Genomic DNA, 72089 nt, shown 5'->3' on the forward strand with positions numbered 1-72089 from the left:
TAATGGAAATTAAGGACAGTTACCATGGTATAACCTGCTATTTTTTGTTATCTCTCTGTGCCCTCAAATCTGAGTAGACAGACCAGAACAAAATATAACCAAACTAAACAGAGCAACAAGACTACTGTAGCTTTTAAATCCTGATACACTTTTAACAATGTCCACTGCCTTCCTTTTTTAGGCAATTCCTCACCTTTCTCCTTCTCAGGATACTATTATTCACTGTTCAGAGTGATATTAGTCTAGTCTCTTATGTTCAATTTCAGCATACATAAAGACAAAGACAGCTAAAGAGAACGAGAGACATTATGGTAGTCATTATCGACTTCCCCAAAATCAGTCTTGAAGACCGAAAAAGCCTGCATCATCCTGTAATTATTTGATTAGTTTTATAATATTTGGTGTATATTCAACATGTGTGAAGATGGGAACAACTATTTGGAAGAAAACTAGAGACAGTAACATAGACAGTGAACATCTACAGTGGACTTGCTTTGAAATCTGTGTTTCCTTATGAACTGTTCTGTTCTGTTTTGTCATGTTTAATCTTACCCTCTTTATTTAAAAAAGTGTGTAGGACAGATAGGCATATTAATAACTTTTTGTTGGATCACTGAGGTGAACTGTCGACAGTGTCATTAATTGAATATCACTTTGTATGCTTTAAATTTGTAACTTGAACAACTACTTCTAAGATGACAATACGAAACTAATCAACTAGTGATTTCTTATTGTTTATTTTTCTGAAATTCTGTATTATTTCTACACTTTTATCTTTAAATAAACATTACAATTCACCAAAAAATATGAAATTTAAGTTTAAAAGACAAAATATTAAGTACACAGGCACTATCCATATTTGAAAGTGAAAAGCCTATTTCAGTTTGGTATGTTTAATTACAAGATGCCATGTTGAAGCACAAAAACACTTAAAAAAATCTAGAGAGTTACAAGGAATTAACTGAAAATCATACAACATATGCAATTGAGTAGAGCTCCACTTCAGATTTGTCATTTGTGGAATATTTGTGAAGAAATATTGACATCTAACTTCTGTATTGATTATTTCTTCAGGTCTCCTTGGGATTTTTAAAGTAAACTTAGATCTAAACTGTCTGAACAGTGATTCTTTTTCTATGTATTTAACAAGAAACATGGATTGCCATATTTCTCTCATGGTTAACCCGCATAGGATCTTTGCCCAGTGAGCTCTTTCAGATATATAACAATGATCATGTGTGCTGAGAGTATTCCCATAACACATAGGATTTATCTATTTTGTGAGTTTTTTCACGTATTTCACTTACAATCTGGCTGATGAAAGTGTCTCCACTTGCTTACATAGCCAGTGGTTCTTCCCAGTGTGAATTCTTTCATGTGTTTTGCAATGACTGTATGGGGTAAAAGCTTTGCCACATTGTTATATACATAGGGTTTCTTTACCAGTGTGAAGTCATGGATGTATTTTATAATATCCATGTGTGGTGAAAGCTTTCCCATATTCTTCACATACACAGGGTTTCTCAACACTGCAAATTTTTCATGTATTGGACAATGAGCATTTCTGCTGAAACCTTTCCCTCATTCCTTACATATGTAAGTTTTCTGCCCAGTGTGAAGATTTTCATGCATCATGCAATATGTACGTGTTCTGAAACCATTCTCATAATGCCTATATACACTGGTTTTATCTTGAGTGTGAACATTCATGTTGCTTACAATGTCCATGTAGGGTAAAAACTTTCCCACATTGCTTACATACATAGGGTTTCTCTCCAATGTGAATTCTTTCATGTTTCCAACAATCTCCCTGTGTTTTAAAAGCTTTCCCACATTGCTTACATACAGAGTGTCTCTCCAGTGTGAATACTTTCATGTTCCTTACAATTTGCATGTGTGATAAAAGCTTTTCCACATTGCTTACATACATAGGGTTTCTATCCAGTGTGAATTCTTTCATGTATCTTCCAGTCTCCCCATGTGATAAAAGCTTTCCCACATTGCTTACAAATATATGGTTTCTTTCCAGTGTGAATTCTTTCATGTTTCTTACAATCTCCCTGTGTTTTAAAAGTTTTACCACATTGCTTACATACATAGGGTTTCTCTCCAGTGTGAATTCTTTCATGAACCTTACAATTTGCATGTCTGTTAAAAGCTTTCACACATTGCTTACATACATATGGTTTCTTCCCAGTGTGAACGTTTCATGTTGCTTACAATGTCCAGATCTGGTGAATCCTTTTCCACACTGCTGATATACATAGGGTTTCTCTCCATTGTGAATTCTTTCATGTTTCTTACCATCTCCCTGTGTTTTGAAAGCTTTCTGACATTGCTTACATACATAAGGTTTCTCTCCAGTGTGAATTCTTTCATGTTCCTTACAATTTCCAGGTTGGATGAAACCTTTTCCACATTGCTTACACACATAGGGTTTCTCTCCAGTGTGAACATTTTCATGTGTTTGAAAATGAATTTTACTGCTAAAAGCTGTCCCACATTTCTTACATATATGCAATTTCTGCACAGTGTGAAGTTTTTCACGGATTACACAATAAGTACATGTGCTGAAAGCTTTTTCACAGTGCTTACATTCATAACATTTTTCTCTGGAGTGAAGACTTTCATGTACTTGACAACATGCACGTGTTGTAAATGCTTTCCTACACTGATTACATATGTAGGGTCTCTCTCCTCTGTGAATTCTTTCATGTTTCTTACAAATTCCATGTATAGTAAAACTTTTCCTACATTGATTGCATACATAGGGCTCCCCTCCACTGCAATATTTTTCATGGATCTGAACATTGTGGTGTGTTTCTGTTTCTTTCACATTCACATTACCTTCTGCAGTACAAAGGAATACTTCTTTACACTGATTCCAAGATGTATGTCCATAGTATTTCCCTAGCTTGTCATTTCTGTAAAGAAAAATACAGGATTCATATATAGGATTTATAACCATATTACTAAGTTTTTGTTGGAGAGTTGAACAAAACTGCTTGCAGTCTCGCTGTTTGAATCCCCACTTTGTATGTTTCACTTTTGTATTTCATAACTATTTCTATGAGCAGCATATGTAATCATCATCTTGCGATTTCTTACGGTTTATTTTCACTTTGAAAGTAGTATTATTTCTACTTATTTTGTTTTGTTTCATCTTTCCTTATATTAAATTTAAATTTAAAGAAGAAAAATTCACAGTGAAATGGGTCTCCGTGTAATGACTGCATTAATGTCAAGTTCTGTTTTTAATGCCTGCTAAGAAATTCTGACCATGAAGCTACAGAATGGCCTTGTAAGATATGTTGAAAACAACCATTCCCAAAAGACTGGTACACATTTGGAAATCTTAAAAGTTGGTACTTTAAAATTCAGAACCTTTAGCTTCACTTTGGGCATGGGCACATATGGGTATCATATACAGATTATTCTGATGTTTCCCCATCACATTCTCCCTTCTGTCCTTAACCTGTAGTTCCCTTTTCCATATGGTCAGTCTTACTTTTCCCTATCAACTCTCTTTCATTTCATTCCACAATTTATATTTTGGTTTCTCATCTAAAAGAAACCCTGTGACCTTTTAGGTTTTATAGCTGAGCTATTTCACTGAATTGATGGGTGAAAGACTCATCTATTTCTTATGTCAAATGAAATTGTATTTTTATGTTTTGACATTATATAACACATATTTTTCTTTTCTGGGCTGGAAATGAACAACAGGTATTAGCATAAATTCTATAGCTATTTAACAATCTATTTTAAGAGATTTTCACTGATCATGAAGCTGTGAAGTTTGAACTTGAATTTGCCATTCGGCAAAATCTGATTCCTAGTATGCTGGGTTTAGAAAAATGCACAATCACAGTGAGTCTATTAACATTTTCCTTCTCCACACGTCCAGTGATAGATAGCTAAGCTTCAAGGCCTGATCTGTTATAACTTGATCTGCTTTGTATATGAGTAAGCATGTATCAGTATTTTATGCAGATTTGAGATTTTAAAAATATTCAGGACAAGTATCAGGGGATCAATTTCTAGAGACAACTGCATACTGACATTCAAAATGAGTGCACTAACATTCCACCAGCCTACTAAGAATATTAATCAGAATCGCTGATTGTCTAGAGCATGGCTTGGAAACATGAGCACTCAGTTTTATTTCAAATTCTATTGCAATCTTAGCAATTGTTAGATAATGAATGTGCATAGAAGAAAACACATTCCACATAACTGAAGTACCTGAAATAATAGTAACTGAAATAAAGAAGCAACATTGGGAAGCATCAAAGAAATTCAAACTAGAAATAATCTTGTAGGTAAAAAAAAAAAAAGAAATGAAGGAGATTCTGAACATATCTAAAGAAGACACAGTTAAAAAATTGGAGGAACTAAACAAAAAGATAGAATCCCTGGATGAACTCCATAAAAAACAAACAGAATACATAATGCAGATGCAAAGTGATATACAGGAAATCAAAAACCCCATTGAAAGTTGTAAAAACTGCCTCAATGAATGTGAAGATAGAATCTCAGAACCCGAAGACAAAATTGCAGCCAATGAATAGGTAAGGAAAGATCTTTTAAAAATAACAAGAAATCAGGAAATAACTATTCAACACCTGCAAGATGATGCAAAGCAGAACAACATAAGGTTGATAGGGATAAATGAAAAAGGAGACAACATAAAGGATGTCAAGACAATATTTAGAGAAGTGGTAGCTGAAAATTTCCCAAACACGATATTGGAAACTGATATCAAGATCAATGAAGCATATAGGAATCCACACAGCCATAACCAAAATAAATCTACACCCTGACATATAATAATGACCATCCCAGAAACTGAGCAAAAGAATAGAATATTAAAAACTGTCAGAGAAAAGAGACAGATCACCTATAAAGGAAAATGTATCAGAATCACAGCAGACTTCTCAGCACAAACAATAAAGTCAAGAAGAGCATCCAATGAAATATTTCAGATCCTAAAGGAAAATGATTTCCAACCTTGACTGATGTACCCTGAAAAACTGTCCTTCAAAATCAATGGAGAAATAAGATACTTCTATGACAAAGAAAAGCTGAAAAACTTCATGATCACCAAGCCAACCCTGCAAAGAATACTGAAAGACAGCCTAGATACATTTAGGAAAAAAACTCTAAAGAAAACAGACAGTTAAAAAGAGCAGAAAGATAAAGATGCAACAGCAGAAAGATAATATGTCAACAATAAACCAATATATAACAGTTCTAACCATTAATGTAAATGGTCTCAATGGACCAATAAAAGAAACCAACTGGCAGAATGGATTAAGAAACAAAATCCAACCATATGCAGTCTGCAAGAAACCCATCTAAACCCAAAAGGATACTCACAGACTGAAAGTCAGGATGGAAAACAATATTTCATGCAACAGGAACCAAAAAAACAAAACAAAACAAACAAACAACAACAACAAAAAAAAAACACAGGTAGCTATTTTGTTTGCAGACAATGTGAACTTCAAGCCAATAATGATCAGAAGGGATAAAGAAGGTCACTAAATACTGGTTAGGGGAAAGCTCCAAGAGGAAGAGAAAACTATCTTAAATTTATATGCACCAAGCTCCAGAGCACCCAATTATATAAAACAAGTACTAACAAAAACGAAAAATCAAATTAGCAGTAACACAATTCTAACAGGAGATATTAACACACCACTGACACCAATGGACAGATCAACCAGACAGAAAATGAGCAAAGAAATAAAAGAACTGAATCGCACCTGTGAATAAATGGACTTAATAGACATATACAGAGTATTCCACCGAACAACAGAATACACATTCTTCTTAGTATTACATGGGTCATTCTCTAAAATAGACCATATATTAATACACAGAGCATATTCAAATGAATGCAAAATGGTTGAAATTATCCCTTGCATGCTACCAGACCATACCACGATGAAATTAGAAATCAATGATGAAAAATACTGCAAAAATCCCACAAACACATGGAAACTGAATAACACTCTTGAGTAATCAGTGAGTCACAGAGGAAATTAAAGAAGAAATTAAATAATACCTACAAACAAATGGAAACACAAATACAACGTACCAGAATCTGTGTGATGCAATGACAGCTGTTCTCTAAGGAAAATTTATGGCATGAGTTTCCACATTAGGAAAACAGAACGAATACAAATAAATAACCTGATGTTATATGTTAAACATCTAGAAAAAGAAGAGCAAGTCAAGCCCAAAGCCAAAAGAAAAGAAGAAATTATAAAAATCAGAGCAGAAATCAATGCAATAGAGACTAAAAAAACAATCCAAAAAATCAATGAATCAAAGACCTGGTTCTTTGACAGAATAAATAAAATTGAAAAGCCCCTCGCCAACCTTATTTAAAAAATGGAAGAAAATGTTCAAATACATGCAATAAGGAATAAAAGAGGTGAAATTACTACAGACCCTATTGAAATACAGAAGATCAAAAACACCTATTTCGAAAACCTCTACTCTCAAAGGTTTTATAACACAGAGGAAATAGACAGATTCCAAAAGCATATGAAGTACCAAAGCTAGGTCATGAAGATGTAAATCTACTGAATAACCCAAATTCTATTAATGAAATTGAAAACATAATAAAATCGTTACCTACAAAAAGGAGCCCAGGGCCAGACAGATTCACTGAAGAATTCTGCAAGAAATATAAAGAAGAGTTAATGCCAACACTCCGTAAACACGTCAATGAAATAGAAAGGGAAGCAATCCTTCAGAAATTGTTCCGAGAAGCAAATATTACTCTAGTACAAAAACCAGAGGAGGACCCAACTGAAAAAAAGAACTACAGAACAATCTCCCTAATGAACAAGGATGCAAAAATCCTCAATAAAATATTGGAAAATAGGATGCAGCAAATCAACAAGAAGATGATATATCATGACCAAGGGGGATTCATCCCGGCATGCAGAGATTGTTTAATATATGTAAATCAATAAATGTAATACACCATATCAATAGAGCCAAAAGTTATAAGCACATGATCTTTACTATAGATGCAGAAAAAGCTTTTGATAAGGTCCAACATTCATTTATGATAAGAACTTTGCAGAAAATTGGAATAGATGGTCCTTATTCAATATAATTAAGCCTGGCAATGACAAAACAACAGCCAGTACCATACTAAATGGTAAAAAATTGAAGGGCTTTACTTTAAAATCAGGCCCAAGGCAAGGATGCCCCTTATCACAGCTCCTATTTAATATAGTACTGGAAACACTGGGCAGAGCAATTAGACAAGAGAGAGAAATACAAGGTGTAAAGATATGAAAAGAAGTTAAATTATCATTATTTGCAGATGACATGATACTTTATATAGAAGATCCCCGAAGCGCCATTGAAAGACTCCTAGATATTATAAATTCAGTAATGTAGCTGGATACAGAATCAATACTCAAAAATCAATAGCATTCCTACACACTAACAATAAAGTCACAGAGACAGAAATAAGACAGGCCACAACCTTCATACTAGCAACCAAAAAAAAGGAATTACTCTCACGAAAGAAGTGAAAGAACTATACAGGGAAAATTATAACACACTGAAAAATGAAATTGAAGATGATCTCAGAAAATGGAAAGACATCCCTTGCTCATGAATAGGAAGAATAAATATTGTGAAAATGGCCATTCTCCCAAAACTTTTATTCAGATGCAATGCAATCCCGATAAAAATACCATCAACATACCTCATAGAACTTGAAAAATCACCCCTAAAATTCATCTGGAATGAGAAGAAACCTAGAATAGCAAGGACAATTAGAAGCAGCAAAAGCAAGGCAGGAGGTACCACAATCCCTGACTTGAAGTTATACTACAAAGCAACTGTAGTACAATCAACATGGTACTGGAATTGAAACAGAGCTGAAGATCAGTGGAATAGATGAGAAGATACAACCACCACTACAAACACACTCAACTCCCTTATCTTTGATAAAGGGGCCAAACATGTTCACTGGAAGAATGACATTCTGTTTAATAAATGGTGGTGAAAAACTGGCTCTCCATATGCCTAAAACTAAAACTAGACCCATGCCTATCACCATGTACTAAAATAAAATCTAAATGGATCAAAGATGTAAATATTAAAACAGAAACACTAAATCTATGGGAAGACAAATTGGGTAAAAACCTTGAAGACTAGGAGTAGGTAGAGAATTGATGAACAGGACTCAAACTGCATGGGAAATGCTTCCCAGAATCAATCATTGGGATCACCTCTTATTAAAAAGTTTCTGCACATCAAAAGGAATCTCCAGTATAGTGAAAAGAAAACCCACAAACTGGAAAAAAATCTTAGAGAACTGCCCCTCAGACAGAGGACTTCTGTCTAAAACACATAAAGAATTTTCAAAAATGAGACCACCAAAATTCAAAGACCCAATCCAAAAATGAGCATCTGAGATGAATAAACATTTTTGAGATGAAGAAATACAAATGACAAATAAATACATGAAAAAATGTTCACCATCAATGGTCATTAGAGAAATACAAATTAAAACCACACTGAGATTTCATCTCACTCCAGAAAGAATGGCCAAAATCAAGAAAACCAACAACAACAAATGTTGGAGACACTGTTGGGAAAAAGGAACTCTCTTGCACTGTTCATGGGAGTGTAGACTGGTGCAACCATTGTGGAGGTCAGTCTGGAGATTTCCAGAAACCTGGGACTGGAAGCACCTTTTGACCCAACTATTCTACTTCTAGGCATATTCACAGAACTGAAAGCATCATTCCATAGTGATATATGTGCACCCATTTTTATAGCAGCATAGTTTGTAATATCCAGACCTTGGAAACAACCTAAGTGTTCATCAACTGAGGAATGGATAAAAAAGTTATGGTGTTTTTATACAATGGAGTACTAGTCAGCTATAAAGAATGATCACATTATCATATAAATAAATGGACACAGCTTGAGACCATATTCAGAAGTGAAATAAATCAAACTCAAATGTATAAATACTGAATATATTCCCTAGTATAAAAAATGATAATACATAGAAGTATGTGGTAATCATGATACCCAATCATGTTGGTTTGAATCCATATAATGTTTTTACTCATTAAGTGCAATGGTTTTATCCTGGTTTACTCAATTTTAGTATCAAGGATAGTATGAATAGCTATTCTGAAGAAAATAACACATCATAAAAGCTAGTGCTGATTTAATATCATCTTCTTTGGAACTCCCATCAAGCTGTTGTACATATTTCCACTGGTTTTAACATGTTGTGTCTTAATATATTTTACTGTATGTGATAGTATAAATAAAAATTTTTACAGGCAAAGAGATAATATAGAGATCGTTGTTCATTTTCTGTTAACTGGCTCTAAATACCCTGTAATTCTTTCATACCCTTGAATGGCTTCACACTGTCTTGATATGATTAATTCTATAGTATACGAAGTTATACTCAAACAATTCAAGGAAAGAGGCACTATGGTGACTACTATTATGTTAGGTTATCTGGTGGTGAAACAAAATGATGCTTTACTTGTTCAGTTCTGACCTGTGTTGTTCTATTACAATTTCTTTTTTATCTCAATATCCACCCTTTTTAAAAAAAATTATTCTATTTTTTTATTTTTTTTCTATTAAAGGAAAACTAAATTAAAAAATAGCGGGATATATTATAGTAACTATTTGTTTTCCTATTAAACTGATTTTAACCCCAGTATTGCTCTCCCCATCTTGTTCTTCCTGATTTTACTATATTCTATTTTGTTTGATAGTATCAAGTTTGAGGGTATAGGCAACCACTTTGTAGGCAATAAGATTTACTATGATGCCCATTATGGTTTGACTATTATCTTCTTTTGAAATTCTGTAAGGTCTCCAGTGTAGATTTTATTGGTCTTGTTCTGTACTGTTTTGATCAGTTCTATTATACCTGAAGATATAGGGAACTCTTTTTAAAAATAGCAAGAGGCACAGTGGTAACCATTTTTGATCACCTGATATTCTATTTTTGCATCAAGTACTATGCCCATCCTTATGTTCTAACCAACTTTGTTTTGATAACTCATTTGAGGTTTTATTCTCTTCAAAAATAAGTAATAAGAACTATGGGAGTAAAAAAAACTCAAAAGTGTAATTGTTATTGTGAAGAAGCGAGGAAACGAAGGTGGTCTAAAGGATATAAGTGCCTGTTTGAGTGTGTAGGAAGGAAAACCATATAACTGAGCTTTTGTTGGATCATTGAACAGAACTTTCTCCAATCTCACTGTATGAATGTCCTCTTTATATGCTTTAATTTTATAATTTGGACCACTGTTTCTAAGATGACAAGATGAAACCTATTAACTAGTGATTTCTTATTGAATTTTTTCTTGAAATTCTGTATTACTTGTACCCTTTTACTGCTTTGTTTTTTATTTCCTATCTTTGTTCTCTTTAATTAAAAAATAATCAAACCTGGAATGGATATCTTTTATTTATTTATTTATTTATTTTTTCGGCACTGGAGATTGAACTCATGACCTCACACTTGCCAGGCAGGTGCTTAAGCCACTGAGGTAAATCCCCAGCCCACCAATGGATATCTTTTACATCTTGTCATCTTCTGTGAAGTTGCCTCTTCTCTTGAACTTGATACTAGCAAGCATACCCAAAGTGAATAAAATCAGTCAAGGCCAAATAACATTCAAATGAACCAGCTTCAAAGAAGATCAGTCATAGAAGACAATGTAAGTAATATAGGGTTTCAGTTTTAGTTAATAGGATATTAAGGATAGTTACCCTGGTATAACCTGCTATTTTTGGGTTATCTCTGTGTGCCCCCAAATCTAATATGAGTAGACAGACAAGAACAAAATATAACCAAACTAAACAGAGCAACAAGACTACTGTAGATTTTAAATCCTGATACACTTTTAACAATGTCCTCTGCCTTCTTTTTTTAGGCAATTCCTCACCTTTCAGAGTGATATTAGTCTAGTCTCTTATGTTACATTTCAGCATACATAAAGATAATGACAGCTACTATGAAGAGAATAAGAGACATTATGGTAGTCATTATCGACTGCCCCAAAATCAGTCTTGAAGACCGAAAAACGCTGCATCACCCTGTAACTATTTGATTAGTTCTTTAATGTTTGGTATATATTCAATGTGTGTGAAGATGGGAACAACTATTTGGAAGAAAACTAGAGACAGTAAGATAGACAGTGAACATCTGCAGTGGACTTGCTTTGAAATCTGTTTCCTTAACTTGTTTCCTTATGAACACTTCTGTTCTGTTTTGTCATGTTTAATCTTACCCTCTTTAAGAACAAAAAGTGTGTAGGACAGATAAGCATATTAATAACTTTTTGTTGGATCCTTGAGGTGAACTGTTGACAGTGTCATTATTTGAATAACACTTTATATGCTTTAATTTTGTTACTTGAACAACTACTTCTAAGATGACAATATGATACTAATCAACTAGTGATTTCTTATTGTTTATTTTTCTGAAATTCTGTATTATTTCTACACGTTTTCTTTTTTCTCTTTAAATAAACATTACAATTCACCAAAAATATAAAATTTAAGTTTTACAGAAAAAATTATTAAGTACATAGACACTATCCATACTTGAAAGTGAAAAGCCCATTTCAGTTTAGCATGTTTAATTACAAGATGCCATGTTGAAGAACAAAAACATCTAGATTAAAAAATCTAGAGAGGTACAAGTCATTAACTGAAAACCATACAACATGTGCACCTGAGGAGAGCACCACCTCAGATTTGTCATTTCTGAAATATTTGTGAAGAAATATTGACATTTAATTTCTGTATTGACTATTTCTTCAGGTCTCCCTGCAATTTTTAAAGTAAATTTAGATCTAAACTGTCTGAACAGTGACACTTTTTCTATGTATTTAACAAGAAATATGGATTGCCATATTTCTCACATTGTTAATCCACATAGGATCTCTGCCCAGTGTGCTCTTTCAGATATGTAACAATGATCAAGTATGCTGAGAGTATTCCCATAATACATAGGATTTATCTCTTGTGTGAGTTTTTTCATGTACTTCACTTATAATCTGGCTGCTGACAACGTCTCCACTTGCTTACATAGCCAGTGGTTTTTCCCAGTGTGAATTCTTTCATGTGTTTTGCAATGACTTTATGTGGTAAAAGCTTTGCCACACTGTTATATAAATAGGGTTTCTCACCAGTGTAAAGTCATGGATGTATTTTACAATATCCATGTGTGGTGAAAGATTTCCCACATTCTTCACATACACAGGGTTTCTCAACAGTCTAAATTTTATAATGTATTGCACAATGAGCATTTCTGCTGAAACCTTCCCCACATTCCTTACATATATTAGTTTCCTGCCCAGTGTGAAGATTTTCATACATTATGCAATATATACGTGTGCTCAAACCATTCTCATGATGCTTATATACTCTGGTTTTATCTTGAGTGTGAACTTTCATGTTGCTTACAATGTCAATGTTGGGTAAAAATTTTCCCACATTACTTACATACATATGGCTTCTCTCCAGTGTGAATTCTTTCACGTTGCTTACAATGTCCAGAGTTGGTAAAACCATTCCCATATTGCTTACATACATAGGGCTTCTCTCCAGTGTGAATTCTTTCATGTTTCTTACAATCTCACTGTGTTTTAAAAGGTTCCCACATTATTTACATATGTAAGAGTTTGTTTCCACTGTGAATTCTTTCATGTTTCTTACAATCTCCCCATGTGCTAAAAGCTTTTCCACATTGCTTACATAGATAGGGTTTCTCTCCAGTGTGAATTCTTTCATGTTTCTTACAATATCCATGTGTGGTAAAAGCTTTCCCACATTGCTTACATATATATGGTTTCTCTCTTGTGTGAATTCTTTCATGTATCTTACAATCTCCCCGTGTGCGAAAAGCTTTTCCACATTGCTTACATAGATAGGGTTTCTCTCCAGTGTGAATTCTTTCATGTCTCTTACAAACTCCCCGTCTGTTAAAAGCTTTCCCACATTGCTTACATACATATGGTTTCTTTCCAGTGTGAATACTTTCATGTATCTTACAACCTCCCCGTGTGCTAAAAGCTTTTCCACATTGCTTACATAGATAGGGTTTCTCTCCAGTGTGAATTCTTTCATGTTTCTTACAATGTCCACGTTGGGTAAAAGCTTTCCCACATTGCTTACAAACATATGGTTTCTCTCCAGTGTGAATTCTTTCATGTCTCTTACAAACTCCCTGTCTGTTAAAAGCTTTCCCACATTGCTTACATACATATGGTTTCTCTCCAGTGTGAATACTTTCATGTATCTTACAATCTCCCCATGTGCTAAAAGCTTTTCCACATTGCTTACATAGATAGGGTTTCTCTCCAGTGTGAATTCTTCCATGTTTCTTACAATGTCCATGTTGGGTAAAAGCTTTCCCACATTGATTACATATGTAGGGTCTTTCTCCTCTGTGAATTCTTTCATGTTTCTTACAAATTCCAAGTGTGGTTAAACCTTTCCCGCATTGCTTGCGTACATAGGGTTTCCCTCCACTGCAATATTTTTCATGGATCTGAACATTGTCATGTGTTTCTGTTTCTTTCGCATTCACATTACCTTCTGCAGTACCAAGGAATTCTTCTTTACACTGATTCCATACATCTCCAGATGTATGTCCATAGGATTTCCCTAGCTTGTCATTTCTGTAAAGAAATAAATCACATATAAGATTTATAACCATATTACTAAGTTTTTGTTGGAGAGTTGAACAAAACTGTTTGCAGTCTCGCTGGTTGAATCCCCACTTCATATGTTTCACTTTTGTATTTCATAACTATTTCCATGAGCAGCATATGTAATCATCATCTTGTGATTTCTTACTGTTTGTTTTCACTTTGAAAGTAGCATTATTTCTACTTATTTTGTTTTGTTTAATCTTTCCTTATATAAATTTAAAAAAAGAAAAATTCACAGTGAAATGGGTCTCTGTTTAATGACTGCATTAATGTCAAGTTCTGTTTTTAATGGCTGCTAAGAAATTCTGACCATGAAGCAACAGAATGGCCTTGTAAGATATGTTGAAAACAACCATTCCCAAAAGACTGGTACACATTTGGAAATCTTAAAAGTTGGTACTTTAAAATTCAGAACCTTTTAGCTTCACTTTGGGCATGGGCACATATGGGTATCATATACAGATTATTCTGATGGTTCCCCATCACATTCTCCCTTCTGTCCTTAACCTGTAGTTCCCTTTTCCATATGGTCAGTCTTACTTTTCCCTATCAACTCTCTTTCATTTCATTCCACAATTTATATTTTGGTTTCTCATCTAAAAGAAACCCTGTGACCTTTTAGGTTTTATAGCTGAGCTATTTCACTGAATTGATGGGTGAAAGACTCATCTATTTCTTATGTCAAATGAAATTGTATTTTTATGTTTTGACATTATATAACACATATTTTTCTTTTCTGGGTTGGAAATGAACAACAGGTATTAGCATAAAATCTATAGCTATTTAACAATCTATTTTAAGAGATTTTCACTGATCATGAAGCTGTGAAGTTTGAACTTGAATTTGCCATTCGGCAAAATCTGATTCCTAGTGTGCTGGGTTTACAGAAATGCACAATCACAGAACATCCATTAACATTTTGCTTCTCCACAAATCCAGTGATAGATAGATAAGCTTCAAGGCCTGATCTGTTATAACTTGATCTGCTTTGTATATGAGTAAGCATGTATCAGTATTTTATGCAGATTTGAGATTTTAAAAATATCCAGGACAAGTGTGAGGGGATCAATTTCTAGAGACAACTGCATATTGATATTCAAAATGAGTGCAATAACATTCCACCAGCCTACTAAGAATATTAATCAGAATAGCTGATTCTCTAGAGAATGGCTTGGAAACATGAGCACTCAGTTTTATTTCAAATTCTATTGCAAACTTAGCAATTGTTAGATAATGAATGTGTTATATTCACATGTAGACATGGGTAGAAAAACTGAAGGCAACTCAAAGTGTATTCTTTTCGTATTCATCTATATGCAATGTCATACATTTTCATGATTTAATTCCCTCATATATACACTAGCTTATACATCTTCGGAGAATATTACTGACATTAAATTGAATGGTGTCTCTTTCTTTGGTGGTCATTTTTCTGATGACTCACTAATTACTCAAGAACATTCCTCTCCTTGTGAGTGTGAATTACCTTAAGTATCTCCAGTAAATTTTGAATTCTTTTTCAGCTTCCTGGATATCCCCGAGTCCTCCTGAATTGTAGACATAGAAATACCAGGACTCTTTAGAGTAATACATACAAATTAATAGGTTTTGTTTAGATTTATGATATAATGTGTCCAGGTCTGAGATATTTTTAAAAATGTTTTCATATTCTTTTTCATGAAACAGAACTAATGAGCAAGAAACAATATTCTGACAGCATGAGGGGCAAAAAGATTTCATCCTTACCTATCAGAGTCATGTTCCTAAAGGTTTCACCCATCACATCTCTGTAGAGCTTCTTTTGGGATGGACTCAGCAAAGTGCACTCCTCATTGCTGAAGTTCACAGCCACATCCTCAAATGTCACCACCTCCTAAAGGATCATACATATATTTCTCAATGGAAGGTTGAGACCCCAGGTTTGGGATATCTTAAATTTTCTCCTAGAAATCTGAATCAAAAGCAAAGTGTGGTGGTGCATATCATAGTCCCAGCACTCAAAAGGCTGAGACAGGATGGCATCAGTGAAGTCAGGGCAATTCTAGGCTCCATAGGTTGTTCAAATCCAGCTGATATACATACAGAAAGCTTGTCTCAATAAAACAAAACTAAACTAAACAAATACAACCAAACAAAACAGCTGAATGAAGACTGATTTCTTCGAATTTTAATCCATGTCTTGGTCATTAATTTTGGGTATATACACATTTTTGAAGACAGCAAATTTGATGCTAGATTGCAACTCACTGTTAATGTAACAGCCAAATAGGAGCACTGATTCTTGTGCTGAATCATGGCAAGATTCCCCCTGCACTCTCTCTAAAGCAGAGCTCACAGTGAGAAGCCTGCAGGACCAGCAACCACAAAGCACAGAGGCAGATAAATATCCCATCAATTGACTGGAAGTTCAAGCAAGCACCTCCCCTCCCCGGTCAGCAGTGGTGGTTTGGCAAATTGCAGCCCTTCCAGGGGGAAAACCAGCAGCAGCTCCTGAGATCCATGCCATCCTGGAATTTAGGACACTGGGAAGTCAGTCAAGCACCACTTCTCCCTGGTAAGTGGTGGCAGTCTGTCAGACTGCAGCCCTTCCAGGGGGAGAACCAGCAGCAGCTCCTGAGATCCATGCCATGTTGAAACTTAGGATGCTGTGAAACCAAATAACCAGCCTGTCTCCCTAGTAAGCAATAGTGAACCTACTGATGCACCACCTAGAATCAAACATCCCACTTCCCTACCCCTCTTCTCCTGTCACCCCCCGTTAGCAAATGGGAACCAGAAATCTGAGCGTCTCCGGGGAAGTTGACCATAGCAAATAAGGGGGACTTCCTTCTACTATTTATTTTAAGGAAAATGTTTTTATCATTGTTTCACTCTATTCTGATTGATGGTACTGCTCTATTCAATATTCTGTTTGGATAAGTTCTATAATGTTCTGTATTTCATCTCACTTTGATATATGTGATTAAAGAACAACTATTACAAAGATAACAAAATATACTGTGATACCTATTACTGTTATCCCAGTAACCCGTTGTGAAGTTGGGTACCAATTTCACTGTGTGATCTTCATTGGCCTTATGCTGCCTTGTTCTGTTGTATTTTACCAATTTCAATATTCAAAAAAAAATCTCATCAATCACTTTGATAGACTACAGATGATGTCTCTTCAAATCTTATTTAAGCCAATGAGTACTTTGTTCTTAATATACTTAAGCAGAATTTTGAAACATTAATTTGGTTTCATAGAACAAAACATAAATAACATCAAATATGGTACATAAATAATAAGTGAAGTGTTAGTGGAAAACAGCTGTATTTTTAAAATATGTATATAAAATGAAACCAGGCCCAAGCTGTAAATTATACCTCACTGTCACCAAGTGATCACTTTCAATTCAAATATAAGAAATATATCTTGGGAGGCTGGTGAAGGAGTTCTTCCTTGAATTTGGGGCTATCCTAAGTTACAGAGCTGTCTAAAATAGACAATCCCTGACTGAGACACCGAACAAACAAAGTGAAACTTAAAAACAGACTTCATAAGACATCTTTGGTTTGTTTTAAAACATTATAGGCACACAATACAGAAAAATTCCAACAATACACAACACTTTCTGAGGAACAGTGTGGATATCTTCCATCTACACAGAAAACACTTTCATAGTTGGGTATTTAGCTCAGTGGCATGAACGCCTGCCTGGAAAGCATAGGTCATGAGTTTGATCCTTGGTACAAAAAAAATTTCAAATTTCACTTTCATGACGCTGGGGCATACTTAGAGATAATCAAAATTAGATCTCAAGTATGGAACACAAAAATAATGGGTTGACAGGGATGTGGAATACTGATTGTTGCCAGAGCTGGTGTTGATCACCTCAATGAAGCAATCAGAATCCAACTTTACTTCATACTTACTCTAAGAACTACCTGACTTTCAGTGAAGACCCTCACTGTTGTATGTCCTGCTATTTGCTTCCTGCATCCTCTCCTGTCAGTCACTTCCACATCCTTTCCATACTCCTCTGATCCATCCTAAGCAGAAAACCCATCATGCCTAACTATTGATATCACTGCCAAATTTCTATTTAGGGCTTCTCATTTACATCACTTAGATAAGTCCATTGCAGAGCATCTCTATATTTAAACTGTCTATGAACAACCAAGCTACTAAATCAGCTCTTAACTTAGAGATGACACCCCTATTCCTTTCCATTCAGAAGGATATCACGTGTATATGTCCATGCACATGCCTAAATTTTGGCATTTTTCGATGAGAATTTAACAGGTAGATCTTTCTGGAATTTGTCCTTCACAAATATTTACCCTGTCCTAGATAACACTTTCATATTTGCTTCATTTTTCTCAGACTTCAAAACTCTATGGCTTTTCTTACAAACCTAGACTGTGAGTGGGGTTGCCACCTAAATTATTAAGTATGCTCAGAAATTATTTTGCACTGATCTGTATAATACACAGGAGTTCACCAGGTGTTTGGGAAGCCTTTCTCCACTGAGGCACACTACTACAAATCCCTAAATTGTCAGGACCTTTGTCACTACCTGTCCTGAGGTTGGAAATATGAGAACATACTATAATTTAAGGAGATCACTATAAATACAAAAAAGCCAAGTTTAAGTTGAGCCATTGTGGCTATGAGGAGACACAATACAGACATCAATAAACTCCAGACATTCCAGATATGCTACTCTGAGGAAAGAGAGCAGAGATCAAGTTCATTACTGCTCTACAAGCTAAAAATCATCATGGTCAGGGTCTTCCCAAGCTCCTTCCAACGCCTAAGATGGTGGAGTTACCAGGCTAGCAATGAATTTGAAAGATGATACTTGAGTCTGCTGCCCTCATAGTGAAGCCAGGGTTTTGGGGACCCCCAAATCACCCTTGCCAACAGCAAGAGGCAAAAGGGACAGTGAATGACCCATGGGCAATGCTGCAGGACCTCAGAAGCTGAAGCTAACTAAATACCTGGGGCTCCAGACACCGGAACTACTCCTCAACACTTGTAACTGTTTTCACCCAATCCATCCTATTTCTGGGCTTCCATCCACAACCTCACTATTCCATGGTTCCAGGATCTCTCAGGTTCTTTGCTCATCAGGCCACAGGACATCAAAAGTACTAAATGAGATCCAGCAAGCATTTTGCTACCACTATTGTACTCAGAACAGATAAATCATGCTGTGACAACAGAAGAGACAGAAGTCACAGCCAGCAATGGCCCACCTGATTGGACAGTTCATATAGCCTGCCCCTTCATCACTGATTGACTCTTGCTCTACTGCTCTCCTTCTGAGTCAAGAATAAACAGGGAAAAGAACCCCTCCCTTAAAGCGAGGGTCCCAAATGATAGACTGTATTGCAGAGACTTCTGGAGCTGTCATTCTTCTACAGTGGTGAACTCAGCTCAACAGAGCAGTGTTTGTACTGAAGAGCTTTACCTCAGGCTTTTAATTTTCAAATCCATTTTATTTCAAGGAAAAAAGAGCACATCAACTAAAATTGAATTTCAATACATGTCAATCAGGGAGCAAAACTGGTATATACATTGCACATTGTCATCCCCAGATCATCACCCAGACCACAAGACATCTCTAATCAGTTTTCCAAACAGTCTGTTACAGGCACCTGAGTTACTTAAATACTCTTGGCATGAACCAGGGCTAGGTCCTCCAAGGAGCCTATGCAGGAGACCAAATACCTTGCAACTATGGGGAAGACTGACACCTCATGATATGGGCCAAGGCTAAAGACAATGATAAGCAAATTCATCCATATCCTAAGGATAGATATTCTAAATAGTTCCCTAGCACTCTGAGGAAGTCAGGAGTCACCATTCAAAGAAATGTATCCTTATCCTAAAGAGTGACATTCTAAATAGTTCCTATCATACTGAGGAACTCAGAAGTCACCCTCCCAAACCCCTAAAGGAAGAGTCACAGCTGCCTAAGAATGCCTGCTTTCTAGGTGACTCCCTTCCCCCTTTGTTCCCAATTTAATCAGCTTTACCTGAACTTAATAATCCTATTGGGTACCACAGCTCTTTCCCATCTTATACCCATTTGCATTGTGAGTTTCTAGTTTTCCCCACCTTAAACTCATTTCACCACATGATTTTACTCTATAAAGTTCCCTAGAAAGGACAATGTTTGGCAACCTGATCAGGACTCCTTCACTCTCTCAGGTAGCTTTCTTTCTCTCAATAAGTACATTCTTCTCTTAATCTCTGTTGTTCCTAAAATTCATTTTTTGACTTTACAGGAAAAAAACCCCTCATATTAAACATAGTAGACCGGGAGATTCATTCTACTATAGCAATATCAATATAAACATTTCTCTTTCTTGAAGTCAGAGAAATCAGTTGAAGATTGTATCACACAATGTTGATCTCACCTTGCCAGGTATACTTGCATTGAAGGCCTTTATCCCTGCCTTTAAGTGCTGCTTCTTTTTCTGAAAGTGAACTGATCTGTAATTTTGGTTATGGAATCTAAAATGCATAAAGGAAATGACTCAAAATTTCTTATGAATGGTTTACCACCAGCCATGGAGGAAGGCAGAGAGCAAAAATTCTTTGTTTTGATTTCTTCATTCAAACCAAAGGATGTACTTGAAAGAGTTTTGCCCTAGAAACAATTACAGGACCTCATGGTTGTAGTTCAAGGTGGAAGAATGTGAAATCAGGGATGCGTACTCATATGGTCACTTCCTCTTTTCTCCTTGATTACAAATTCCTCTTTCCTTCCCAGGGTCCTAAAGAAAATTCCCATCAGCTCCTGGCATGACATAAATGTCCCTTCCAAGCACCACATGCAGTCAAAAGTCACATATACGCCATATCCCCCTACTCAGTTGGAAAAAAAAGCTGAAGTTTAAGGTGAGCCATTGTGGCTATGAGGCCCTGCATAGCCTCATAGTCTTGGTGGCTGTGGGCTCCACTCCATATTCTTTAAGTAAAGGTCCACGTTTACATTTCTTATATTCTGCTTCTCCATTGTGCTAATTTATCTCCTCAGTAACCTCAGTAATCTAACCCATTTTAAACCTATCTCACTACATGATTTTATTCTATAAAGTCCCTAGAAAAGACAGAGTCCTTTGCCACTGGCTCAGCACCCCTTCTGTTTCTCTCAGACAGAAACTTTCTGATAGGATTTTTGGTGTAGTAAAGAAGAGAGTAAATTCAAAATGGCCTTTATTCTAAGATGATAGAACCCCAGGACCACTGGGCATCTGGCTTTTTCTTCTGGAAATGTGTGGGAGGCATACATATAGTTTTTGACTTGGGTAGTGCTTAAAGGTGGCATTGGTGATATGCAAGTAGCTGATTGAGATTCTTTTCTGACCACAGTAGGTTGAATAGGAGAGAGGAAAGTGACTTCAAGGTAAAAGTCCACTGGTTCCACTTCCCACTTTCAAAATATCCTATTTAGAGAAAAATACTTTCACTTTCTTTCTCTCAATAAATATACTCTGCTCTTCAATTCTGTTGTTCCTAAAATTCATTCTTGCATTTTAGAGAACACAAACTCATACCAGACATATAAGGTCAGGAGTTTCATTCCACTATATCATGGTGTGGCTGCCTGTATTTCTAAATAACTCAGCTGCCTGTAACTTTAAGAATTGTTTACCAATTTGACTTGGAGTAATTGAAGCAAATAAAATGTTCTTAATGGATATAGGGAAGTATACCATTAAATTGAAAAAATGATTATCACAGTTTTTTGACCCAGCATCAGCCAACATTTTTAACTTTCAAGTATGTGGGAAAACAAAAAATAAAAACAACTCAGAAAATAGCAATCTTATAGGGGACATTACATCATTCACTGTAATTGCCATGTTATCTTCACGTATTTCTTAGACCACAAAAGAAACATTGAGCCTATTAATTAACATGTATCAGTTTCAATAAATGTGATCATAGGCCTGCATCTTGAAAACTGTGAATTTTTTTTGTATGAGGGTTTGCACTCATAACTTTTGGCTCTCCAGGCAGCTGCTTGTTTCACTGAGCTCAATCTCCAGCCCCAACAACTTTAGATACTAAATATAACTATTAACAAGGTTTAATTTGCCATTGACCTATTTAGTTATAGACTCTGTAAACCTACATTTTCACGAATGAAATTATTTTCTTTCCTTGCAATTTATATTACATTTTTTAGGTACCATGGATCAAAGTTACAACCTAGCACTTCCCAGGAAGGCATTTCTGCCTGCTGAGCTAAAGCCCTGGCCTGTATTAATGAATATTTTTAAATGTATAAACATCACCTTATCCATTCAAATAGTATTGTGATTTCAGCAAAGGATGTCAATACAGACAGAAATTGATATACAATCAGAGAAGAAATGGAACCTCAAGGAGTCAATGCAAAAAACTAAATACAACAATCACTGCTAGAGGCATAGTTTTAGAAAGGCAGACCTGAAGGTGAAGATGCAGTGACCATGTCTACATGCTCCTGAAGAGAAAAACAACAGCTTGAAATGTACTACAGTTACCACCACCTCCTCCAGGAAGTCCTGCTAGGCATCAATTACCATAATCAATGACCAGAACAACTGGACTATTGTTCCCACAAAATGCCTTGGCTCTTTCCACATACCTTTTCTGGCTGACTTGTTCCCCTGATTAATAATATTAGTTAAGCAGCTATAAGCTTATAGGTTGATTGTAGTTTGAGACCCTCACTGTACTCACATTGTGACTTTCCTGTATAAATGACCCCTGACAATAGGTCTTTGGCCAAATCACCGAAGACCACTCATGAAAATTCAGGGCTATTCTTCTCTCTTTTTTTCTAAGAAAAATTTTTAACTTCATTTTGTGACTTCATTTCTCAATCTTGCGCATTTGACAGCAAACAGGGCAGGGTTATATTTCTCTTATTTCAATTTAAATATGAAATGTCTGCTAATGGCCATGTTCCAAAGCCTGAATTTCAAGCTGCTTGTTTGCCATGAGTTTCACATTTCCATGAGCTTTTAGAAGTTCTCAGTCTAGTGAACTGAAAATATATTGGAGGAAGGAGGTCACTGCTGTCCTGTAGCACAATAGGTGCCATTCCTAAGTCTGTGTTTGTCACTGTCTCCTGGATACCTGTACATGGCCTTCTTTACTCTGCAGCATCATTCAATAATTCTCATTTTACATGAGTCAACTTTCACTCAGCTCTATTATTGTTTTTTTAAAATACTTTTTCTGTCTCCTTGGTTGTTTAATTTTTTCATTTAATTTTTCATTTAAAGACATAGTCTCTCTTTGGAGTTCTGGCCAGCCTGGCACTCACTATGTAGGTTAGGCATCTGAATAGATGGCCATTCTCCTGTTTGAGCTTCTTCATTGCTGGGGAAAAGAGGTGGCCATTATAGCACATGGCATTTGTCTTTTTTCTCTTCTCCTTTTCACTATTATTCTTTCATTTCAGTGCCACTGTCATTTAATTCTGGTGTTTGCTTCTGTCAGTAAGGTTTCTGCAGCTTGAGTTGAGTTTGTGAACAATAATATAGGAAACCAAGCAACCCAATTGAGAAATGTGGAATTTCATTAGCAAGTCTCAGGAACACTTGTATACAGAACCCCTACCCAATTTCAGTATCTAAAAAAGACGCTCTGAACTGGAAAGTTAGAGATGTTTTAAAAGATAAAATCACAAAAAGATCCTGTTGGAAATCACTTAGCTAGAATCTTATAATAATTTTTGGATGACAACTGTGTTCTGCTTCTTTTGTTGAGCAGGTTTATTTTTTTCTTTGGGCACAGCTCATTTTGCTTTTCTCCTGGGACTTATACCCTGTGTGATTTTCCATTTTTCTGAGTGAAATACAGGGCACTAGTTAAATGTAAAGCTCAAGATGGCATCTATTATGGCAAGCTACAATACAGCTAAGTTACAAGCCTCAATATTTTCTAGGGTAAAAAGACACATATCTATAATCTCACACTTAAGACGCTGAGACAGGAGTGTTGCTTTGAGGTTAGGGCAATTTTGCTCTCCATAAAGGGTTCAAACTAGCTGATAAACATAGAGAAAACTTGTCTCAATAAAACAAAACTAAACTAAACAAATAAAACCAAACAAAACAGCTGAATAGAGACTGATTTCTTCAAATCTTAATTCCATATCTTGGGGATTAATTTTTGGTATATACACATTTTTTGAGACAGCAAATTTAATGCTCTATTGCAACTCACAGCTAATGTAACAGCTAAATAGGAGCACTGATTCTTATGCTGAGTCACTGCAAGAGTCGCTGTGCACTGTCTCTACAGCAGAGCTCATAGTGAGAGCCTGCAGGACCAGCATCCATAAAGCACAGAGGCAGACAAATATCTCATGAATCACTTTGATGTACTAACAATGATATCTCTTCAAATCTCATTTAGGCCACTGAGTCCTTTGTTCTTAATACAGTTAAGTAGCATTTTGATATTTTAAGTTGGCTTCATAGAACAAAATATAAATAACATCAAATATGATACATAAATAATAACTCAAATGTTCATGGAAAAGTGCTGTATGTAAAAAATGTATAAAAAATGAAACCAGGTATAAGTTTCAAATTATAGTTCAGTGTCACCAAGTGATCACTCTCCATTCAGATATAAGAAATATGTCTTGGGTGGCTGATGCAGGAGAACTTCCTTGAGTTTGGGGATAGCCTAAGTTCCAGAGCTGTCTCAACTATAGAAACCCTGACTGAGACACCCCACAGACAATGTGAAACTTGAAAAGTGACTGCACACAACACCTTTGGTTTGCTTTAAAAACTATATCCATACAATATAGAAAAATTCCACAATATTCAACATTTTCTGAGGAACAATGTTGATATCATACATAGTATATAGAAAACACTTTCAGAGCTGGGTATTTAGCTCAGCAGCATGCACACCTACCTATCAAGCTTGAGATCATGAGTTCGATCGCTTTTACAAAAAAAATTTCAAATTTCACCTTCATGACACTGGGTCATAATTAGAGATAATCAAAATTAGATCTCAAGTGAAGAACACAGAATTCATGGGTTGACAAGGATGTGGAATACTGATTCTTACCAGAGTGGATGTTTTTCACCTCAAGGAAGAAACCATAAGCCAACTTTTTCTTCATGCTTACCGTAAGAACTACCTGACTTTCAATACTCTCTGTTTTATGTCCTGCTATTGGCACAATGCGTCCTGCCAGTCACTTCCACATCCTTTCCATGCTCGTCTGATCCACGCTAAGCAGAAAACCCTTCATGACTAAACTATTCATATCCCTGCACAATTTTAATTTATGGCATCTCGTTTAACCACTTAGTAAAGTCCATTGCAGAGCCTTTCCATATTTCAACAATGTATATGATCAACCAAGCTATTAAATCACCTCTTAATTCAGAGATGACACCCATATTCCTTTCCATTCAGAAGGATATCACGTGTATATGTTCATGCAAATGACTACATTTAGGCATTTTTCAATGAGAATTTAACAGGCAGGCCTTTCTGGAATTTGTCCTTAGCAAACACACTTTTCCCTGCCCTTGATGACACATTTATATCTGCTTCATTTTTCTCAAAATTCAAACCTCTATGGCTGTTCTCCCAAACATCGTATATGAGCACATGTATCACATGAAGTATGTTCAGAAATTCTTTGCATTGCTCTTTGTAATACACAACAGTTCATCCGGTGTTTGGGAAGCCTTCCTCCACTGAGGCACATCACTACACATCTTTGAACTCTCAGAACCTTTGCCTCCTCATTTCATGAGCATGGAAATATGAAAACATAGTATAAATTTAGACGATCACAAAATACATAAATGCATAAGTTTAAGGAGAGCAGTTGTGGCTATGAGGTCCTGCATCACAGACACATAAACTTCTGGCTTTCAGATGTGTTACTGACAGGAATGAGATCAGAGACCTAGCTTATTACAGCTGCACCCAGCTTGAAACCACATCGGACTCAGGGTCTCCTCATGCCCCTTCTTGGACCCAGACTGTTGGAGGAGAAAGGGCAGCAGGCAATTTCAAAAATGGCATTGTGGCCTGGTGGTATCAGAGTAGCAACAGCATTCTAGGGACCCAGAACTGTCCTGGCCCCAGCGAGAGGTTAAAAGGGCAGAGGATGACTCACTGCTAGCACTAGAGGATCTCAGGGTCAGAGGCTAAGCACACAGGCTCTAGACAGCACAGCTGCTTCTCACCACTTGTTTTTTTTTTTTAATTTTAATTTTATTTTTGGTCTTTTTCCTTTTTATCGGTACCGGGGATCGAACTCATGACTGCCTGCTTTCAAGACAGGCGCTTATGCTGCTGAGCTAATCCCTGAGCCCCTTCTCATCACTTCTAACTGGTCTCAACCAGATTCCACCCCATTTCACTGCTCCCTTCCCATAACATCACCATTGCGTAGTTTGGAGGTCTCCCAGGTTCTTTCTAAGCAGTTCACAGCGAATAGAAGCAAAAAATAATGGTCTAGGAAACATCTAGTGCTCCCTTCTTTGCCCTGGCCTTGCAATTGACGCCATGACACCGGAAGAGACCGCCTACCTTGGCCCGCCTGATTGGACAGTTCTTCAGACAGCCTCTTCATCACTGATTGGCTCCTGCTCTCCTGCCTGCCTTCCCCACCAAGAATAATTACAGAAAAAAAAAACCCACCCTGTAACTGTGGATCCCCAATGAAAGTTGGTGGAAGCTTCTGGAGCTGACTGTCTTCTGGAATGTTGACCTCAGCTCGTCTGATGTGTATTTGCACTGAAAGTCTTTACCTCAGTCCTTGTTTTTTCTCCCAAACCCATTTTATTTGAAAGTTAAAAAATAAAAAATGGTCCAGGGATTTAGCTTAAGCGCCTGCCTGGCAAGCTAGAGGTCATACATTCCATCCAAGATCTGGCTACCACAAACTGTGCTGCTATAAACGTGGGTGCACATATATCACTGTGGTATGATGATTTTTATTCTTTTGGGTAGATACGCAGAAGGAGAATAGCTGAGTTGAGTGGGACCTGTAGACCTCGTTTGTGTGGAATCTCCACACTGATTTCCACAGTGGTTGCTTTACCACCAACAATGGAGAAGGGTTCCTTTTTCCCCCATAACCCTTTCAGCATTTGTTATTGCTTGATTTCTTGACAGTAGGCATTTTTCTGGGGCAAGGTGACATATCAGTGTTATTTAATTTGCAATTGTAAAATGAAGAATGATGCAGAACATTTTGTCACATATTTATTTGCTGTTTGTATTTCTTCATCTTAGTATTGTGTATTTCACCTCAGATGCACATTTCTGGATTGGATCTTTAAATCTGGGAAGACTGAAATTTTTTAGTTTTCCGTGCTCTCAATAGTAATACTTTGTCTGAGGAACAGTAGGCAAACATTTTCTCCCACATTGTGGGTTTTCTCTTCACTCTGTTAGTGATTTCACTTGCTGTTAAAATGTTTTTCAGTAGGGTGAGATTCTCACTTAATTCTCTTTGATTTTTGCTGTTCAATCCATGTTTTCTTCATAAAGTCTTTGCTTACATCAGTGTCTTCAAGAGTTTTACATACTTCATCTTGCAGCAGATTTAATGTTCGTGTTTTAATATAAGATCTTTGATCTATTCTGATCTTAGCTTAATACACATTGAAAGATAATATTCAGAACGTATAGAGCCAGTTTTTCCAGCACCATTTATTAAAGAGACTGCTTTTCTTCCAATGACTCTGTTTGGCACCTTTGTCAAAGATAAGATGGTTTAGTGATCTGGGGTTGTTTCTCCATCTTCTAATTTGTTCCTTTGACCTTTGGGTCTGGTTTTCTTTGTTTTGTTTTTTATCAGTACCACCCTTTTTTTAAATCACAATACCTTTATAGCATAATTTCAAGTCAGGGATTTTGATGAACCCTATCTTTTCTTTTTTGCCCAGGATCATCTTTGCTACCCTAGGTCTCTTCTGGTTCCAGATGAATTTTAGGATTTATTTTGTGTAATTCTTTGAGATATGCTACGGAGTTTTGATTGGGGTTGCACTAAATCTGTACAATAGCTTTGGAAGTATGGTCATTTTCACTATATTGAATTTCCCTACCCAAGACTATGGGATAGCTCTTCATTTTAGAATATCGTCTTCAATCTCCTTTTTGAGAGTACTGTGGTTTACAGTATAGAGATCCTTTACATCCTTTGTTAGATTGATTCCTAAGTATTTCATTTTGTTGGATGCTATTGTAAAAGTTATTGTTTGCTTGATTTCTCTTTCCATGAGTTTTTTATTCTTGTTTATGAAATCTAGTGATTGTTGAGTGTTGTCTTTGTAACCAGCTATATTACTGAATTTTCTTCTTAAACTAGAATTCTTTTGGTGGAATTTTTATGTTCTTCTAAGTAGAGTATCATTTCTTCTGCAAATAATGATAGTTTAACATTTTCCTTTCCTATCTTTATTCCTTTTATTTCTTTCTCTTGTCTAATTGCTCCAGCTAGTTTCCAGGACTATATTGAATAAGCGTGGAGACAGTAGACATCCTTCTTTTGTTCCTGATTTTAGAGTGAAAGCTTTCAGTTTTTGTCCACTTTGTATGGGGTTGACTGTTGGTTTGTAATAAAGGACTTTTATCAGATTGAGATAAAGATCATCTCTCCCAATTTTTGTAGATTTTTCATTATGAATAGGTGATGGACTTTGGCAAAATCTTTTTCTGCATCTATTGAAATGATCAAATGATTTTTGCTTCGGGATTTGTCAATACAGTGTATTATATGTATGGATTTATGTATGTCGAACCACCCCTGCATCCCAGGGAATAATTCCACTTAATCATGGTGTAAAATCTTCTTGATGATATTCTGAAGTCTGTTTGCCAGTATCTTATTGAGTATTTTTGCTTCAATGTTCACTAGGCAGAATTGTCTGTAATTCTCTTTCTTATTTGGATTGTTCTCTGGTTTTAGTATCAGGGTAATGTTTGCTTCCAGGAATAAATTGAAAGGTACCATTTCCCATTCGATTTCATTAAATTTTGAGAAGTGGTGATGTTAGCTCTTCTCTAAATTTCTTATTTATGCCTGCCATTTCATGGCTACCGCTGCTTTATTTCAAGGATCGGTGGACTCTTTCCATAATGGGCTGCAAATGTTTTCAGGTTTCAGGTTCAATTCTCCAGGAATAAAAAATCCACTGATGTCAGAAAATATTCTGAGAACAGGCCAGGGTGGGACACAACAGAACAGAGTCAGAAGTCTGTGTTAGAGGCAGCAGACTTCATTTTCATGATTTTCACTCATTTCTATTAATTTTCCACCTAGAAACCCAGTACAGGAACACAAAATTAGTACAGTTACTGTGTAAAGTGAAGACATTACATTTAGTTGATAGTAATGGTCTGCAACAGAGTAATGATGAAATAAAAGCAAGCATCAATTCTCCAAGACAAGCTTGCTACTCATTCAGACTCATAAAAATGCTGAATTCTGAAAGTGATCATATTGCCCAGCATGGGGGTGACAATTATTGCTGAAATGGAACCAAATTCCTAATTCAATTAAACATTTCCTTCTGAGGATGCAGGTATACCCGAGGACTTCACATTCTAAGTTCCCCTTGCAGTATAGTTCCTTTGTCACTAATCGGCACTCACCTCTTCAGGATTTTAATATTCCTAGAAGTCATATATTCCCTAAAGACTGGTGATCCATTTTTAACACCTTTTTGGCTTCAGAAATGTGTAGGATATTACTATGATCGCTTCTATATGTATATACTGCAGCCATGTGTGTTGGAACCCATGAACCAAATCTGGTCCCTGGATCCTACCTCTCATTTTCTGAAACTGTTCTCTGGCTCCTTGGCCTCATAAAAAAGCTACCTTTTCCTTTTCACTTTTTTGCAAGATATTTATGCTTTAGAAATGGTCAAAACCAAACTTCCCTCATGGAAACAACGAGATAAAGAATATATTTATATTAAATTCTGTAAGTCAGGTATTTTGTACCTGTATAAAAGTAAAGAAATAAATATCTAATATAATTCACCTAGCTGTATGTTCTGAATGATATTCCAAATGCATCAACTCATTCATCAATTAATTATGTAAATGTTTTTAATCTATGAAAACCCTAATAGTTTTTTAGCTTTTACCTGTTTCAGTTTGACTCCAGCAATTCCTTGGAGATCAAAACCACATAATTTCCTGGACAATCCATTCTCTGGCAAGCAGGCATAACTGCCATCTGGTGAGGAATTCATGGCTAACACAAATGAACTGCTAGAAACACCAAGACTCATGTTACATAGTACTTAGCAAGTTGGTGGATGCCTCCTTTATTATCTCAATTTCACTTATAAGTACTGACTTAGAAAAGTTATGCAGAATACTCACAATGATATAAAGAGGTGTATAATCATACCTTCTGAGAAATCACTATAATACCCCTCAATATGTTAAAAAGGTAGCATATGTTGATAAGTTAGCAATATATTTGTTGATAATAACACTTCCATCTACAGGTAAAGAAAATTTACCTGCAACAAAATTTTCAGGAAACTTACAGTTATCCTATCTGGAAGGTAAGTTTTTATTGGAGCCTATGCCAAAATACCTAGCCCCCAAAAAAGTGCACAGCAAAGGACCAAAAGAAGGAGAAAAGTGGCATTGTCTTGAGGGCAACAGAAAGAGCGAAATCTTCTTTAGAACTCATAACTCTGCTAACCAGCCAGCCACCTGTCACTAGGCAGCCCATATTTAATCAGAACAAGCAAGGAAGTGAGTGGATAATGGTAAAAACCTGAGCAGGCCCCTGGGAGAGGTTCAAGGAACCCACAGAACAACAGTTGATTCTAATTAAGAAAAACTATCCAGGAAGTCTCTAGGTGGCCTCAGCTGTGGCCTATCTTGTTTCTTATGGTGTCTCCTCATTCTCAATTCAATCATGCCCAGGCCACACCAAGGCCCTGCACATGTATTCATCTTCAACCCTTTTCAACATCTCTCTCTTTTTTTTTTGTTTTGATGACTCCCAGGATGCGTAGCCAGCTAAATTGGGGAAGCATTGTGGAGATCTCCAATTTAAACTCATCATAGTCCATCAGTTAATAACAGTAGTCATTTACCAGTATAACCAGCAATTGTTAGTGATCCTAGCTTCCCGCACAGCCAAGTTTTTACATTGCACCATATCTTCAGAGGCCAGGCTTTTCTGAAGGACATCCAAGGCCAAGCTAACATGAGACCTGCCTTAACTACTGTCTTAGTTATTTTTTACTTGTTTCTGAGACAAAATACCTGAAGCCCAAGTTGAGAAAGGAAAGGTTTATATCTTTGGTTTTTGGAGGTTTCAGTCCACACTCAGTTGGCTCCAAGGCTGGTGTGCATGGCTGGGCCGCAGTTCGTGGCAGTTGCAAACAGCAAGCAGGAACCAGCAAAAAGCAAGACACACTTTCTTCCTGCCATTATATTACATCCTGGCTCCACCCCTATGTGGGTGTAGCCCTAACATCATCAATCCACGTACTACACAATGAACCATCACAAATGCACAATGCAAACTCATGAAGCCTGGGGGACACAGGCATAAACGATGATATTCCACCCCTGGCCCCCAGGATTCATGTACATCCATTATACAAAAGACATTTAGTCCACTTCCAAGAGTTGCCAACGTCCTATGTTTCAGCATTGCTGAACAGTCCAATTCCCAAGTCTCCTCCAAGATCTAAGGCAAACTCTTAACTGTAACTGAAACAGGGTTAAACACTTCTCAAATGCAAAGGCACAAGGTAAACATTACCATTCCAAAAGTTACAAGAGGGGAATATAAAGCATTGGAAACAAAAGAAATCCAGCAGGGTGAACATTGTGTCATAGAATTCCATGTTCAGCATCAGAAGCAATCTGGTTGCAAACTGCAAAAGGCTTGGGTAATTCCACCCCCATAGCACTCCAGCGATTTTAATTCCCACAGCTTTTCTCTTAAATCTTCTCTGCTCTATTTTTGTGGCTTCCCTTGAATCATCCACATTCCTGCCTTTTCCAAACTTCTGCAGTCTCCACCGCACTTTTGGCTTCACCCTTACAACTTCACAAACTGCCCTCTCAGGGGCAGCTTTTTGGCCTCCCATGCACTTTGCAATTGAAGTGGATGCCATCTTGCCTCAGAATTTGTGCATTTTCTTGCACCTAAAATCAGCACCTTGTGGATGCCACCAAGGTTTGCTGCTGACTGGAGCAGTACATAGGCTTTTCTGTCTTTTGGCTATAGGGGTCAGGTGCCTGGATTGCAGGGCTCTGTTTACCTGATTGTGAGGAAAATCTTCTCTAAGTTTCCACCATTCTGGAACCTCTAGTGGCCTCTGTCACTGTTCTGGAACATGGCACTCTGCAGCTTTTCCCTCTGAGCAAATTCTTTCACTTTTGCAGTGAGGCTGCGCATGGTGGGGATCCCCTTCCTATGATGCCCTGGGGCCATCTTTCTTATCTCATTTCTCCTCAGGAATTAAAATCTCAACTCTGCCTTTGCAATCCATAGTCTTCCTGGAATTTTCCTTCTGGCCAAACTCACAGCATTGTATACTATCCTGCTGATCTCTTTGCTTTTGATATGCAACATAAATCTGGCTAAAAGCCCCCAAGAATAGCGATGCCACAGCCTCAAAGTTTGATTGCTTTTTAATTTCTTTTTCAAGATTAATCAGTCCATTGCCCTTTGTCTCAGTCTCAGCAAAGTCGCTGGGCAGGAGCAAATCTTGAGGTTTGCAGACAAACCTTCTGCCAAGCCATAACACACATCATGTGGAGTCCAACAACCAGTGCAGTCCTTCTTCCCAACAAAAACCTCCCAAGCCTGGTCTTTACCATCAGGCCCTCTATCAGCCTTCTGGTCTCCAGAGCTCTGACCAGAATCCCCTCTGCAGAACAGCCTAAACTGCTCCAGCTCTACACATCCAGCTGACATGTCCAAACTCTGCCCACAAGCCATTTCCAAAGCCACTCAAAAAACATGGTCAAGTATAGTCACAGCAAATGACCCCACTCCTAGGTACCAAATTCTGTCTTAATTACTTTTTACTTGTTGCTGAGACAAAATACCTGAAACCCATTTTGAGAAAGGAAAGCTTTATTTCTTACAGTTTTTGCAGGTTTCAGTTCACACTCATTTGGCTCCAAGGCAGGCAGGTATGGCTGGGCTACAGTTCATGGAGGCTGCAAACAGCAAGCAGGAACCAGCAAAAAGCAAGACACACCTTCTTCCTCCCATTGAATTATATCCTGGTTCCAACCCAATGTGGGTTAACACTGACACCATCAATCCAAGTACTAGACAATGAACCACCACAAGTGCACAATGCAAACATATGAGGCCTGCGGGACACATGCATAAACCATGACAACTACAGTCAGTTACTTACTTCCTATCAAGGTCACTTAGGTCTTCTCAGGAGTTATCTTAGAACCTTGCATAACACCTCATATCTCTTCTGTCAGTGTCAGCCACTTACAAGAATCACAATCATTGCTTGACCACATTGCTCTCTGTGAAAGTTTGAGAGATTTTTCTCCTGGTGACTCTTCTTAGGCACACCTTGCATTGAAGGTGACTTTCCTCTGTTGTCTCATCATCTTCTTGATGAGACAACCAGGGACTCACTGAATATCTTAGGATGATGCAATCAGAGGTTATTTTATATCCTGGGTCTCTACCACCCTTGAAGGCCTGGGGCCAAAATATGGACTATCAATTTAGCCCATCTCTTTCTCTAAGTTTTGGCTTCCAAACCTTAGTTGTCAAACATCCAAAAGAAATTTTTGGTAACAATAGAGTATATTAGAGGCAGTAAGTTTAACATTACTATTTTATCTAAACTTGAAACAACTTAGAACATTAAATGAATCCTATTTTCTTCTAGCCATGGACATTTTAGCATTTGAATACCTACAGTATTAACAGTTGCATATTTTACATAATATATCAGGAATCAGAACCATTCGTAGTATTGCATCAGGACAATCATGTGATTCTTGTAATAATCTAAATTCCTGTTTTGGCATAAAATATCCATTTTAGTCAATCACCCTTATCTAATACACAAGAAGTTTTTTGTGTATTATTGAACAACTTATTGATCTTTACTTGAATGTGAATCTCACAAGTCTTTGTTATCAGCAAAGGTGTGCACATGAAACAAAAATCTGTTACCATAAGTAATCCCCACTTTACAATCATGGAGTCTTATGCATCAAGAATTACGAATGTATGCAATACATCATATAGTTGATTACAATCAACTGTCATAACCATGTGAAACCTTTATACAGGCCTTATCAAACCAAAAATATGTATTACTTCATTGATAATGACCAATGTGAACATTTAGGAATACATTTCATAAATTTATTTGAGGTGTCTCCTATAATGCTCTGGAGATCATTGAGGTCTCTAATCAATGGACAAAAACTGGTTTAAAATGTTACCAGACAGCTGCTTTCTTATTTATCAATCAGAGCTTGGTCCACCAGTCTCACTGCTAAGGGACTTGGTTTATTTATTTCTCTTTTTAAATTTATTTTTATTTAAAGAAAGACAAAACAAAACAGGAAGCAGGCATAAATAGTACATACATTCAAAGAAAAGAATAAAGAGTAATAAATAACTAGTTTGTTTTTACATATTGCTTCTTACAAATAATTGTTCAAGATACAAAAGTGGAACATATAAACGGGAATTCAAAAAGGGAGACTGCAAATAGTTCTGTTCAACTATCTAATAAAAACTAAGTAATATGGCAATCAATTCTATACACTTAAACTTGTATGTATTTATCCATATCTTCATTTAAGTTGAGTTTAAACAAACCAAAGTAGATAAAAGTCACTCTAGTTGAAGATTAATAGTATTGCTTGATTTCACATCATGACACTATGGAATCAGCACTGGATACTTAAGTCCCTTTTTTTCTCCTTCAAAGTATTTGTTCATTTCATCATGTGTCATAAGTTCTTGTAAATTGTTGATAGGTTTTATGGAAGCATGCATCTTAACATGTGTTACTATCCTTTCTATATTAGAGGGAGAAACAGAACAAAGCAGGACAGAGCAAAACATAATCCTAGAGATACATAAAACTAAAAAGACATTTAAAACTGCTGTACAAGGACTTCTACCTTGGTTACTGTGTTGTCTCTTGTTATCATCAATAAAAATGGCTATATCATCAGATAAAGTATAATTGAATATATCAGTGCATAACAGTATTAACAGAAATAGAACTTTGTAGATAGTGTAGAGCTACAAAAACAGATATTAATCAAGTCAGAATGGGTACTATAGTGAATCATTGCTATTTTCAGTATAGTTGTCTACAGTCTGACAATACTATCAACCTAACGGTTTTGAATACAATAGGCAATAACAAGAAGCAATCAAACAAATCAGATTTAACTAAAATCAGTAATGATATGACAGTATAAGTTTTAGAGTGATCCAGTTTAATTAACAGGAAATTAAAGATGATTACTGTGCTATATCCTGATATTTTTGGGATAGCTGTCTTGCCCTCAGATCTAGTGCTTGTATAAAAACTAGGAGGGAATAAGTTCTATCTAAGCAGAGTGGTACAAGTAATATGGGTTTTAATTCCTGATACACTTATATCAATATCTCCTTCTGTCTTTTTAAAGACTATTCTTCCCCTTCACTCCCCCACGGTGTATTGTGTATTTTTGGGTCTCCCCAACACCCTTGGCTTATATTGTGGGGGGCAACCTGCTATTTATCTAAGTGTTTCTGAACTTTCTCACTCCTGGACTTGATCTCTAGTTGTATTTCTTTACTTATTAAAGCCTGTTTTTCCAACCTACCCATAAATACTGGTCCAGTTGCCCCTATTACTCTCTCATTCTCTATCACATCAAGTTCTATTTTCCCATATTCAATTTTAGTCCAAATACACTTCTTCAGGTCAAATATAGTTCCTATAAAGATCATCTCGGTTGGCCCTATTTCTTGATCCACTCTGCCTGTGATTCTCTCATTTTCCCTTAATTTAGTGTATATAGGACATCTGCATTAGAAATTATATCCAGCCTTCTCTGTTTCATTTCAGTTATTCTATTTTTATGTCATCAGTTTTCCATTTGTCTTCTTCACTTTGCTTTTTGCTCCGTTCATTGTGGCCTCTCTAACACTGTTCATGAAATCCTGGTGATTTTCTCTCTCTTTCAAATGTCCTATAGTATTCTCTGTAGGGTTGGATTGATGGTTGGTAATTCTCCCAGTTCCTCTTTATCTCAGAAGCATCTTGTTTCTCCGTTAATTTCTAGGAAAATTTTTCAGGATACATAAATCTGGGCCATAGGTTATTTTCGTTCAGGACTTGGAATGATTCACTCCATTTTCTTCTCGATTTGATGATTTGTGCCGAGATGTATGATGTAATTCTGATGGACTTTCCCTTATAAATGATCTATTTCTTGTCTCTGACAGCTTCTAATATTCTGTCCTTATATTGGATTTCTGGGATCTTGATTATTATATGCCTATGTGTGGTTCTGTTTTGGTTTAGGTGGCTGGAGTTCTGTATCCCTCATACACCTGAGTATCTTTTCCTTTTCATATGCTTGGGATGTTTTCCTTATTTTTGTGAATAGAACTTGTAGTTCCTTTGTTTGTCCTCCTGCTTCTTCATTCACATTTGTTATTCTTAAGTTTTACATCCTTTTGTCATCGTCTAATCTTTGTCTTGTTACTACTTGTTTCCTTGTTATTTTTAAGAAATTTTTCCTTGCATGATCCCACAGTGCAAACCTATCCTGTAGTTTGGATAATCTATCCTTAGTTTCTTGCAATCAATTTTACCAGCTTTCAAAGGAGTTTATAGATTCATGGTTGTCTCTTTGAACCAGCTTCCTTTCTTCTGTCTTTTCTCTATTTTCCTCAGGAAACAATTCTCCCCTTTTTTGGTTTTCTTCCCTTTTTCCATGTTTTTTCTTGAGAGGTGCTTAGAATTTCTTAAATTATTCTATTTATATCTTGCTTCACTCAGTTAAATACTTCACCTTTCAAATTATCTATGCGTTCCTGAAGATATTGCTTTATGTCTACTGAGGTCATGTCTGATATTGCATGTTTGCTGTCCTCATTCTCCTTTGCATTTACCTTCCCTGGATCCATGTTCTCATGATTGGAGAATGGGAACACTTTCTTGTTGCTTTCTCTTACTATTTTTTGTTCCTTCCATACAGGTGTATCTGGGAGGTCCAGGTTCTTTCTTGGTTACAGTTGGTTACAGTTTGTCTGAATTGCTGATTGTATGTTCCCACCCAGTGCAGTGTACTATGTAGATACAGACCAGGGAAGCCTATGCTGGGTCCACCCCTCTGAATTAATCAGAGTGCTGAAGACTTCACTGCATTAGGGTGAACTGACAGGCATCGAGACTGGTATGGGCTAGCCTACTGGTCTCAGCCTGAGGTGTGACACAGGGGAGGTGCTCCCCATCAATCCCACTTGAGAAGGGAGAAGCTGACTGAAGTCACTGCAGCCCCTTGTTCTGGCCAATTTGCCCCGTCCCAGAATGTCATCTCTTGGAGCTCTATGAAAGGGGTTTATTCCCGTCACTCACCACAGGTCAATGCAGGGTTCCCTGCCAGCTCAGCTTGTCAGTTAAGATCACCGACTCCCATCCTCAGTGCGAATGCATCTCCAGTGAGCTGAAACTGATGAAATTTTGTGTAGTTCCATAAATCTTGGCTGCATGAGATCAAGTGTAGGAGTGGCAGCAACTTCAAGTGGCAGCACCAAGACTGTAGCTGTTTCAGTAGAAGCAATGGGACTGTATTTTTAAATGGTTTCGCTCAGCTTAATTTGTTCCAGGCTTGGAAGGGTCTATCTCCCTCTGCCTGGGTCTCACTATGCTGTATTATTTTTGGAATCTAAGTTGACGTCTCAGAGAGTCTCTGTAGCCTTCTGTTACCTATACACCATGTTTTCTCCTCCAGGACTTTATTTATTCATCCTAATAATATAATTTCTAAATAAAGAGACTATAAATCAGTGATGAATAAAAACATATCTCATTCATATACCCAGTCTTTGTGACATTTTGAGCAGCTGGCAACCAATGTGAAACCATGCTTCATAAATTCACAACCCAAACATATCTTTGATCAAACAATGCAAACTTGGAAAAAGAGAAAAGTTACTGAGCTTAAAATGAAAGGAACAGCTGTTTACAGAGTGGACAAATGGACAAACAGACAGATGATCAGTGTGGATTCAAACAAACACAGAAATCAGCACACAACTTGTCGGGGTCTGTGAGAATATTTAAGTTCCCCAAAGGCCATTTATGCACTTAGACCATGCCTCTTTGTCAAACTAGCTGCCCTCTTAAACCCCATGCTCCCAGTGCTGGAACACCTGTTCACCTCAAGCATTCCATGCCCTCAGCATGTTTCCCAGAAGTTCTGTGCCACTTGAGCAAACCTGTGTGGGTATTTTTGCTTTCTGCTTTACAGATATTAACAATCACTAGTTCAGCAACTCCCAGCAACTGCTTAAAAATGGACTGGACAAACAAGCAACTGATATATGGACAGATTCATAAACATCTTACAAAATCGGAGTGCACTCAAGCATATCCTTAATCAAGCCAAATTACAAAACCTTCTTTAAAATTTCAAATCTACAACTATGAATCAACCAGTTGGATTTGCTTTAGACCAACTAGCAGAGATCTTATAAAAAGGATCAAAGGCCTGATTCAGGGAGAGTTGAAATGGTGGAATTGCATTTTGTAGCCTGTGATGCCAACTCATTCTATACAGGGCAAACACAATTAGCAGAAATCCACACAAGACTTTAACAAAAACACAGAGGATGCCCCTTCCGCAGATCAACAGAGGCATTAGCCCTAGCCCACATGGGTCTTGGGGAGTTTTGTATCATACAAAAGGGTTTGTTAGAGGTATATACTGGCAAGAATGTATTTGAATCAGGGAAGAAAACAGCTTCATTGGGACAGACAACTGAGTTAAAGTAAATAGCACCATGAAGAGAATAGTAAAACCTGTGCAGGAAGTGCATTGTTCTTTTTTAATCGTTTAAAGAGAAGAGATATTCTTTTCTTATTTTTTATTAAAATAGATAAACAAAACAGAAAACAGGTAGAAAAGATATATGCTTTCAAAGACAAAATAAACTATAAGAAATCACTGGTTGTTTACACATTGTATTCTTACAAATAAGTGTCCAAGATACAAGAGTGGATTATACAAAGTGGGGATTCACATGATTCCCCCTTTATGTGTCCTTGAAGCCTGGCAAAGTTTTCACTTATTAATTGGAATGGCTTTATTCTGGGATGCTTGATATGGAAATATTTGAAGCTACAGTATATGAAATTATATTCAAATATTTCAAGGAAAAAGCCAGACACTATGGTAACTACTATTAAGTCGGGTTATTTGTGCTGAAGCACTAGGTTGCTGAAACTGTCATGCTTTGACCTGTATTGTTATGTTGCTATGTCCTCTTTTATCTCAATCTCTCCCTTATTCATTAAAAAATTATTTAGTTATTTTTATGATTTTTTAATTAAGGGGAAAATTTAAAAGAAATTAGCAGTATATATTATAGTAACTTTTTTGATTTCCTATTAACTTGATTTGAAGTCCTGTAATACTCCCACTATCTTGTTTTGAATGATTAGACTCTTTTCCATTCTGTATGATAGTATCAAATTTAAGGGTATAGGCAACTACTTAGAAGGCAATAAGATTCACTAAGATGCCCATTCTGATTTGACTATTATCTCCTTTGGAAGTCCTGTAATGTTTACAATGTTTAGGATTTATTGGTCTTATTCTCTACTGTTTAGTTCAACTTTATAATACCTAATGAGATAGACAATTCTTTTTAAGGAAGCAAGAGGCATTGTGGTTACAATTGTTGATAACCTTGCACTCTGTTTTTACATCATGTGCTATGTCTATCCTTGGTTTGACTGACCACTTTGTTTTGCCATATTTGACTTTATTCTCTTCCAAAAAAAGTAATAAGAACTAGGGAGTAATAAAACCCAAAATGTGTAAATTGTGTTGTAAAAAAGAGAGGGAAAAAAGTGCTCTAAATGATACAACTGCAAGCGTGTTTAGGGGTGTTAAATAGATGACCATATTAATGTTTTTGGTTGGATCATTGAAGACTACTGTTTACAGTCTCACTGTTTGAATGTCCACTTTGTATGCTTTGATGCTGTGACTTGAGCAACTATCTCTAAGATGATAATGTGTATTTTATTAACTGGTGATTTCTTACTGTTTTTTTTTTTTGTAGTCTGTATTACTTGTACCCTTACACCACTTTGTTTTGTTTTTTCTCTTTTTCCATTTAAATAAAATTGTTTTTATAAAGTGGGGATTCAAAAAGCAATGGATCAAAATCATGACTGTGCACTTGAAAGGCAGGCATTCATGCCACTGAGCTAATTCTACAGACATGTGTTTACAGAGGGAACAGCAGATGACAGCAAAAAGGAAAAGTAAGCCTTGGTAAGTGGCAAGATAGTAGTGATTAGATCAATTCTAAGGACTATAGGTGTTCCAGTACATCTCAAGAGATGAGAGGGAATAGCATTGACTATGGAAATGAAATATCACCAAGTTAGTGAAGTAAAAGAGAAACATCAGCTCCAGTAGCAAACATGAAAAGGAAAGGTTGTCAGTAGTTAAAGAAAGGCTTCGCCATGCATCTCCTATGGGAATAGCATCAGACAACCAATTGCAGTCAAATCCTTGATTTCCACAAATAACATGACAAGCTTTAGAGGAGAAATAAGACAATACAGTTAGTTGAGCTACAGATTCAGAAACATTTAGTTGAATGGGTAAGAGAGATCACAATTGAATCAACAATATGCCTGTATAAGCACCATCAATGACATCAGGAATCACAAAAGTGGCTATTTTTGATGCATGTGAGCAGGAAAGAACCAGGCCAGCTGTCCAGGAGGTAGGGGATCATGAAAAGTAGTAGGGACCTTATAAAACTTACCAGGGATATCCAAAATAGTGTCAGGTTTCATAGAAACATCTTTCAAAGCAATTTTTTAGTCTGGGTTTGCATTTTTGTATGTTAATTGAATTCAGATAGGTATATACTGCTATCATAACTATTTTGGGGAACTCAGGTTGTGCATCCTACATTTTTCTTCACATCAGAACATCACCAAAAGACCTGAGAGACTTGAAAATTTTTTGCCAATATAAAATGACTACCTCTGTGAGTGCGTCCTTTAGTGACAATTTAGGTACACAGAGGCCAGGCAGCATAAGCTGCAAAGGCTCATGATAAGGTGACTGGAAGCACTATGCAGGTTCCTAACACACCTACTTCTTGCCCATGCAACACACAATGTAATGGCTTGATAGTGCTGGAGAAGCTATCAACAGTCCTGAAAATCAAACTATTGATATAGCTGGGTTTCTCTCCAAGAGAAAAGTGACATATAACATTAGGTAACTAAAGAAATTTCTCCTGTCTCAAAAATGTCACATCTTATCCTTTCCCATCTGTTGTACTCAGGGGTTGTGAGGAAAGAGACTTAACATGAAACTTATAATTGATAAGATAGTTTAAAAATATTTATCCCAGAATGTCAGATTTAGAGAGATGTAGAGCTTTTCAGATACTACAGACCAAAAAATCCAACTGAGTACTTGAATGCTATGACAATATCCAGCACAAGTACAGCTGAAGAATTTGAGCCCATGGCAAGGAAAATCAAATTGTACCTGGAGATTTAGAGGCACTTACAACGTGTCATGAAAATCTCTGTTAAGGTTGTACACAAGGAAGGCTCAAAGTTCAGTGTTGGAAGCTAGAAACTCTGTACCTTTGGTCATAGAATCTATGCCAGAAAGTTGAGTGATCATTACTGGAGCCAAGGCATGAAGCTCAAGATAAGTGCCAGAGATCCGCAAAAGAGAACAGTAGCCATGCACAGCAATAATGAGGACCTGAGCTTCTTTGATGATGATGATGATGGCTGAGTTCATATCTGGAAAAACCAGTGCTACCAGCTTATCCATGAGAATCAACATCCCAGCTCCTTTCCCTCTAGTTCTCCTTTAATGCTGTTTTAAACAATCCATCAATGCATGTTTTGTCCCCAAACCATGATGACTTCATTCACTGGGTAATCCAAGTTGACCTTTACTAAGCAGGCCACAGCACCAGAGCAATTCTTTAGATACTTAAAATCCAAACAGGCTTTATATCACTTCATACATTAAAGTAGTCATCTGGTCTGCTTCACATAAACAACAATGAGAAAACCTGAAGCTCATTCAAATGAAAAAATAAGGAACACAAACCTTCACAAAGTAGTCTTCACATCTGCTTTGACAAACCTCTCACTGGAACTATATGATATGTTTTTATCTGTGTGTCCTACACACTACCTAACTGTGGGCATTTGAATGAAACTATAATCAGGGTTTTGACCCTTTGATTATTCATGGAAATTTTTAAAATCTTTTAAAGTAATGTATAAAAAGAAGCAGTTATATACACCTATGTTTCACTGCAGTACACTGACAACACTGAACCCAGGAGAGAAAGTCACGAGGCTGGTGCTATGCACATTACCACCTCAACAAGGCCAAAGTTTCTACAGATGCTGGAGGTAAAACTGTTTAACAACAAAAACAGTTGAAGTAAAATATACTGAATACACTGAATATACCAAATCTAAACTAGGCCTGGTGGCTCGTGCATGAAACCCATTACTTGAGACACAGAGGAAGGAGACTTGTTGAGACCACTCTGGTTTATAAAGTGATCTCAAAGCCAGCCTGGACTTAATGGCAATATGCTTACTCAAAAAGATAAATATATCAAATCTAATGAACATAATAGTGTACTAGTGATTGCCTTGTGACATTAGCATGACTATCATGTTTATACTGACCTATAGTCTACTAGGAAAACCTAAGATACAGCCCATTTCACAATAAAATATCACACCATTTGCCAAATGGAGTACACTGGTGAGTATTTATTGTTCATCATGGCTATTTGGTGGTGATGGAGCAGTGCTTGCTGCTTCTCTCCACAGAAAAATGACTATTGCTGCAGTAACAGGAATCTGCATGCATCACTGCAATATGTCCTTAACTCTTTGAGGAAGAGACCCACTAAAGGAAGCACTGCACTAATGAGAATTACTAATTTTAGTCTTTTGAATACTTCAAAAACTGACTTCAGTAGTAGTTGAACTACTTACCTACATTTCCACCAACAAGGTTAAATAGTTTCTTTACTCCTGCAGTCTCACGTATATTCCTTAGATCTTGTGGTGATTTGTTCTCTCTGCAATGAGATGATGTCCCTATTTGAATTTCTCTATTATGCAAAAATGCTCAATAGTTCTTCAGGTATTTCTTGGCAAGTTGTACATATTCTGAAAAATTTGTGTTCCTTTCACGTTCCTATTGGTGTTACATGTTAGCTATCAGGGTGTAACAGGTAAAATTTCTTTCATTCTGTAGTTTATTTCATCATTTTGTTTGACTTTTTGTGGTTTCTATGTTTATGCAGGAGGATTAAAACCTTACAAAGTCCTTTTTGCTTGTTTTGTCACCGTATCTTATTTTCGACACAAAACAGCAGCAATAGCATTAAGAAAAAATGTTTTCAATACCTGTACATACAGAACATGGAATTCCTGGCTCTTTCATGTTTCACTATGTTTTACTCTAATAGAGGCATATTTGATAGTGCTGCACAAATTACAATAAAAAGTACATTTCCTGAGTGAAAGAAAAATCACAATTTGCAGTAGTGATTCTTTTGTTCTATCATACATTTTTATTATTGACGTCAACTTACTTGTTTCCTTAAACTTCAAATGCAGGGATAAAAATAACTGCTTCACACTCTGCTAAATCATCTAGCGGTTGCCACCCAAAATCAGCTTCAAAGCCATGATCATAGCATCTCATTCTCTTCTGATGCTGGAACTTAAGAAATCACCATTAGCCAATCTTTATCAGTAACTCCTTATCAATGAAATTATTTAAATACAAAATGATCAAAAATTGCATACTTTTTCTTAGTTTTTATAAAATAACAAGCAATATAAAAGTGACATTTCTACTATACTCAATACAAGAATGAATGGGTTAAATTGACAACTGCCCTAATGATGCTCAGGATGGTCACTGCATAAACAAATGGGCTTCCCAAGTGATTCTTGGGGATAACTTCTAGGCAGCCAAGTGATAAAAGGACAACTATTGATGTGTAATTGTCAGTATTAAAAAATGTTGACACTGTCTAGGAAAGAGAGGAGATGTAAAGCATTAAGCTACATCTACAGAACTTGAAGATAAATTTTGAGACAGGGCCGCACTAATTGTGTAGGTTAGACTCAAATTCCTCTTCCACTAATTTAAGCTCTGTTAGGTGCTAGGATTACAAGTATGCATCAACAAGACCAGTATTATTTACTTTCATGATAAAATGAGAAAGTGCATGTACTCAGGATATATGTATTATAGATTCAGTCTTCTATTATTAGCTGTGATACAAACTCCAAATTTTCCCATTGATGGTAAGCAGAAATGTGCTGCAGGGAATCTGGCCACATGCTATAGTAATACAGGCTGACAATGTAGTTTACAGTGTCTTTTAGTTTATGAAGTATGTCAGGTATCTCAGGTACAAAATAAATATAGTTTTAGTGGTGATTACACAACAGTTGAGTAATGTATTCTTCCAAGGATAATTGAGACTTGGGCAAGCTATCTTCACTGGATTAGGGGTATTTAATGAAATGCTCACTTGTGTTTTCATGACACCACATTTTTTCAAAACATAATACCATTGGAACCTAAGCAGATTTTGAATTCAACAACAGTGCATTAAATACTTTACAAATTACATGAATTTTAAAATGGAAGTGAAAACCACAGGCCACAGGAAACCTACTGGGACTCATGGCCCAGTGTATGTGTTTAAAGATAATCGGCGCACACCACAAACATCAGGCACTGGTCCTTATAAATAAAGAGATATGTCATTGTATAAATTCACAATTCAGTAAAACAGAACACAATCTGAATCTTAATTTAGCAAATTTACTTTTTACTGTGTTGACAGCTCAAAATTTATATTTCACTTCATGCCATTACTTCAGTGTTTTAGGAAAAAGCTGTAATAGTTACAAAATATATAATACATTCACAGCATCAAGGACTAAAATAAAGGCATTTGCATGATACATCCAATAGCAACGTTTTACCCCAAAACAATTTCACATTTAAGAAAAATTGGTTTCAAAGTATGGTTACTCATAAATCATGCCAAATTTTATAATTTCTGGAGATGTTCATATATTTTGTGATGTGCCATTAGAGACAAGTTATGGTTATGTCAGTATGGGGCAATCAGAAATTCACAGTACTATGGTCTACTTTGATACATGTGGAGAAACATTACTGGCAAACTAAAGATGCAATATAAACATAACAGCTAAAATTCTGATGGATAGAAAAAACAACAGTTTAAATGACAAATATTGGCACCACTGAGAAAGAAAAATCAGGCAACATAATGTACATAGTATGATGTCCAGTGATGTTAGGCAATCATCAGATATCTTGTCTCATCACAACATGGAAAACATAACATTCATTAATGTGCAAGTTATGTGAAAAGAACACAACTTTGTCAAAACCACACGCTCCAAGACTTATAAATGTATAACTTAATGCCAAATATTGCATCCACTTCAGAAACATCATTTATGAAAGAGAAAATGAAGCATGTGCATCAAAAGATTAAAGCAAATGCAGTGTTAAAATTAGAGTTCACCAAAAAATAAGTGACAAGACTAATTAATAGTATTGCTCAATTTTATATCACAGTGCTACAGAATTTGCATTGGGCTTCTTAGTGTCTCTTCTTCAGAGTATCTGTTCATTACATTGTGTATTATATAACTTGTTCCCATAAATAGGTTAGAAATTCTTCCCAGGTATGAATCTCTATGTATACATCAATCCTTTCTGTATTATTGGGAAATACAGATCAAAATAAGACAACAAAACAAATTCGTATAAAATCATGATATGAAAAAGATATATAAGACTACAATATTAGGTGATGTACAGTATTTACTATGCTTTCTCTTGTTATTATCAATAGAATTTTCCACACTATCAAGCATTATATAGTTAAGCATAAGATTGCAAGCTATTTTTATCAAAGCAACTTTGAAGACATTGTAGGATTTGAAAGCAGTTAATAATCAAACCTGGAATGGATATCTTTTATTTATTTATTTTTTTGGTATTGGGGATCAAATTCACAATCTCACACTTGCCAGGCAGGTGCTTAAGCCACTGATCTAAATCCCCAGCCCCCCAATACATATCTTTTACATCTTGTCATCTTCAGAGTAATTTCCTCTACTCTTAGACTTGATACCAGCAAGAATACCAAATGTGAATATAATCAGTCAAGGCCAAATAGCATGCAGACAAAACAGCTTCAAATAAGATCAGTCATAGTAAGACAATGTAAGTAATATAGGGTTTCAGTTTAAGTTAATAAGAAATTAAGGGTAGTTACCATGGTATAACCTGATATTTTTGGCTTATATGTCTGTGCCCTCACATCTGATATGAGTAGACAGACCAGAGCAAAATATAATCACACTAAACAGACCAATAAGACTACTGTAGCTTTTAAATCCTGATACACTTTTAACAATGTCCTCTGCCTTCTTTTTTTAGGCAATTCCTCACCTTTCTCCTTCTCAGGATACTATTATTCACTGTTCAGAGTGATAATAGTTGTCATGGTTTCTGTCTGTGTCCCACAGGCCTCATAAATTTGAATTGTGCATTTGTTATTTGTTCATTGTCTAGTGCTTGGATTGATGGTGTCAGTGCTCCACCCACAAAGGGGTGGAGCCAGGATGTGATGTAATGGCAGGATGGTGTCTCTTTCTCTTTGCTGGTTTGAGCTTGCTGTTGGCAGCTGCCACGAACTGTGGTCCAGCCATGCATACCTGTCTTGGAGCCAACTAAGAGTGGATTGAAACCTCAAAGAACTGCATGGAATAAACCTTTCCTTTCCCAACTTTGGGCTCCAGGTATTTTGTCTCAGTGATGAGTAAAAAGTAACTAAGACAGTAGTCTAGTCTCGTATGTTGAATTTCAGCATACATAAAGATAAAGACAGCTACTATAAAGAGAGTGAAAGACCTTATTGTAATTATTATCAACTTCCCCAAAATCAGTTCTTGACTGATCAAAAAAGCCTGCATCATCCTGTAATTATTTGATTAGTTCTATAATGTTCAGTATATATTCAATGCGTGTGAAGGTGGGAACAACTATTTAAAAAAAAACTATAGATAGTAAGATAAATAGTGAACATCTCCAGTGGACTTGCTTTGAAATCTGTGTTTCTTTAACTTGTTTTCTTATGTACTGTTCTGTACTGTTTTGTCATGTTTAATCTTACGCTCTTTAAGATTAAAAAATAAGTATGTAGGACAGATAAGCATATTACTAAGTTTTTATTGGATCATTGAGCAGAACTGTTCACAGTGTCATTATTTGAATGCCACTTTATATGCTTTAATTTCTAACTTGAACAACTATTTCTAAGATGAAAATATGTAACTTATCAACTAGTGATTTCTTATTTTTTATTTTTTTTGAAATTCTGTTATTTCTATCTTTTTTCTGTTTTTTCTCTTTAAATAAAAAACATTACAATTCACCAAAATATATGAAAATTAAGTTTTAAAGACAAAACATTAAGTACATAAATACTGTTTTGCCTTAAGAACTGGTGGTCAACTTAACATCAGCTGGATTACATCAGCATGGCATTGAGCAAAGGTGTTCCACCTCAGGTAAGTTGCCAGGATAAATACGTGGAGAAGAAGGGAGGTGATGAGGGTTGAGGCATTAAGGAAGCATTGTGGGCTGTCCTACGAGTTGCTGTCTGAGCTGCTGGTTCTCCTGAAGAAGGCTTGGTCCTCATATTGAGCATTGCTTCTTGGCTGGAAAGGACTTGGATGGGTAGACATGTGCTGCTTGGTCTCCAGAATGAGCTCATCATGCTGCTTCCAGGCATGTACTCGACTGTGCTTCTCATTGGAGGAGCTCCGGGCCTCCCTGTCACTGAGGACGCTGTGGTGCCTTTCAGGATAGACCTGTTCTTTGTTGTGAGTGTGACTTCTCAGCTCTAGTGTAGAACACTCATCCCACTAGCACAGCTCCATCATCCAGCTGGCATAGACTTTCTAGCTTCCACTGATGACCCTTGAGTCTTTCCAGTATGGATCCATAAAAGAGAATCCATGAGTCCTTCTTGTGTGCTCTGGACCTCCAGTTGGACTAATAGTAGGCACTGTCCTGAGCTCTGGATTTTTATCTGGACTCATGTGGGACATTGCTGTGGGGTTTAGGCTCTTGATTAAATAATCTATGCCTTTGTTGTTGCAGATAGACTTCCTGCATTTTCCTGTGTTAACTCCTGTTGACTATTATAAAAATAGTATTATTAACATTTGCTTGATCCAATTGTTCTCTGTGCACACCCCTGACTACAACAGTCACTATCAATACTTGAAAATGAAAAGTGCATTTCAGTTTAACATGTTTAATTACAAGATGCCATGTTGAAGCACAAAGACACTTTAAAAAATCTAGAGAGGTACAAGTGATTAACTGAAAACCATACAACATGTGCACTTGAGCAGAGCTCCACCTCAGATTTGTCGTTCCTGGAAAATTTGTGATTATTTCTTCAGGTCTCCTAGGGATTTTTCAAGTAAACTTAGATCTAAACTGTCTGACCAGTGATGCTTTTAATATGTATTTAACAACAAATATGGATTGCTATATATCTCACATTGCTATTCCACATAGGATCTCAGCCCAGTGAGCTCTTTCAGATATGTAACAATTATCATGTGTGCTGAGAGGATTCCCATAACACATAGGATTTATCTCTTGTGTGAGTTTCTTCATGTAAGTGAAATACATGGCTCTGGCTGCTGAAAGCATCTCCACTTGCTTACATAGCCAGTGGTTCTTCCCAGTATGAATTCTTTCACATGTTTTAAAATGACTGTGTGCATTAAAAGCTTGCCACATTGTTATATACATAGAGTTTCTCACCAGTGTGAAGTCATTGATGTCTTTTAAAATATCCATGTGTGGTGAAAGCTTTGCCACGTTCTTCACATACACAGGGTTTCTCAACAGTGTAAACTTTTTCATGTATTGGACAATGAGTGTTTCTGCTGAAACCTTTCCCACATTCCTTACATATATAACATTTCTGACCAGTGTGAAGATTTCATGCATTATGCAATATGTACATGTCCTCAAACCATTCTCACAATGCTTATATACACTGCATTTATCTTGAGTGTGAACTTTCATGTTGCTTACAATGTCCATGTTGGGTAAAAACTCTCCCACATTGCTTACACAAATAGGGTTTCTCTCCAGTGTGAATTCTTTCATGTTGCTTACAATTTCCAGGTTGGGTGAAAACTTTTCCACATTGCTTAAAGACACAGCATTTCTGTCCAGTGTGAATTCTTTCATGATTCTTACATTGTCCATGTGTGGTAAAAGCTTTTCCACATTGCTTACATACATAAGGTTTCTCTCCAGTGTGAATTCTTTCATGTTTCTTACAATTACCATCTGTGGTAAAAGCTTTTCCACATTGCTTGCATACATAGGGTTTCTTTCCTGTGTGAATTATTTCATGTCCCTTACACTGTCTACATGTGGGAAAACCTGTCCCACATTGCTTACATACCTAGGGTTTCTCTCCAATGTGAATTCTTTCATGTTCCTTACAATGTTCGTGTTTGGTAAAAGCTTTCCCACATTGCTTACATACATAGAGTTTCTCTCCAGTGAGTTCTTTCATGTTGTTTATACCCTCCACATGTGGTAAAAGGTTTCCAACAGTCCTTACATACGTAGGGTTTCTCTCCAGTGTGAACTCTATCACGTTGCTTACAAATTCCAGGTTGGGTGAAACCATTTCCATATTGCTTACATACATAGTGTTTCTCTCCAGTGTGAATTCTTTCATGTATTTGACAATGAATGTTACTGCTAAAAGCTTTCCCACATTTCTTACATATATACAATTTCTGCCTAATGTGAAGTTTTTCATGGTTTACACAATAAGTATGTGTGCTGAAAGCTTTCTCACAGTGCTTACATTTATAACATTTTTCTCCAGAGTGAAGATTTTCATGTACTTAACAATATGTACATGTTGCAAAAGCTTTCCTACATTGCTTACATATGTAGGGTCTCTCTCCTCTGTGAATTCTTTTGTGTTTCTTACAAATTCCATGTGTGGTAAAACCTTTCCTGCTTTGCTGGCATACATAGGGATTCCCTGCACTGCAATATTTTTTATGGATCTGAACATTGTGGTGTGTTTCTGTTTCTTTCACATTCAAATTACCTTATGCAGTACAAAGAAATACTTCTTTACACTGATTACAAGATGTATGTCCATATGCACCTCATTCTCAAGGGAAAGAATCTTTAGGATGGAAAACTGTGTTTAGCACCCTGCCTGCCACATCTGAAACATCTACACATTTGTTGCATTAAAATTTTCAAAGTGCAGAAAATTCTAAAAACACACATATTGTCTAGTCTTTTAACTTGCTGTTTCTAAGGAGGACAAAGATGAACTCACAATAAAAACAAAGGAGGCATCAGAGGGAGGGGATCAACTGTGGACCCCAGCACATGACCTCACTTCCTTGGCAACAGGTCCAAACAGATCTCTGAAGATTCTGTTCACCAGGCACCTTATTCTGGTGACAGGTGGCCATCACAGACCATTGGTTTGAGAGAGTGAATAGGGAACATGCTGTGCTGCTTTCCCAGGCCTCGCAGCTCCAGCATCAGGACCGTGTGTCACTGAACCACGTGGGAACGTATGAGAGAATGGTTCACTTGGCCCAGATGCTTCAGGAAGCTCACCTGAAAACACCCAACCATCCTGGGCAGCTCAGGCCAGGACTCACCAGCCCCAGGCCAGAGGCTCCCAGAGACAAGAGGGAGCCCAGGACAGTTATCCATAGGTTCACTCAGCAGCCACTCAGAGCCACTGAGTCAAGGACAAGTTCAGATACTGGGAAGGTAAGTTCTTACCTGAGCAGCCCTGTGGAACTTGGCTAACTGTGCATTCAAGTCGTGGCCATGAGCAAGCACCTCAGCCTCAGTTTACAACACTGAACAATGGGGTGCTCAGTGGATGCAGAGTGCAGTGTACCTGAGGAGGAAATGGGGGCTCCATGGCAAGGGGATAGCTGTGGCCTTAGCCCCACTGCAGAGACTATGCTGATTCCCAGGGATGACCTTCACCCCCCTCACTGACCCACACTTGCGGGAAGCTGTTCTGTTCATTGGAAAGGAGATTGGAGAGTCACTCTAGTGAGTTCAGGGTGTGGTTAGAACAGGAATTCTTGGAGATGGCAAAGTGTACACAGCCCACAGGTATCATTGGAAAGTGGGTGTCACCAAGCCACAAATACACATGAATAAACCCTGTGTGAAGACACTTTTCCAGGTATTGTCCATGGTCCTGTAAGGAGAACAGGTGCAAACAATGCCCTTTTGAGTTTTGATGTTCTTTGGAGGTCACAAAGTCAGCATTGACAGTAGAACAGACATTGTCCACCTCAAATCAGTTTTTCTGGGTCCAGGCCTCACTAGATGTGGGTACTGACCATGCAGGAGGAGTAGTAAAGAGGCAAAAAAAAATCTAGGCAATAGATCTTTGCCTGACCAAGACACTGCAGAAAAGCAGGACAGACACTGATGACCCCTCACTTCTCAGATATTCATGTAGCATCAGCCCTGAGCCCTTGAGTGCAAAAACATGGCAGATATCAGTTTTTGCCTTTGTTGAGCTGACCTGCAGTGGGGAAGGACAGGGAGACACTGTGTCAGGCTTCTCTGAAGAAGGGAGTGGTGTCATGCCACTAAGCAAAGACTGCCTCCTATGGAGCATTCTGTAAGCCTGTCAGGGTTCCCAAGGTCCACAGTGCCACACTGTAGTTGGGAGACAGTGGGAGAGGATACTGCACTTGCTGGGCTAGTGCCCCATGCGCCCTCCCTAAGGTTACCTTTGTAGGTAGTGTAAGAAGAGAGGCAAGACGTCTCATTCTGCTGCCTCCCTGTATGCCCCAGGTCCACATCTCCTGTCCTTGACTCCTAACTGGAGCTGAACTCCAAGGTGGATCCCCAAGTCAAGCTTCTCATGGACCATCTGGAGCTTCCTAAGGCCCTGGAGTCTAAGTCACAGGGTAAGGAGCCCTGGGATGTGGACTGTGGCCCTGAAGGCAGGGAATGTGCTAGGGAACTCAGCAATGTGTCCAGATGATGGGAGACCCAGGAACATGAGCCCCTCAGCAGTCATTTTGGGGATGCAGTCTGGGAGGCTTTACTGGAGCTGTATTCATGCACACAGCATGAGAGGCAGTGGGAAGGTTCCGTCCTGAGAGGTCCCTGGAATGTCACTGGGGTTTTCTCCTCAAGCAACTGCAGAGGCAATTCGAATGCATGCTAAAGTTGCACCCACAGAACTCATGCCAGCTCCACCTGCAGCCCCTCACCAGCTCTGGCCCCAGAGCAAGAGCCAGCCCCTGGATTCAGTTTTCCACCAGCTAGAGAGATGGACCTTCTGGTGGCTCCCCAGCACGAGTCATCTCTTGAGTTCTACCTGCAGGGAACCCTTGACCCATACCTGCCATTCCTCTCCCTTACAGATTTACTTATCAGTGTATTCATTTCTACCCTTATTTCCCAGAGGAATGGCAGTGATGGAACTAATATAAATAAAGTTTAAGATTTCAGTCAGGTTTAAAATAATCAGCCTGGTAGCATTCTGTGTATTCTCAAAGTTTTGCAAATTTCACCACTGTTCACTTCGAGTCCACTGTCCACTTTTCCTCCTCAATTTTGTACAGAAAGGTGTTTTCTTTTTTCACCATCCTGCTCCATCCCAGCCACCACTCATCTTATGTCCTCATAATTTACCTCTGCTACATTTTCCACATCAATGCCATCAAGTTTCTCTTCAGCCAGAGGATGCTAGATTTGACATTTTAATGTTGCTTTTTTTTTGTGAGAAGGCAGAATCTTAAGCTAATGTCCTTGGTTAGTCAATCACAGATTCAGTAAATTATCCAGTATTCTTTTCTGGGGCAAGAAATACATTTTATGGTTAAATACCCAATGCAACATGAGTGAATAATATAACATATAGTGGCTGTTGTTCCATCCAGGAACAGTGGCCTCCCTCCTAGGTGCTACTCTTTCAGTCTCATTTTAGGGGCAGCCTGAGTGTTTTAACTGTTGGTTGGGGATTGTGTCTCAGGGAACAGCTTCTCGTAGATTGCATCTAGGATGTGGAGACACAGTCTTGTCAGGCTCTATCCCATATGAAGCAGCCACCTTTGTCAATCTCATTTTGCTTGTTAGATTCTTAGCAGTGGAATTTTTCTGTCACTGTCATAGAAGCTCAGATAGGACCAGTTACTGTCAATGGGTCTGCATGTACAGTGTCCATGCACAGAGCTTCATGGTGATCTCTGGCAAATGCAGCTCTACAAGCTGTGGTGTTCCTATGGGGACACTGCATCCCCATGACATCTCAGCAGACAGCACAACAGCATGACATGGAATCACCTCTGCTTCTTGAAGATGGATCAACATTGCATACAACTTGACTCAAATTCTCTTAGAAATTACTGAATCTCAGACCATTTTGGACAATCGGGGCTTAAGGTTCCTAGGGGAATTTCCTTTCATATTGCCCCAAAGAAGTTGTAGAATCCTCTTGATTCAGCTTCTTCACAAGGTAATAAGTTTTGTATTTATATAGGAGGGTTGAACTGCAGGCGTCCCCACAGAGTGACATCCCCAGCCCCTTTTAGTTTTAGATATTTAAATTTGACATTGAGTCTCACTGTGCAGCTAAGTTGTTCAGTCTGGGCTCAAATATGTGACCCTTTTGCCCTAGTCTCGTAGAGCATGAGGATGACAGAGACTCAAACCTCAACTGGTTTATCTAGGAGTTTTTTAAAAACCAACTCAAAATCTACTGCTATAGTCTGGCTGACCACCTTTAGAACATTGTTGATTACTATCTCTCTCCAGGCTGTACCCAGGTGTCATTCTATGAGATGTAAATAACTTTCTGCACTTGAGGCTACAATACCAATACATAGAAGCAATTGCACTGCTTAGGGAACATAAGGATGGCCAAATTGATGAACTTCTGTCTCCTCATGATGCCAGCAGGGAAACATGTCCAGAGGTGAGTGTCATTTCCACCACCAGGAAGGAGGAACCAGCCCGGAGTGCACTGTATTCACCTCCACCCCAACCCTTCCTGGATTTCTCCTCTATTTCTATACATTATGTACCTGGGATACCAGCTGCCAATTTTCAAAAATGTCATCTCACACCTCTGATCATGTCCCTAGGAAACAGATGACAGTATGACCTCTATAGTGCATGATGTTTTACCTAGGTTTACCTAGGAAGTCAGAAGGAGCAGTTGGGTCTAAACGCAGGTCTTTCTCCTAAGAAGTGGCACCCTGGCTACACTGCTGTTTTTTCTTTCCTATGCGGAAGCTTTGCCTCCTACCAAGCAGCGCTTGCCTCAGTGAAGCTGTTCTCTTCACTGTGAAGGACACCAGAGGGACATTCCATGGGTTTCTGTGGTTTGCAGAGCAGTAATCTCTGGGGGATATCAGAGGACTTAGGTCCACAAAGACATCATCGAAGGAGCTGGAGGGTGCCTTAAATTATGAGTGTACCAGGCACTGAACATGATGTAATGCCAAGAGCAGATGCAGCTACTGCTCTCCTGTGCTTCCATTTCGTCTGGGCACACAATCAACTTGTACCAAATGCTACCAATATTATAGACTACGTTCCTGGCCTCTGTACATGGGGACCCAAAATAGAGGAGGGATGTCATGGGAAGGCACACAGAATGGGGTGATGCGTCAATATATGAACTGAAGATGAATGAAAGACAGGCCGGACACACTCCGTCTAATCACTTCTCAGATAATTAGAGAGCAGCACCCTGTAGAGTATCCATGAGTAGAGTAACACTGAAGACACCACTCTCTTTCTCACAGAGGCAACATGCCATGAGGCCGGGAAAGGGAGATGCATTTCAGGGTTCCTAAAGAATGGAGAACAGGTGGTCACAGCACTGTCCAGGGACTTCCATTAGCATGTGAGGGCTGCCTGGGTCAGCACTGCCCCATTCAAGCACAGTGCTGGCTGGGGCTGGGCTCTCTGTAGCTGGAGCAAGAGGCTGGTGTCAAACTCCACAGGATGCCTTGGGAGGGCAGTTTGGGAGGGAGGCCAGAACTGTACTGCTGCTTACAACTGTCTTCCCTAGGACCAATGACACCTGACAGATGCTAATTACCAAGTTGGGACACCCAGTCCAAACTAACCTGGGTTTTTTGGAACAACCTTAGCTCACTGAAGCTGAGAACTATAGTGAGCAAGGTTTGGCCTCGTCCTATCATTCTCTGGGGAGGGCATGTGTAACTTTACATGGAGAAAGACTCTCAAAATTGAGTTCTTCTGCAACTGAGGCATGCACAAGTGAGTGGGGTGAGGCAGAACAGGAAGCTTTCCTGGAGTGGATTTGTGCACAGAGTTGTCTTTGAGAGGCCCTGGGAGGCTTTGGAACCTGCAAGGATGAAGGACAGTTGGTGATTTTTCTCCCTCCTCTGAGAAAGGGCTAGTACCTGACTGAGCTCAAGTCCTATTTGCTGAGCTTGTGCCAGCTCCACCTCCAGTGACTTCACCAGCTCTGGGATCAATGTGAAAGCTATGCCCAGTTTAGTATCAGGTCTTCATGAATTTAGAGCTGGAGCTTTTGCTGGCTCCATGGTAGATGTCCTTAGCTCTGCATGGGGCCAAGTCCTGCAAAGTATTTGCCTTTCCCTTCCCTCCCCTTGTACCCCTTGTACTTCTTTCAGATTTCGTTTCTACTCTTATGTCTGTAATTCTTCTAAACATTATATTCTAAGTTAATTTAAATTAACAGTTAAGATTTCATTAGTTTCAACATGTTCAACTCTGTAGCCCATAAGCACATTACCAATTTGTATAATCTTCACATCTGTCGAGTTTCAGCTTTCTGCTCAGTTTTGGACCCATCCATAGGCCTGTACTCTCCTGCTAGTCCCCATGTGCTTCTAACATTTTGCTCGATGTGATTTGCTACTCTGAATATTTCATATCAGTGCATCAGGTTCTGTTTGGCCAAACATTACTGGAAGAGACTGGCTGTTATTGCTCTTTGATAGAAGAGAAATTACCAGATAGACAAAGTCTACAGTGAAAATGTAGAGACCATTTTGTATATACTTATCTTTTCATGTTGGAAAAACTTTCCAGTGATTTCAGTGACAGAAGTGAGATTGAAAGTTCTGATACATTACATTTGAAAAACAGAAACAAGACTAATGTACAGACCACAGCAGGAAACCTTTCCATACAACCAATATTCAGATAGATGATTGTTATTACAGGTGTGAAAGATGTCTCAAGAGTCCACTTTGTGAGAGAAGTGACAAATTTTTCTTGTAACTCAAAGGCAATCAACACAGATGGCAACAAGTACAGAAAATGCTGAACCCATCCCTGATATGGTGCTCAGAGGCTGACAACCTGCAAGCTTTTCTTCTCAGGTCAGGAAGGAGACAAGGCTTGCAACTCTTTTTAACACAGTACTCGAAGTCCTAGATATAGAATTCAGACAAGAAGATTCACTAAGATACCCATTCTGGTTTGACTATTGTCTTCTTTGGAAGTCCTGTAATGTTTACAATGCCTAAGTTTTATTGGTCTTGTTCTCTACTGTTTTGTCCAACTTTATAATATCTAAAGAGATAGACAATTCTTTTTAAGGAAACAAGGGACAACGTTGATAACCATTGTTGATAAACTTGTACTCTGTTCTACACCATGTGCTATGTCTATCCTTGGTATTGACTGACAGCTTTGTTTTGCCATATTTGACTGTATTCTTCCCCCCCCCAAAAAAAGTAATAAGCACTAAGGAGTAATAAAATACAAAATGTGTAAATTTTGTTGTAAAAAAGAGAGGGAAAAAAAAAGAAAAAGAGCTCTAACGGATATAACAGCAAGTGTGTTTAGGGGTGTTAAATAGCTGACTATATCAATGTTTTTGGATCATTGAACACAGCTGTTTGCAGTCTCCCTGTTTGAATGTCCACCTTGTATTCTTTGATACTGTGATTTTCAAGATGATAATATGAAATCTACTAACAGGTGATTTCTTACTGTTATGTTTTTTCTGTTTTTTTTTTTTTTTTTTTGTAGTTCTGTATTACGTGTACCCTTACACCGCTTTGGTTTGTTTTGTGTTTTTCTCTTTTTCCTCTTAAATAAAAAAAATAATAAAAAAAGAATAAGAAATCAAATACTTACAAAACAGAAAGGAAGTTTTGAGGTTTGTCCCTTTTTACTTAGGCTGCATCTTTTCATATAAGAAACATAAAACTCCAGTGAAAAACTCACAAATCACTTAAGTTTCAGGGTACAAGATCCACATTTCCTAATCAGTTCATTTTTATGCACCTCAAACAAACGGCAGTCACAATTACAAGGAATATATTTCATTTCATGATTCATCAAAAATGGGTAATACTAAGATAAACTTTAATCAAACTATTTGAAAATTGTAGAAATTGATGAAAGGAGTGAAGCAGCACTAACAGAAGAAATGACAGACAATGATGAGGGAGGGAAGGATTAATGTTGTTATAATGTACGTGCTACCCAGAGCAACCAGATGTTTCAATGCCATTGCTGTCAAAATATCAATGCTATTTTTCTAGAAATTGAAAACAATATGAAAATTCGCAAGGAAGTACAAGGAGTCTTCCTACAGCCATGTAAAGAACATTATAGTAGAGATACCAAAGTGCATGGTTTTCTGGTCTATTATAAAGTGAAAACACTCAAAAGGGTCTTATAAGGCAAGAACAGGGCTGCAGATTAAAACATCTGGTCCAAAGAAAAACCAAGTCCTCAGTCACCAGGAGTTTTGTTTGTTTCTTCTTTCCTTTCCTATATTTTTTCATTTCTTTTTCTGATCAGATTCTCCCTGTGTGGTTAAGGCCTGAGCTGAATTCAGAGTGTGTTGCAAGTGTGTCTGGAATTCCCAGGAATCCTGGTGCCTCAGCGGGCTGAATGCAGGCATTGCAGGCATTTTCACCATTCCTTGCTCAGCCAATGAGTTTTTTACATCACTATGATGAAACCAGGTCTGTTGCAGTTGTCAGCCTAGCAGTCTGAAATGCTGACATGGAAACATCACAAATTTAAGGAGAGCCTCATCTATTCATCCACTTACTTAGAACCTGGCTTAAAATGAGATGAATTTTAAAGGAAGAAGGCAAAGGAAACAAGTGCAAACCTCTGTATTCAAATCCCTAGAAACTGAACAAAAATATAAATAAAAATCAATATCCAAAAACTAAACAACCAAAACAAACTCTTGGAAAGTAGGACTAAAGGAAAAATAATGTTTCACACTGGCCCGGCCTTCAGGAGGGCAGTATGCCCCAAGTAGCTTTAACTTTCACACTTTTCTGGGGTCTGAATTCAAATGATCATCAAATTCCAAGAGTGATCAAAGAAAAAAGAAAATGTGCTTCAAGGATGCCAAGCCTCATTCCCAGTGCAGAAGGCATTTGGAGGGATGCTCTGAAGCACATGCTGACCACAGTTAAAAAGCACAGAATCTACAACAGTGTTAATGGGATTTTGAGTCTTATTCTCTGTGAAAGAAACTGCAGGCTAGGAAGGGAGCAGATAGTTTAACTAGATGGACTCTTTCTGCAAAATGTCTAAAGACCAAAGCTGAACATTTTAGTCCATGAATACACAACATTGCTATCAATTGCCACTGCAGGATAATGTACACCTGTAATCCCAGCACTCTGGGAGTGTGAGGAAGGATGAAGAATGTTTTAAGCCTAGCCTGGGAAACTTAGAAAATTAGTGAGACCATGTGTTAAAATTTGTAAATAATTTTTCAAATATAGGAAAAGATCAATCGTTCAGAAATCCCAGTGCAAGGTACATTAACTACTATTAATCTGTAATTATTTTTACTGTTTTATACACTCAAAAAGAGTATCTTTTATGATTCTTATTATTATTTCAAAAAAGATAATAATCCCTTGATCAAATTCTGGTTTGAAACATAAATTTCGGACAGAGAAAATAGGAATGATCAAATTCTCTTCATACTGAGCTACTCATATACTAAGAGGGCATATTCAGTAGCATATCTGCAGTCATTTCAGAGAAAACTTTAAACTATTAAAACAATGCAAACACCAGGCAGAGCATCAATGCCTACATGATGCTAAATCGTATGCTAGTTGTGCTGACTAAAGTACATATTCAAGAAAACCTCACAAAATTTGATTTCTCAATTGACAGGTGACTTGACTTTTCATTTTTATATTATTTCTTTTTTCTTTCTTTCATTCATTCTTTATTTCTTTATTCAGTTTTTAGAAAGGGTTTTGCTATGTAGTTCAGGATGGTCTTCATCTTACCTTGTAGCCCAGGATGACCTCAAACTCACTACAATTCCCCTGCATCAACCTTCTGAGTACTAGAATGATAGGTGTGCTCCAACATCCCTGACTGGGTTTTCCTTTTGAAATTTTCTCCAAAACAAAATTAAGTTATATTCTAATATTTTCTCAGGTTGATTATTCAAAATCAAATCAGAAAACACTGAAAACATGCTGAAGGAGTTTCAAAATCCTAACCAACACATAACATAGTGGAACATAACATAGCATGGCATAGTATAGCATAATAAAACAAAACAAAACAAAAGCCAACTAACTCTGCTTTAGTCAACTGCTTCCAAAGATACTTTAAGAATTTCTAAGTTAGTCATACAACAGTAATATGATCCAGTAATTTCACATTCAAGCACATTTCTTTGAAATAAAATATATACACACAAGAACATGTATAAAAATATCTGTGGCACCCCGCTTTCAATAACGAAGCCATAAACAGAATAATCACCATCAGCACATAGGTGACACATGCATGAACAAGTCACAGTTGGTTGGTTCAGCCCCATAATAGCAGGTGGTGACAGCACAGAGGGAGCCCAGCATGGAGAAACTGCTTGAAGGAGACCAAACAAAGAGCATTGCCACTGAACAGGCTCAGCACCATCACCTCTAGTAAAGGCAAACTACCCAGCAGGGAAACAAAGCTCATGGTTTGTTTGGGATGGGAGGACAGGAAGTGATAGCACTGGCTGGGAGACAAGTTCCCCAGGAGTGACACACATGTGTCCTTCATTCACATGGGGCAATGATGTTCATGGCCTTGCGATGCCTTCCCTTCATCTCACCACCTGCTGCTCCCCTCACAGGCTGTCAGAATATGGAGCACTACAGGGTGTGGCTGAGGTAAACATCTAAGGACTAATAAGTAATCATTCATAGGCATGTGGGAGGAAGACTTGCTAGGAATCCTCCTCCCCTGGACATGTGGAGGTTTTAACATGAAACATTCACATCTGTCAAGGAAAATATTATGGGCATTCTGGGAACATCTCCATGCTCCCTAATGGAACTGAAATGAAACTAACATATGCCCAGGAAAGCAAGTCACTTGAAAATGTGACAGATCTCAAAGTGAAGACACTGCTAACACCTCATCATCAGAGACAATGGACACCTTGGATGGAAATGTGTGCTTGGCACCTTGCCTGCCACATCTGAAGCATCTATATGTTTGCTGCATTTAAATTTTCAAAGTGTAGCAAAGTGTAAAACCACACTCAGTTTTCCAGTTTTTCACCTGCTGTTTCTAACGAGAACAGATTTATTCCACAATAAAAATAAATTGGGCACTAGAGGGGGAAGCCCAGCTATGGACCCTAACATGTGACCTCATTTGCTTGGCAACAGATCTAAACAGAACTCTGAAGGCTCTGGTCACCAACCACCTTGGTCTGGTCACAGTTGGCCTTTCACAGTCACTTGGCTAGAGAGAGTGATCAGTCAACATATTATGCTGCTTTCCCAGGCCTCAAAATCTCAGCCTCAGGACATGCCGTGGGAAAACTACCTGAGAACAAGTGAGAGGATGGTTCATTCAGCCAAGATACTTCAGGATGCTCACTGGGAACTGCCCAACCATCAAAGGCAGCACAGGACAGGATTCACCAGGCCCAGTCCCCAGGCACTCAGACAGAAGAGGGAACCTTGGCCAGATGTCCCTAGGCTCTACCAGCAGCCACTCAGAAAGACAGACTCCAGGACAAGGCTATTTAGTCAAAGGTTATTTAGTCAAGGCTGGCCAAGACTGTAAGTCTGCATAATCAATTCTCTCCCGGGGTCATCATTGTGAGGGGGTCTGAGGACAGGCACTGAGGGCAGATGCTCCTGGGCAGGGACAGGGAAACTGAGCCTGGGCCACTGTCACATTCCCATTCCCATCTAGGACAGGGCTGTCAGGAGGAGAAGGGCAGTGGCCATGTTTATCACAGCCTCCAGAGTCATCTCCTGTCCTCCTGGGTAGAAGTCTGGGATAGTACTTTTTATCTTTAAGGAACATAAGTTTATGTTATTTAACAAAGTGAATCCTGTGATTTCTCAGAGCCTCGGACTTTCTCCAGGCTTCTGGGCTCTGCACCAACAGAGCTGTACACAGGACATGGCCTTGATACTGGCCCCTGGGCCCTGTTTGTCATGTCCCTGCTCCAGACATGGTACCCACAATAACAATAGATATCTGCTATGGTGCAGGGTGTATCAGCAGAAGGGACTGTATAGAGGCCCATAGAGTACTGAGGGGAATTTAGGGTCAGATTAACCATTTAAGCACATCCATCCAGGACTTGTCAAACAGTGCACCTGTGGTCCTTCTCTCAAGGAATCTAGACTACAAGTGCTCAAATACCATATGCTCTCTACTCAGCTTCTACCTTGTCACAGGCAAGGTCATTGTACACACATTGGTGGAGAAGGGGAAATGGGACACAAACACAAAGTCACTTCATTTCTTGGCATGACTGAATTCTGCCATTGTATCTCATATTCAGCCCTAGGCCTGGTGTCCATGGACCATTAGCTGGCTGCCTCTCCCCCCTATCTCCAGCTATTACACATCAACAACTCATGACAGATGTGCTCACCTCAAATGTCAGTCCACTCTGTCCATTTCTCTGGCACTTGTCTTACAGGAATTTTTCAGGCACTGCAGTTTCTATCATAGGAGCCTCAGGGCTAAATGAGCACAAGAAAAGAGCAGTTAACACAACTGCTCACCTTCCATGGATATGTGTAGTGAGCCAAGTGACAGGCATTGCTGCCTCCATGCCTCTCTCTATGGGCACTGCGTCTGCCTACATTAACCATAATCCTCTCCTGCTTATGTCACGTATCCTGATGTGACGGTGACCCTGTTGTATTCATCTGTTTAACCTCTTCCTGTCCGAGCTCCCGCCCTTAGCCTATAAAAGGTGTGATCATTTTCTGAATAAACCGAAGGCTTAATTGGATTATCTCGACTTGCCTTCATCTCTTTTCTCTCCCCTATGTCTTTTATTTAATCCCCCTTCCCCCTCCAGGAGTTCTGGATAGGTTGATCTGCAGGCCGGATAAAGTGGCGCTCAGCGTGGGAGCTCCTGGCATGGAGGAGTTGACGAGGGAGCCAGCCATTCGAGAGACAGCCGGCTTAAACTGAAAGTGAAAGCAAATTGAACCAGAGACCTCGGCTGAGGAGTGAGTAAACTGAATCAAGGATTAAAGCTTAAAGCAACAGAACATTAAATTAAGTACTGAGACCTGCGCAGACGACTACCCAACATCCTGCCCGAGTCACGGTGAGTGAACGGCAACCCCATTTCTCTTCCCGGACATGGGTCAAGTATTGAGCGAACATGAAGTGTTCGTGGGAGGCCTTATAAAGGCATGAAAGACAATAGGGGTAAGGGTTAGATTATTGCAGTATTTTCAATTTATTCATAAGGTTCCCCCTAGAGGGTTCTATAGATACCAAGAGGTGGAATAGAGTAAGAGATGCTTTAAAAGATTATTATAGAGTTTTCTGTCCAGAAAAGGTTCCTGTGACCACCTTTACATGTTGGAATTTAATCTCTGAGCTGCTTGCCCAGAGGCATGCAGACCCTCAGGTTGAGTAGACAGTTGCACTAGGTGAGGCTGCCCTGCGTGACTCCATTAAATCTACCTCAAAACCATCCTCAGAAAAATCTGAAGCCTCTGATTTCTCAGATGCAGAGAATGATGGCCTGGGCATTAGCGGTCCTCGTACATGGTGATCTGCCACCACTTCCACCTGTTGACATGATCAGCAGGTCCCAGGATGGCAGCCCGCCACTCCCTGTGCCTCCATAGCCAATTGGGGATTCATATAAGCGTTTAGACCCCGGCATTTCTGATTCTCAGGAGGTCAACTGGGAACAACCAACACAAGCCTCTACATATCACCGTAACCCTGTTGCAGCACCAGCCACTATTAGGCTGTCCCCTGACTATGATGATGCACTCAGCATCTGCTCTCAATGTTCTAGCACATTAGTGGAATTAGAGCAAAGAAAAACAGATCTTTTAAAACAGATACAACTAGAAAAAGAATGCCAAAATCTTTCAATTCAATTGCAGGCCCTCCGAGCTACACAGTTTTATAGTGTCCCTGAGATGGAACCTGCCTCCAGCATGCCTTGTAGTGCGCTTAAAACAGTGCCTGCCTCTGGCAGCCAGCCTAAAATGGCTTTCCCAGTTACAGAGGCCTTTACTCCCCCACAGGATGTTGAAGAGGGCACTGAACCACAAGCTGTTAGGATACACACACCTCTCACCGTAGCAGCCTTAAAAGTATTAAAGGCTGCAGTCTCTCAATATGGCCCGACTGCCGCCTACACCATTGCTGTTCTAGATTCTTTGACTCTGGGTTGGATTATTCCTAATGAGTGGAAAGACTTAGCAAAAGCCACCCTCTCCGGAGGCAATTATCTATTATGGAGATCTGAATTTTTTGATCAATGCGAGGACATAGCCAGAGACAACGCCACATGGCCAAACCCCTGGACCCTCACTATGCTTACAGGAACAGGAGATTTTGCCACAAAAGAGACCCAAATGCAGTTAGATTTGGGCCTCTTTGCCCAGATTAATATGGCAGCCATTAGAGCGTGGAAACAGCTCCCCTCAGGAGGTGAGCCTACCTTATCTCTCACCCAAATAAAACAAAAGCCTGAGGAGCCCTTTTCAGTCTTTGTCAATCGCCTCTTACAGGCGGCAGAGTATCTTTTCGGCTCCACAGAAACAAACTCTGCCCTGGTTAAACAATTGGCTTATGAAAATGCAACCTCAGATTGTCAGGCTGCAATTCAACCACATCGCAAAAAAGAGGACCTATTGGGTTATATCCGCTTATGTACAGATATTGGGCCAGTTTATCAAGGCCTAGCCATGGCTGCAACACAACAAGGTTGCATAGTTACACAACCCCTTTCTCGTCCTAAAAAAGATGCCATTTGTTTCAAATATGGCCAAAGTGGCCACACGGCTCGTGAGTGCAAAAGAAAAAATCAAAATCAGTCCTCTACAAAAAAAACAGTGCTATGTCCTAGATGTAAGCGAGGAGACCACTGGGCTAATGAGTGCAAATCCAAAAGAGATGTTCATGGTAACCCTCTTCCCCCACAGGGAAATGGGTTACAGGGCTGGCCCCAGGCCCCCAATTCCGGACAAACCCGTGGGGCTCTAAGGTTTGTCCCAGCAAAAAACCATCCATTTCAGACCTCTTCAGGGCAACCCCAGGGAGTGCGGGGTTGGACCTCTGTTCCACCTCCAACACAGTATTAACCCCTGACATGGGTGTTCAGATCATGCCCTCAGGAATCTATGGGCCCCCTCCCCCTGGGACTTTTGGACTTATTATTGGATGTAGTAGCACTACGCTTAAAGAATTACAAGTTCTACCCGGGATAGTAGATAGTGATTACACAGGAGAAATAAAAGTCATGGTTTCTCCCCTTGTCAGTGTCATACCAGTTAGGACAGGGCAATGCCTTGCTCAATTGCTGCTATTGCCGTTGGCTCAAACATCTAACAAATCCATAACTCCCTATAACGTGAACTCCTTTTGTGAAGCTTCGGATGTATATTGGGCCCAATGTATCTCCAAACAAAAGCCCCTCATGACTCTATCTTTAGATGGAAAAAGTTTCTCAGGCCTCATTGATACAGGCACAGATGTTTTCATTATCAAAAAGGAGGAGTGGCCTACTGCCTGGCCTTTAGAAACAACCTTAACACACCTCCAAGGGATTGGACACTCAAAAAATCCACAACGCAGTTCCAAACAACTGGTTTGGAGAGATCAAGAAGGTAATCAGGGACACTTACAACCTTATGTCATAGAAAGTCTGCCTCTTAATTTATGGGGTAGGGACTTACTCTCCCAAATGGGATTAATTATGGGATGCCCTAATAATGTTGTCACAATGCAAATGCTTAGTAAGGGCTACCTGCCAAAACAGGGCTTAGGAAAAAATAACATGGGCATTACTGATCCCATCATTCCCATCCCTAACAATGTTAAAGTTGGGTTAGGCCATTTTTCTTAGGGGCCATTGATGCTCCTGTGATGCATGCTAAACAAATTACATGGCTATCAGAAGAGCCGGTATGGGTCGATCAGTGGCCTTACCACTGAAAAGCTTGCAGCTGCACAACAGCTGGTGCAGGACCAGTTAGATGCAGGCCACATTGTCCCTAGTAATTCCCCCTGGAACACACCTATCTTTGTTATCCGGAAAAGGTCAGGGAAATGGAGGCTGCTACAAGACCTTAGGGTGATAAATAAGACAATAGTCTTAATGGGGCCCCTACAGCCAGGCCTCCCCTCACCCAGTGCCATTCCCCTGGGATTTTTAAAAATTGTCATAGATCTTAAAGATTGCTTTTTCTCTATTCCTTTACATCCAAAGGACCAAAAACGTTTTGCCTTCAGTCTCCCATCAATTAATTTTAAAGCCCCTATGCAGAAATTTCAATGGCGAGTTTTGCCGCATGGTATGGCTAATTCCCCCACACTATGCCAGTCTTTTGTAGCCACTGCAATACAGCCAGTCAGAGATCATTGGCCACATATCTATATTATTCATTATATGGACGATATCCTCTTGGCAGGAGATGATCAAAACCAAACCGTAAGGTGCTACCAGGACTTACAGGTTGCCTTACAAGAGGCTGGACTTCAAATAGCCCCTGATAAAGTACAGCTTACTGATCCATATACATACTTAGGTTTTCAATTACGTGGCACTCAAATACTCTCTTCAAGGCCCCAACTGAGGCTTGATGGCCTCAGAACACTTCATGACTTTCAAAAACTTTTGGGAGACATTAATTGGCTCATACCATATTTAAAACTAACTAAACATGATTTACAGCCCCTTTATGTGATGCTTCGGGGAGACATAGATCCAACTTCCCCCCAAGAGCTTACACCTGATGCCAGGAGAGCGCTCAGTAAAGTAGAAGAGGCTATTGATCAACAAACTGTTTCCTTTATGGACTACAATGAGCCTTTACAGTTTCTCATTTTTAATACAAAGCTTTGCCCCACAGCAGTGTTCTGGCAACAAGCTCCCCTCATGTGGGTCCATATATCAGTCTCCCCAAAAAGAACACTTTTGCCTTATTTCCAAGCTGTCTCAGACCTAATAATTCAGGGTAGAAAGCAAGGAAAATGTTACTTTGGCAAAGAACCAGACATTATCATTCAACGTTTTACAAAAGACCAAATAGATTGGCTACTTCAGAGTACGGAAGTGTGGCCTATTGCCTTAGCTTCCTTTTCAGGGACTATTTTTTTTTTAAGAGGAAAAAGAGAAAAACACAAACAAACCAAAGCAGTGTAAGGGTACACGTAATACAGAACTACAAAAAAACAAAACAAAACAAAACAAACAAACAAAAAAAACATAACAGTAAGAAATCACCTGTTAGTATATTACATATTATCATCTTGAAAATAGTTCCTCAAATCACAGTATCAAAGAATACAAGGTGGACATTCAAACAGGTAGACTGCAAACAGCTGTGTTCAATGATCCAAAAACATTGATACAGTCAGCTATTTAACACCCCTAAACACACTTGCTGTTATATCCATTAGAGCTCTTTTTCTTTATCTTTTTTTTCCCTCTCTTTTTTACAACAAAATTCACGCACTTTGGATTTCATTACTCCTTAGTGCTTATTACTTTTGGGGGGGGAAGAATACAGTCAAATATGGCAAAACAAAGCTGTCAGTCAATACCAAGGATAGACATAGCACATGATGTAGAACAGAGTACAAGTTTATCAACAATGGTTATCAATGTTGTCCCTTGTTTCCTTAAAAAGAATTGTCTATGTCATTAGATATTATAAAGTTGGACAAAACAGTAGAGAACAAGACCAATAAAACTTAGGCATTGTAAACATTACAGGACTTCCAAAGAAGACAATAGTCAAACCAGAATGGGTATCTTAGTGAATCTTATTGTCTTCAAAGTAGTTGCCTATGTCTTCAAACTTGATACTACCATATAGAATGGAACAGAGTCTAATCAGTCAAAACAAGATCGTGGGAGTACTACAGGACTTCAAAACAAGTTAATAGGAAATCAAAAAGAGTTACTATTTATATATCCTAATTTTTTGAATTTTTTCTTTAATTAAGACAAACATAAGAAATGACTAAATAATTTTTTTAAAACAATAAGGGGGAGATTGAGATAAAGTAGGACATAACAATATAACAATAGAGGTCACAGCATGACTGTTTCAACAACCTAGTACTTCACCACCATATAACCTGACTTAATAGTAGTTACCATAGTGTCTTTTTCCTTGATATATTTGGATAAAATTTCATATACTCTAGCTTCAAATATTTTCAAATTAAGAAGCCCAGAATAAAGCCTTTCTAATTAATGAGTGAAAACTTTATAAGGCTCCAAGGCCACATAATGGGGATTCATGATTACCACATATTTTTATATATTTGAATCATTACTTACATTAGGGAAACTATTCGGTATTCACACATGCGAGATTGATTTATTTCACTTATGAGTATGGTCTCAAGCTGCGCCCATTTATTGATAAATATCTCAATGTGATCCTTCTTTATAGTTGAATAATACTCCATTGTATAGAAATACCACAACTTTTTTATCCATTCCTCAGTTGATGGACACTTGGGTTGTTTCCAAGATCTGGCGATTACAAATTGTGCTGCTATAAACATAGGTGCACATATATCACTGTGGTATGATGCTTTCAGTTCTTCTGGGAATATGCGTAGAAGTGGAATAGCTGGAATAAATGGGATTTCCAGTACCAACTTTTTGAGAATTCTCCAGACAGATCTCCACAAAGGCTGTACCAGTCTACACTCCCACCAGCAGTGCAGGAGAGTTCCTTTTTCCCCACAGCCTCTCCAGCATTTGTTGTCGGTTTTCTTAATTCTGGCCATTCTTTCAGGAGTGAGATGGTATCTCAGTGTGGTATTAATTTGCATTTCTCTAATGATCAATGATGATGAGCATTTTTTCATGTATTTATTTGCCATTTGCATTTCTTCATCTGAGAATTGCGTATTCATCTCAGATGCCCATTTTTGGATTGGATCTTTGAATTTTGGAGGTCTGAGTTTCTTTAATTCTTTATATGTTTTAGACAAGAGGCCCTTGTCTGAGAGAGAGTTCACTAAAATCTTTTCCCAGTTTGTGGGTTTTCTTTTCACTATGCTGGAGATTTCTTTTGACATGCAGAAACTTTTTAATAAGAAGTGGTCCCAGTTATTGATTCTGGGAAGTATTTCCCGTGCGGTTTGAGTCCTGTTCATGAATTCTTTACCTACTACTATGTCTCCAAGGTTTCTACCTAATTTGTCTTCCAATAGATTTAGTGTTTCTGTTTTAATATTCAGATCTTTGACCCATTTAGATTTTAATTTAGTACATGGTGATAGACATGGGTCTAGCTTTAGTTTTCGGCAAATGGAGAGCCAGTTTTTCCAGCACCATTTATTAAAGAGACTGTCGTTCTTCCAGTGAACCTGCTTGGCTCCTTTATCAAAGATAAGGTGGTTGAGTGTGTTTGTAGTTGTGGTTGTATCTTCTAATCTATTCCACTGATGTTCGGCTCTGTTTTGATTCCAATACCATGTTGATTTTACTACTGTTGCTTTGTAGTATAACTTCAAGTCAGGGATTGTGATGTCTCCTGCTTTGTCTTTGCTGCTTAGAATTGCCTTTGCGATTCTAGGTCTCTTCTGGTTCCAGATGAAATTTAGGAGTGATTTCTCTAGATCTATAAGGTATGTTGATGGAATTTCTATTGGGATTGCATTGAATCTGTATAACAGTTTTGGGAGAATGGCCATTTTCACAATGTTTGTTCTTCCTATCCATGAGCAAGGGATGTCTTTCCATTTTCTGAGATCATGTTCAATTTCCTTTTTCAGTGTATTATAATTTTCACTGTATAAGTCTTTCACTTCTTTCGTAAGAGTAATTCCTAAATATTTCATATTTTTTGCTTGCTAATGTGAATAGTCCAGTTTCTCTTATTTCCCTCTCTGTAATTTTGTTGTTTGTGTATAGGAATGCTATTGATTTCTGAGTGTTGATTTTGTATCCAGCCACATTACTGAATTTATTTATTGTATCTAAGAGTATTTCAATGGAGTTTAGGGGGTCTTCTATGTAGAGTATCATGTCATCTGCAAACAATGATAATTTAACTTCTTCTTTTCCTATCTTTACCCCTTTTATTTCTCTTTCTTGCCTAATTGCTCTGGCTAGTACTTCCAGTACTATATTAAATAGGAGTGGTGATAAAGGACATCCTTGTCTTGTGCCCGATTTTAAAGTAAAGGCTTTCAATTTTTGGCCATTTAGTATGATGCTGGCTGTTGGTTTGTCATAAATGGCCTTTATTATATTGAGGTAAAGACCATTTATTCCAATTTTCTGTAAAGTTCTTATCATGAATAAGTGTTGGACCTTATCGAAGGCTTTTTCTGCATCTATAGAGATGATCATGTGATTCTTATTTTTGGCTTTATTGATATGGTGGATTACATTTATTGATTTGCGTATGTTGAACCATCCTTGTATTCCTGGGATGAATCCCACTTGGTCATGGTGTATAATCTTCTTGATGATTTGCTGGATCCTATTTGCCAATATTTTATTGAGGATTTTTGCATCTGTGTTCATTAGGGAGATCGGTCTATAGTTCTCTTTTATAGTTGGGTCTTTCTCAGGTTTTGGTACTAGAGTAATATTTGCTTCCAGGAATGACTTAGGAAGGATTGCTTCCCTTTCAATTTCATTGAATAGTTTGAGGAATGTCGGCATTAGGTCTTCTTTATATTTCTTGTAGAATTCTGCAGTGAATCCATCTGGGCCTGGGCTCTTCTTGGTGGGTAAGGCCTTAATTACATTTTTAAGTTCATTAGCAGAGATTGGGTTATTCAACAGTTTTATATCCTCTTGATCTAGCTTTGGTACTTCATATGCTTCTAAGAATCTGTCTATTTCTTCTGTGTTATCAAACTTTTGAGAGTAGAGGTTTTCGAAATAGGTGCTGATGATCCTCTGTATTTCTATTGGGTCTGTAGTGATTTCTCCTTTTTCATTTCTTAATGCATGAATTTGAGCTTTTTCTTCCCTTTTTTTAAATAAGGTTGGCTAGGGGCTTATCGATTTTATTTATTCTTTCAAAGAACCAACTCTTTGATTCGTTGATTCTTTGGATTGTTTTCTTAGTCTCTATTGCATTGACTTCTGCTCTGATTTTTATAATTTCCTCTCTTGTTTTGGCTTTGGGCTTGACTTGCTCTTCTTTTTCTAGCTGTTTGAGGTGTAGTATCAAGTTATTTATTTGTATTCGTTCTGTTTTCCTGATGTGGGAACTCAGTGCAATAAATTTTCCTCTCAGAACGGCTTTCATTGCATCCCACAGATTCCGGTAAGTTGTATCTGCATTTTCATTTTCTTTTAGGTATTGCTTAATTTCTTCTTTAATTTCTTCTGTGACCCACTGATTACTCAAGAGTGTGTTATTTAGTTTCCATGTGTTTGTGGAATTTTTGCAGTATCTTTTGTCATTAATTTCTAATTTCAGAGCGCTATGATCCGATAATATGCAAGGGATGATTTCAACTTTTTTGCATTTGCTTAAATATGTTCTGTGAGCTAATATATGGTCTATTTTAGAAAATGATCCATGTACTGCTGAGAAGAATGTGTATTCTGATGTTGTTGGGTGGAACATTCTGTATATGTCTATCAAACCCATTTGTTCACAGGTGTGATTCAGTTCTGTTATTTCTTTGCTCATTTTCTGTCTGGTTGATCTGTCCCTTGGTGTCAGTGGTGTATTAAGGTCTCCTGTTACAATTGTGTTACTGATAATTTGAGTTTTCATTTCTGTTAATAATTGTTTTAAATAACTGGGTGCTCTGGAGTTTGGTGCATATATATTTAAGATAGTTATCTCTTCCTCTTGGAGTTTTCCCCTTACGAGTATGTAGTGACCTTCTTTGTCCTTTATGGTCATTGTTGGTTTAAAGTTCACGTTGTCTGCAAACAAAATGGCTACTCCTGCCTTTTTTTGGATTCGTGCTGCATGAAAAATAGTTTTCCATCCTTTGAATTTCAGTCTGTGAGTATCCTTCTGGGTTAGATGGGTTTCCTGTAAACATCATATGGTTGGATTTTGTTTCTTGATCCATTCTGCTAGTCTGTTTCTTTTGATTGGTGCATTGAGACCATTTACATTAATGGTTATTACTGTTAAATGCTGGTTAATTGTAGGAATGTTATCTCTCTGCTGTTGCATCTTTATCTTCCTGTTCTGTTTAATTATTTGCTTTGCTTAGTGGTTTTTTCCTTTGTGTATCTAAACTGTCTTTCAATATTTTGTGCAGGGTTGGTTTGGTGTTCATGAAGTTCTTCAGCTGTTCTTTGTCATGGAAGTATCGTATTGCACCATCTATTTTGAATGATAGTTTTTCAGGATATATCAGTCTTGGTTGGAAATCATTTTGCTTTAGGATCTGGAATACTTCACTCCATGCTCTTCTTGACTTTATCGTTTGTGCTGAGAAGTCTG

The sequence above is a fragment of the Cavia porcellus genome, unplaced genomic scaffold (assembly GCF_034190915.1).
Source record: "Cavia porcellus strain 051 isolate PalLab524CR breed Dunkin Hartley unplaced genomic scaffold, mCavPor4.1 scaffold_46, whole genome shotgun sequence".
Lineage (NCBI taxonomy): Eukaryota > Metazoa > Chordata > Mammalia > Rodentia > Caviidae > Cavia > Cavia porcellus.